We start from the raw sequence: 72,089 nt of genomic DNA, 5'->3' as shown, positions 1-72,089 counted from the left end.
GGATGGTCTTAGGAAAGCCAGAGCCCACCTGGACTTAAATCTGGCAACAGATGTGGTGCCCAACAGGATGGGATGTTACAGGTGTATTAGCAGCAGAAGGAAGACTACGGAAAATGGTTACCTGCTGCTGCATGGCACAGGGGACCTGGTGACAGGGAATCATAGAATGATAGAATCATTCAGGTTGGAAGAGACCCTTGGGATCATCGAGTCCAATCATCTACCCTACTCTACATAGTCCTCCCCTACACCATATCCCTCAGTACCGCATCTAAACGTCCCTTAAACACATCCAGAGATGGTGACTCAACCACCTCCCTGGGCAGCCTATTAACACAGAAAAGACCCTAGTAATCAGCACTCTCTTCATCTCAGTTTTTACTGCCGTTGGGAACATCAAGCCCCAGAGACTGGCAGAAAAGCCCTGGGCAGCTAAGACTTACCCTCAGCAGAGGAAGATCAAGTGAGGCCACCTTTAAACAAACTGGGCATACGTAAATTCATTTGTCCCAATGGGATGCTCCCATGAGTACCAAGGGAGCTGGTCAACGTCACCTCAAGACTACTGTCAATTATCTTTAAAAGATCATGATGATGATCAAGGGAGGTTTCTGTGGACTGGAAGTGAGAAACCATCACTCCTGTCTTCAAGGAGGAGAATTTGGGAAACTACAGGCTGGTGAGCCTCATCTTGATGCCCAAGAAGGGGATAGAGCAAATAATCCTGGAAACCATTGCTGGATATGTTAAGTACAAGAGGAAAACTGGGAGTCATCAGCGTGGATTTATGAAGGGGAAAAACTTCTACCTGACCAATGAGACAACTTCCTGTGATAAGATAATTGGGTTAGTGGATGAAGGAAAAGCAGCGGATGTTGTTTTTCACTGTTTCTGTAACACCCTTCTAGAGAAACTGATGAAATATGGAATACATAAGTAAGTGGACTGAAAATTGGCTGATCTATGGGCTCAAAAGGTTGTGATCAGTAGTGCTAAATCCAGCTGGAGCCCATCACTAAAGTTGTACCCCCTGGGGTTGATTTCAAACACGCAAAAAAATCCCACAACCCACCCACCAATCCCAAGAACTCAGCAAAACCTTACATCCTTTAGGATCAAGTATTCTCTGCTGATCCTGTGAAACACACAAATCTGAGTTTTAAATCGGTGGTACATATTTAGATTTTTTGATCGATAGTAAATACCAGGTTTGGACACTGACTTGGGTAATTATGTGACTATGAAAAAGAAGAATTACTGTTTGTTGCAGCCTTTGAATTGCTGCTCTCCAAAATCCCAGGCTTTTATTTCATAATTAAAACTGAACGAGAACACATCTTTGACAATCAAACTTAACAGGGTCTCCTTTTCCTTTGAAGTACCCGCTGGCATTCCACCCCCTATCTTCCACATATCAGATTCTCTGAGATTACGATTTCTTCAGGTAGATTCGGGAAATATGAGAAGACATGTACCCTACTGCATACCTTGATATCTAAATAAAAAGAATGAATAATTATCCAGTTGTTTCCAGAGAAACTATGCTCTTGGGGTTGGAAATAAAAAGGAGTGGATACCTACAACCCATCCTCTCACATAAACACAAATGAAAAACATTTTTAAACCTACAATATAAATAAGATTGTATGTGTAAGGAAATGGCAACACTTGCAGCAGTGTGTTTATGTATTAAACACAATCATGGCTGTCTTCTGCACAGTATTTTGAGAAGGTAGTCATCTCTTTCCCATGGATCGCACTAACACTGTGAAAGAATCACAGTTATCCTCTTAATAAAAGAATATTTTTAGCTGAAAACACAGTTTTGTATACCTAATAGCTTAGAAAGTCATCACTTAAGTATTTTTCTTTTTGAAAGACCTCTCATTTCTTCATTAACAAAACTGGTTCTAGCTACATAACTGTCTCCCCATCTGCACAGACCTCTTCAGTCTCACTGGAGCCCTGCAGTTCACCTGGAAATTTTTGGAAGCTTACTGAAACTTAAACTTTGACTGCTATATGCAATATTAGCTTTTTAAAGAGAAGTGCTTTACATCACTTCTTATATGTGGAATCCTCAGATGTTATTTTCTTTTCCTGAACTTTTGTAACTAGCTTGTCTTTCCAGAAGGAGCTCCATCGTTCCACACAGAACACACTGGCCCTTTTACCGGAACAACTGTAAAATGATTAGCAGAAGACTGTGGCTCTTTTTGCACATGTGCTTTGTGGTGCATGCTTTTTTTCTTTCTCTATAATTTTTAATCTGTGAACACATACCATTCTAGGTAAATAAGTTTTTCTCACTATCTCCCACTCACAGAACTATATTACATGTCATTTCTGGGAGCCAAACACCGATTTGTTCTTTGCCCTTACGAAAGCGCATTGTTTGCCAAGGTCTAAGTAAAGGGTGATTTCAGGTTTATATAAGGCATTAAATTCATGAAAAGGAGATAAAACAGTAAAGGGTAAGGGCTTAGGAGTGGTAAGGTCACACAACATATATCACATTATGGGTGATTCAATATTATTCCAAGAGCTTTACTGGCGGCAGAAAATACTGTATGTTGAATATACAACTTAAACATTTAAAGGCTACCTACCATACCAAATTCAAAGTGCAATCTAATTTCCAGCATGACCTTAGTCCACTGTCATTTAGAAAAGAAAAATACATTAAGATAAACCCCACTAATACTGATCCTACTCAGACACATCAAAAGATTTGGGAGAATCCTAATCTTTTCAAATTACACAATTTACTGCCTGTGTTTGTACAAAGGAGCATTCATTGTATTTGGGAACTTCAAAAAGAAAAAACAAGGCCCAAAGTGCGTATCACTAGCATGAGACATGTAAGAGAAAAGCAAGCACCCCATAACTGCTTCCTTAACCAGATGAATACTAGAGACAGAAATAAGCAAGTACTCAGTAAAGATGCCAGGAGACAACACAGAAAAAAGTTTATTTGCATTTTGTCTTTTCTAGCAAGGAACACAGTAAGAGTAAGAACAGGGTAAGAATTAATGACAAAACAGAGAACAAGATCTAGATTAATATCCATCAGACCAAGCTAATTAAAAACCATCATTACAGGGTATCCAATAATTAACTGGCTGCAACGACATCAGAACTCTCAGGGATTCTGAGAAGTGATGGAGAATAGGCAAGTTCCAAAATCCTGGGTAAGTGTCTTTTAAGACACAGGAAAGCGTGAGCTGCAGAAGCAGACAGAAGTCAGTCTAACTTTAACTCTACAAAAAAAAGATTCAGCCTACCTGTAAATATTTAAAATACAGTAAAATAATAATCAAAAGGTGGCCTAGGTTAGCCAAGATCAACACCTATCTAGCCAATTTAATGTGCTTCAACATATATTCTACCCATTCTTGTGAATAATGGAAAAAGCATACATCTCAACTTTTGTGCTTGCCTTATAAAAGGCATCTCTCGGTAGGAAATATTTTGATGAAATGACAGGGTGGGCAGGGGGAAGGGGACACACACAAGTCACAGGAAAACCACATTTAAAAAGATATGCAAGTAACAGTTAATAAATTCAAACCCCATACTGTGTATATTTTCAGGGTCTGCCTCAATCTAATGCCTATAAAACATTTATTAACGGTTTGAATTATGGAATAATGCCTATCTGTACATAAAATGTGCAGGCAAGAACTGGCAGAAGTCACACTTGCTCAAAGACTGACTTTGAAGAATTTTTGGAATGGAGAAAAAACTTCAAAATCTTTTACAACTTCAAGCCCACAAAAAGTTGTTGCACACAGAAAGGTTCTCTGTGTCTGCAGGAGATGGAAATGGCAGACTTTAATTGCAATAAGGAAGGTAGTTACACACTAGAAAAGCTTTTTAACTTTTGGGGAATTCTAGGATTGAAACTGACTCCCTTAAATAGTTATGGAATCTTCACTGGTGCAAGCTTTAGCTAAAAAAAACCACAACCACCACCAAAAAACCCTCCAAAAGCATATGTAAAAACATGTTCTATTTCATTGGAGCAAATGCTTTATTTCAATTCCATTCTGATAAATGAAAACTAGAAAGCAACAGCTTAGAATCTCCTTTTGATCTCCTGAAATACCTGACAATTGCTTGTAAACATTTCCAGACAAGCCAGGTTAAAGTGAACAGTGTAAACACGCACAATTAGCACAGAAAGAATCTGCCACTGCTTTAAGCACCTTTTAAAGCATCAGAACTGATGCTCTGCATGCAGAATTATTTATGAATGAGTCAGTTCCTTGAGACAACAGGGAACACAACGAAAAACATTTTAAGGCTTTAATAGCTGCAGTAAAATTAATTCAATGCATCAATTATTGTGGGATTCTGTGGTTCTTTGAAAAAAGGACCACACAAAATTTTTTTCTTGCTTTATTTTTCTCTACATATGCTATCGTTCTGCTTACGTGAACGGGCTCTACAGCCAGCTAATTTGTGTTTAACTTCAAAATATATTTTTGAAGTTAAAGAATAATACTGATATCCATGACAGCATTACTTCGCAGGATCACCATGGCAGGCCTGTATCGAAAAAATTTCACACCACTTTTTACACTGGAAGTGTCATTATCCTACAATGGCTCCATATTTTACTTCTGGAAGATTTAATAAGCCGCCTGGATACTCAAACTGAAATGAAGTCAAACTGAGAACCTGAAACTGTCATATAATAACTTTCCCCCTTGATTCCCCCGTACTTGGAGGAGCCCAAACCCACTAGGTCTTTGTGTGACTTCAAAGCTCTTTACACTGACAGAGACCCAGAACTCCTGCAATTATCTCGACATCAGTCCCGTATCTGAACAGCATGCAGAAAACAGGCATGGGGGAAAGAACACAGACAGACATTTATGCTGTGACCAAGCATCTTTTACCTGAAAGAACATAGGGAACTTCCATCATAGGTCCTAGAAATACTTTTGTATTTTTCATGGATACAATCACTGCATAAGTCACTGCAAGACACTCCAGAAGCTGCAACCAAGTAACTATCCAAAATCAAAAAACCTAACAATGAAGAAAAAGATTTTGTAACACTGCAGTTGTCCGGGCTTAACAAGGGAATAACTACAGGCTATGTAGAATTTTTCAGATGCACCTCGACAACGGAGGGTGTGTGTGTGTGTTACATTTTATTACTTTTTTTAAATGGCTAGTTATCACTTGGCAAGAAAATGATAAGCAGAAATTCAAACACAGATCATCAGTGTAGTAAAGGCAGTCAGGAAATGAAAACAAATCTACTTTTTACCTTATGATTGGGCAACAAAATAGCAGAGATCAATGTCAGCATACTCAAAAGCTTAACATACAGAAGATGGAAATGTAAATTACTTATAAATCTGTCAGATTGAATTCCGGAGGTGGGGGGGAGGGAAATGAAAAACGTTTTGGATAGATGCATGAAGACTTTAGCGCAAGGTGTAGCCTTTCTCAAAATTGAAGATGCAATTTAAAAAAAACCCCAAAAACAGACGGATAAATTATACTGCAATTAAGTAAACCAATGACACAGTCTCTTCAGAATATCACATGGAGCACTTTTCACTCGTACAAAATAAGCAGACTTCAGAAGCAGCAATAGAAACAATTTCTGAAATACTTCAGAAACCAGTTGTCACATAAGGGAACTAACGGCTAGTTTTATTCTCAGAGTACTGCTGTGCTGTTCTGTTTATTCTTGGAAAATGAGCTTCTGTAAAAGAAAATAACCATCACTAGAGGGTGTCTCTTGATTTCCCCATGCAATCAATTTTGAAAACTGTTTGGACTCCATCTGTCAACAGCCTAGCACTTCCTAGCACAAGTTGGCCCAGTGAGGCTCAAAAAACATTCAAAAAAAATACACAGAGCTTGAAAGAGCTGGAAACATCCCTAAATTGTAGACGTCTGAAACAAATACCATATTTTGCTAAAATGACTTTAAGGAAAATACATACATTTTATTTTGATAAACCTTGATACTGACGAAAAACTAAGCATGGTTATACTTCTGGATTTTCATTTTATTGACTTTTTAATACTCTGTTCTTAATTAGCTCATTTATGCATCCTATTTAGGTAAACCCATAAAACCGTGCAGTAAGATCCACAACATTGATGTTGTCCAAAGTATTTAATAAACAGGGATATTGCAGAGATTCTGCCAAAGGAAGTGCAGACTAGTTTTGCAGTATCAACAACCTCATTTTTCTCCAAGCCAGCAATTAGACATTCACTTCTAACAGCTGCACACCACATCACTCTCTTGCCCTCTCCTACTTTGTGGGCCAGGCTGGATGGGGCTTTGAGCAACCTGCTCTAGTGGGAGGTGTCCCTGCCCAGGGCAGGGGGGTTGGAACTTGATGATCTTTAAGGTCCCTTCCAACTCTAACTATTCTATGATTCTATGAAATAAAGAGTATTCATAGAATAGAATCATAGAATCATTTAGGTTGGAAAAGACCCTTGGGATCATCAAGTCCAACCATCAACCCTACTCTACAAAGTTCTCCTCTACACCATATCCCCCAACACCACATCTAAACGTCTCTTAAAACACATTCAAGGATGGCGACTCAACCACTTCCCTGGGCAGCTTATTCCAATACCTGACCACTCTTTCTGTGAATGTTCAGTTTAAACCTACCCCGCTTCATCAAGTCCAACCATCAACCCTACTCTACAAAGTTCTCCTCTACACCATATCCCCCAACACCACATCTAAACGTCTCTTAAAACACATTCAAGGATGGCGACTCAACCACTTCCCTGGGCAGCTTATTCCAATACCTGACCACTCTTTCTGTGAATGTTCAGTTTAAACCTACCCCGCTTCAGCTTGAAGCCATTCCCTCTCGTTCTGTCACTAATTAGCTGGAAGAAGAGACCAGCACCAACTCACAACAGTTAGAGTAGCCCATCAATAAACCCATTCGTGCCACTGTAAGCACTTCAAAGACAAAATACAAGGTTTACATTCAAACTTATAAATACTGCAGGTCTACAATAACACCTTGGGGAAATGCTCTGTATTTTACATAAGAGCATTTTTAATAATCCATTCCTATATGAACTCCACAGGGGTATCACACCTTTTGAGTGCAGCGCTCTGACCGTACGCACAACGCTCCCGGCCCACTTGGCACACGGCAGGCCCACGCAGAGACCCGCCCCCTCCATCCCGGCCCCACTGCCGCGAAGGAAAAGCGAGCTTAATGAAGCCCTTCAAGGTCAAAAGCAATTAACGAGCCCACTGCCGGCTCGGGGCCACGTGGAGAGCGCTCCGCCCCAGCTCCGCCCCCGACGGCCCCGGGCCCGCCCCCGACGGCCCCCGGGCCCGCCCCGCCGCGGCGGGTGGGCAGTCAGTCAGTCACTTACCGCGCGGTGCCTGCGGGGCGGTCGCCATGCTGTCGGGGCTCCTTCCCGCCGCTCGCGGCTCGGGGGGAACGCCGGCCTCCGGCAGCTGCAGCGGGGCGGAAAGGGAGAGGGAGGGCGCATGAGTGAAGGGGAACGGGCCGGGAGGAGAAGCGGGCCCGGTGCCTGCCGCCGCCGCCGCCGGTGGGACCCCGGCCCTGAGGGGGAGAGCGCGAGCGAGCGCGCGGCGGTGTCGGGGGGCACGCGGCCGTGCGCACGCGCGGTGGCGGCCGGGCCTCATCCCGCGGAAGGGCGGGCCCCAGGCGGGCGCGGGGCCGGGGAGTGGGCCCGGGCCGGTAAATGGGTGTCGGAGCGGAAAGTGCTCACCGCTTGCTTTCTCCTCTGCCGGCGGGTGGTTAAGGTTCTCCTCAGCCTTTCCACCTGGGCTGGGTCCTCCTCCGGCAACTCCGCCTGGCACAGGGAGAGAGAGAGAGAGAGAGAGAGAAGTGCGCTGTGGGGTCGTTGGCCTTCTCCTCTGAGCCAGGGCGATAATCTCTACTCGATCAAAACACCCCATTTAAGCCATTTTTCCCTGTATACATGTTCCACGTATGCCATTGGCAGGCTACAGCCGTCATACTGACTCCAGGTAGCACACACTGCTATTTATTAACAATATTAAAGCCTACTGACACCTGTAAAGCATCTTGCCTTATCTATATAGGTTATTTTATACCACAAAGAGGGCATTTGGGATTTCTCTTCCCTTCTAACGTTTTATTGAGATCGCACCAGGCACAGTTCAAACATGATCACTTGAAAAGCATTGCTATTGGTGAGAAAACAGGCTAACTTTCAGGTTTTTCAACCTCCTCAAGGCTTGCTGTATTTGACCAATAATTTGAAGATAATTTAATCAACCAATTGTTGGATCAATACGAAATAGAAAAAAAGATACACATTAAAGCTGCCTATTTCACAGGCATATGGTATCTACGGCTGCAATGTATTTGCACAGAAATGAATAATTACACAAGCCTGCATGAGCTAGGATGGTGCTGAGCGATTGAGGGTTAAAAAGAGCTCACAGGACACTCTTCACTGACTTGTTTCACTTTTCCCAGTTACATATATAAAAGATTCCTGTTGCTCTTGGTGGAAAAAGACTGTATACTTGTCACTGCTGACTGGACACTAACCTCCATGATTATCCTCTGGGATTCTTCACGGCGGCTCATCTGCTCGGTGGCTGACACCCGGCTGTCACAAGCAACGCAGGAATTGCTGATGAGAGATACACTCAGAATACGTGCATAATGATCGCGAGATACATCCCAGTTTAACCTTTGCGCCCTGAGCACTGAGACTTGCTGTATTTGATTACAAGCAATTAGGAAATTTTAAAATTTCCCTCCATGCAACTGAATTTGTTGCTGCTATGACTGCGGGTTCCTGACCTGCTTTATCCTTTAATCGACAGGAAAGTCACTGTCCTTGCACAAACCTTGCACAAACGTAGTGATACCGCAGACCGGCAGATAAAACTTTCTAAGACTCAATTTGAAGTTTCAGAAAGCAGGCATTCTTTATTCTGGCTCGGGTGGCATGGGGGATTGCTCCTCCTGTTGTACACACCGAATGCTGTTGTCAAATTAAATTTATACACACCATGGATACATATTCAATGTCATTCCGAGAAAATATTAGCATATTCATTACTTTTCCGTGAATTAATTTACACATTATAATAAGCCTTGGGGCATGCGTAGTTGTGCCTTCTGGTGGTCCTCAATTTGAGTGAGGGTCATTTCTTCCTCAATCTTCGTCTTCACCTGTCCTTTGGCTCACCTTTCGTGTTGGCAAAACATTCCAACTGCTTAATTGCTCATTAAAACTAATGATCTCCCTGCTACCACCTGTTTGTCAGGCAATGTCCATATTTCTTGCATCCCTGTCTTAGGTCACCATGTTCTCAGGGCCACCTACATCCTTTCTTACCTTACTAAGTCCCTGAAACCATTTGGGATGGTTACTAAAATAGCTACATTTCTTCTCTAAAAGCAGATTCTCTACAGTTTAACCGTTTATAAACTACATAAAATCTGCCTTAGGTATCAGTAGCTGCGCCGGTGCAGAACCCCAGCCCTGATGTACTGACCTAATGGAGGAAGTAGCTCACGAGAGCATGGTTTATTCTGGATTTCAAAATCCCCATGAAACAGCTCACAGGAGTAAAATGTGGGGCCTTTTTTCCATACCTGGCTAAACCTCCTCTAGCAAGAGGGCTAACCGAGGCCTACACTGGTCATCTCTTGTTTCCCCATCACTTTTTTGTGTTGGGTTTGTACAGGTTTGTGCATACTCGCCTCAAAAAAGGCTTCCAGCCCAGGAAGATACCTAATAAAAAAGCAGGAGCAGCAGAGGAGGAGCAACGTGGTTGCCTCCTACCTGAGGCTTAGCCCTTACCAGCTGCTAGCCCCAAGGATTTTTCGGGTTTTTAAGTAAGTCTCAACTAGCACAGGGAGGTGAAATTGCCCTAAACGAGTGGTTTTCTCAGCCAAATGTGACTTGTCTCCCAAACAACCCGTGAATTCAGCTCAGCACCGATTCCCTCAGTGAGTATCTCAGAACCAGGGCTGAGGGTGATCTACCCCAAAATGGCCACATTTCCTTGCTGCAGGCAGGGTTCAGCAAACACCCTCTTCGTGGCACGAAAAATAGGGTGCTGCAAGAAGCGGCAGCATTTTTATTACTTGGCACATAAACCTCTTTTTCATATCAAGCTTTATGTATCAAATTTAAACAGTCTTTCCAAAAGGCATGTGCAAATGGAGAATGCTGGTGACATGGCAGAAGGGCCTTATGGTTGCTTTCTTCAACAATTTTCTAGCAGTTCTTTAAGTTAAGTACTATAGCAGGCACTTTAAAATGTAATAAATAACTGGATGCAAGAACTATAAAGCTCTCCAATTAGCTCAGAGACCGTTTCCAAAGCACTTAAAACTGACAACAGAAACGCAGTGAAGTTTCTCTCACCCATTTAAAAAAAAAAATACAGCTACATCAAAAGTACCTAGAAAATAATTTTGAGGATTTGGGATTCTTGAATCTGGCCCATTCACGAAAACAAGCAGAATGCTCTGATGTTGAAACAGATCTAAAGGAAAATGTTTGTTTCCTACCTGAGTTTCCTTATACAGCAGCTTTGGGAGTACAGAAGGAGCCAAGCACAAACGCTCCTCCTGGCAACGAAGCCTCAGCTTTGCTTTTTAAAGAGAAAGAGTCAGATTCTCCTCCTCAAGCCGATAAAACAGTTCCGGAAGACTTCTTTTTTGTAAACAACTTCTTTTACAGTGAAAGGGAAAGTCATGAATAAAGTATGGGGAGGATGAAGCGATTGCAGCTCCTGCAGGCAGCGCTCCATTTCAGTTACTGCAGTGACTTGGGGAAAAAAAATAGCCCTGCTATATTTTTTTAAGGATCAAGGGTGGTTGTTTCAGACTGGGATACAGTGAAGGTAGTCACTCCTCCTAACTTTTAAGTACCTAACTTTGCTAAATTATCTCTCCTCATTTATGCATACATCTTCTGTGACTAGAGGAGAGGCACAGACCCTTCTCGGGATGTGCACGGTTCAGAGCAGCAATTCCTGAGTGTTAATTATTGGCGGAAGACCCTGTCTCCCTCTGTTGACTTAAGGGGGATGTTAAACACCTCTAATTCAGATTATGTGCCAACTTTCCAGCAAGTAAGTTTGTTTTTAGATTAATTTCACTCTGAAAAAATCCCTGACATCAGTCATGTAGGCTAAATCCTTGGCAGTAGGGGGTTAGTAGCCAGTTGTTTTCCAAGTGCCGTCTCTGTTTTCCAGTGCATTAAAGTACTCAGAGTATTAACCAGTGCTGTATCAAGGGGACAGCGATGCGTTGCTCTTTACAGATGACCTCTATAAATCAGCATAAGCCTCAGCAAACTTCTTAGCTTGTCGTTTTGGGGAAAAATAACTGGAAATGTAGCAAAATTAGAAAACGTATAATCTCTCAGCAGCTGTAATTTGCAACCACGGGCTTTTTACTACACCAGGATTAAAAAAAATGTATCAGTAAATGTTCTGAGTCTGGGAAATGAATCGTGAAACCAAAGTAAGAAGGAAGACAAATCATACTTTATAAAGTTATCAATATACTTTAATACTTCTGTAGCAGAAAAAAAAGAAGGATATGAAGGCTTCATAAGGGTTGTTTTGGACCCTGCTTAAAGGGAAATACAATTCTTAAGCCCTGGTCAGAGAAGCAGTGGAGGGGTGGATTACCTGCTTGTTCAATGCTCCCAGCCACCTTATGTAGGTACTAGGAATGGCAGAAATGTCAGAGCTATCAGTCTGTGGAAATGTAGATCGTCTTACCTACAATTCCTAATGTTTATAGGTAAAAGCAATTTACAGTTTTCCTATCAAATCTGGAAAGGGATCTTTTCTGCTGCACTGAATTGTTAACAAATTGCTTATGTTAATGTGTATTAGTGTCTTTAGTACAACCAGAATAAACGATATTGCTGATACTAAATGGAGTTGTTATTAGGCCTATTTTTAATTGTCTTTATGTAAATGGTCCCTGTAAGATCTGAAGGTCTGTTACTGCAAAGTTCTGGTAGCTGGAATCACATGAAAAGAGGTGGCTAAATTCGTTCCCATTTCTGAATACCGTTGTAAGAAGGAGACCACGGGAAGAAGTAAACAATCACAGCAGATAAAAAGATTGGGAGTATGCATTTTTAATTACTAAAAGAGGAACTGTCACAGCTAGAAGACACCTGACATGACAACAGCTTTCAAGAATGGGAAAGAAGTGGCAGAAGAGAGGTTCCTTAGGGGGACATATGCAGTGCACTGTCTCTGTGATCTGCTAAGTCTCACCGTATGTGGGACTGTGGAAATGATCCGGTGGGTGAACCTTCACCCAAAGTTTTGGCAAGGACTCAGGTCCAACGTCTTGTTTTGCTAATAAGCCTGTGTCCCAACAATTTATTCCAGTCTCAGAAACAGTTGTACAAACAGTTTAAATGATGGACAAATCTGAGCAGCGTTACGTAAGGGACATCACTGAAATACCCTCCAGGAGCAGTGGGGGACCTGCTCAACGGGGTAGAGGGCTGCTTAAAAACACATGTCACTGCAATGACTCTACTCACAGGAGACATCCAGAATTCAAACCACACGTGTTTCCTGGGGCGGAGAACCAACTCATTTATCTCAGTCAGCATTATAAAAGCAAAGGCAAGCCCCATGTCATTGATTACACCGGATGGCAGGTTTAGTGCTCCAAATCAGATGATGTGAGCAGCCCTGCTTTGTTAGATGTGACACTGTCCCACCTAAAGAGTTATTTTATCAGCAGTGGGCAGGGATGGCTTTTACCACAGGCAGGGTAGACGGCAGCTTGTATTTCTGCCCCAGGAGCAGGCAGGCTAAGGGATCACAGACCACAAGTTCAGGGGTAAAATGGTTTTGAAATGAATCATGTAAGGTTTGGATTGTGATACACACTTCTTTTTCCCTGCCTTGCCTTTTTACAAGCCAAAACTTGTAAACCCAAGTGAAAACAGAAGCAAAACTCCCAATCTTACAAGCCATACACAACGTTTGTAAAATAAGAGGAATGTCAAATACTACGTGTGATCTACAGTGATCTCGGTTACATGGAGGTTACAAACAAGGGAAAACAAACTCTGCTGATCTTGATGATTTTAAACTGATCGCACCGTACTCCAACATGACAGAAATCACACATAGTATTTCTTGAAGTTTGTCACAGGTGGAGTAAAAAATCCAGGTTTGTGTTCCAGAACACCTGACAGAGTGTGGGTGAACGCAGGTGGTACATGGGAGGGGACATCAGCATCAGTGGTAGGCAAGTTTTCAGATCATTAAAGAGATTGTTCTTCAACTCAAAATTTTTAAATCATTTCCACTGGCTTCTGAGCCTGGGAATAACACTTTGTTGAAAGCAGAGGAACAAAAGGGAGTGCTGGTACATTTCCTTCATAAAATTTACTCATTTCTAGAAATCTCTTCTGCTTCTTGCTAAAAGTTCACTTTAGAGCCTACTGAGAATCACAGTTCATTTATGTTCTTCCAGAATTCAGTATTTTTGTCCCTTTCTTAACATCCCTGGAAGTGTTCAAGGCCGGGCTGGATGGGGCTTTGAGCAACCTGGTCTGGTGGGAGGTGTCCTGCCCATGGCAGGGGGGTTGGAACTCGATGATCTTTAAGGTCTCTTCCAACCTGAACCATTCTATGATTCTATGACATAAAGAGGGAAATTCTTTCACAGAGATGATTTTACAAATACTGCATTGTGTTTTGTTTTGTGTTTAGGATTTTGACAGGTGCTTTAAAGTTGAAAAGCAACAAATTTATATTTTTTCTTTTGTATAAGTAGAAATACTTCAGGATACATTTAAGTTTTCTACACCTAAAATTAAATATTCTTAAAATGTCAATATTTTATATATATTTAACTGTGTTGAATTTGGATGAATGAGAGGATTATCTGGCCCATCTTAATATACTGTAGAATTTTCTGGAGGACAGCCAAGTTACTGCAGTTGAAGTTGTCCCAGGAGGAACTTGAGCCATACTTTACGAAAGGTCTGACAAGAGGTCACTTTCATCATAATAAGGGTACCTCTATGTTCTCATCAATCCACATCTTCTCTCTAATTGTGAGACATATAAATTGCCGTATTAGATTACGCCAATTTTTCCACTTAGCAGACTGTTCTGTCAGAGCAGATGTCTTACTTAACTTTTGCTGTCTCAAAGTTTAAGGCTAACCTAAGTTAGTCCTGTAGATACAGGCAATGTGAAGAGACATGTATCTCTGGATTCTTCCTTTCTTAAGGTAGATATCTAATACAGTGTCATCCAAACACAGATTTACCCAGCCTATTTCACTGCACAGATGACAGGCGAGCTAACCACTGATTTAGCCTAGGCAATGATCATTGAGCTTTTAGAGCTTAGAGTCAGGTAAGATAAATTTCACCCTAATAATTGCTTCTTCAGGAACAATCTGCACAGAGGAAAAATGTCCTTACACCTCATCCAGCAGGTAGCTGCTGGATCATACCAAAATCATAGTATCATAGAATGGCTCAGGTTGGAAGGGACCTTAAAGTTCATGGAGTTCCAACCAGGTTGCTCCAAGCCCCATCCAGCCTGGCCTTGAACCCCTCCAGGGATGGGGCAGCCACAGCTTCTCTGGGCAACCTGTTCCAGTGTCTCACCACCCTCACAGCAAAGAATTTCTTCCTAGTATCTAATCTAAATCTCCCCTCTTTCAGTTTAAAACCATCACCCCTCGTCCTATCACTACATGCCCTGATAAAGAGTCCCTCTTCAATAATTATATAAATAATAATAATTATTATAAGTGTAATTATTATTAAATAATTATACTCAAAACTGAGGCATGCAAGCCAAATGCCAAATAATGCAAGACATTATTTTCTTTGGAGGTTTTTACTATTAAAATATAAATGTATAAGATGGGCAATTCATTTTTCTTTTCTTTTAGGTAGTAGCTTTCATGATTTGGTCTGATGAATACAACTAGGACAGAACCATGTGTCAGAGACTGAGAATTTCATCAGAATTCTCAAAACTTTCTTCATGCTAGCGAGAGAAAGAATCATGCCTCTGAAATTCAGAAATACTGACATAACCTTAGTTTGGAGTGTTGGCTTAAGGAGGTACAGGGAAATGAGTATAACCTCTAAATGCTCTGCGAGCTGAAGTCTAAATAGTTTATACTGAAAGGAATAAATTGCTTCTTGAAAGCAACATATTACTCATTGAGAAAGATTATGCTGTATTGCTTTCTCAAGCTCTATTTTTCTCCTGTTTGTTCTCATGTATTATTTCTTGGATGGGATTCTTCACCTACTGAAATACATATATTAACTAAGCCACTTTCCCACAGAAAACTAAAATTCCCACTGATGAAATTACCTAGTACAACATCAGTGTAGTTATCCGGAGAATTAATTGCCTCCAAATGGATAAATTAAACCTATTAGTTAAAAGTGAATTCATTAGTAAATGTCTTAGTGAATAAATATGAACTGAAACTAGTGGGGGAACCAACTAATGAAACATACTTGGCAGGGAACGAAATAGCTGCTTGTCAGATTTTTATATTTTTGCCTATCACAAAAGCACGTAAGTGGTGTTAGGTATGTTTAAAAAGATTTGAAGAATGTAGATAATGTTTTCAGTACTAATTTTTTCCTCTGTATTGTCTGAAATCTTTAGGACCTATTGCTCCTGAAAAAAAATTGTATAGTAGCATAAAGCATATGGATATGAATACCAGTAGTGAAGAAAGTGAAGGTATTTGTTCAAAATAAAATATCAATTTGAAGACAGAGTTTAATATTTATTTAGTTTTCTAGGTTAAAAATGTTCAGCAATGGAACCTGTAACTGACGACTTCTGTGATGTCGCTCTACCACGTATAGAGAAAGCTGGAAAGAGTAAAAGATTGTGGGGGCTATTTTGTTTCAAGCAACTTTATTTTTACTTATATATATTTAAATACATATATCTCAAGTAAATATATATATATTTTAATATATATATTTTTTTACTTACGAATCTCAGGAACACTTATTTTCTTGATCGTGTTTGCGGGTTTCCTGGTGGTCTCAGGTTTGCATGAGATTTTCCAGCCTCAGGCAGAAAACCCAGGAGTTGGTGCTGCAGCAAAAATGTCCTTTCTCCTAGAAGTTTCTTCTGGTGATCCTAATTTCTCTCTGCTGACTGTAGACAAAGTCTATATGACTGACTTAGTCCGGATGTCTAATTTTATCTGGCACTAGGGCATGTGCAGAATGACATATATATTGTGTAGAAACCTTTGATTGATTTTAAATTTAATCCCAAAGAGATTTTGAGCTACATCTTGAAAGCAAACCAGACCTTGCTACCTACTGGTGTAAATAGAGGGAAGATTTCAGTCCAAGGTATTTTCCATATAAATTTAAATTGAGACAGAAAAATATCCCTAATGAAATATCATGTCATCAAAGATGATCTATTTTCAAGTAAAATAATAGTAGTAACAATGATTTCCTTTAGAAGAATGTCTTGAGATCCTGAATGAGGGTGAGGAACACATGCTACTTGTATAAATATCTTGTCCATACACGTAGTAAAAAGATTCTTCTTGCCAAAACCTATAGGAATAATTCAATGGAATTACTTATTTTTAACAGTTTGTGCCAAAATATTAAATTGTTCAAATAACTGCAGAATCCAAATGGGAAAACTTAGGGAAGCTAAAATGACTTTTCTATGATTGTACAAACATAAATCTGAAGTTATTAAGTAAAGGGAAGCAGTAAGTCTTGCTTTACTTATTCCCATGATGTCATTTTCAACATAGGTGTGGTTAAAATATCTCTTTTCTATTTCATTCATTTTTACAAGATTGTTACATGGAAGCAGTTTGCTTCTGGTTAGGATTGCAACCAGGAACATTACACTACAAAGGCCTATTTTTTCTCTATTTGATGGCAAAAAATCAGTGTTGTCTGAAAATTTCCAGATTTATCATAACAACTAAACACTGTAGAGTGTGAAGAAAATCAGCCATACTCTTAAGTTTGGCTTTGTAGGAGATTTTTCTACCTTGAAGCTGTGAAAAATTTCTAATAAAAATCAACTTTTTACTTCTACCATAAACTTTTTCCACTCATATTGTGCTTAATTTGCAGATGTATAGATGATTGTACAGCACAGTGATAAACTGAATCTGTCAGTGTTCTCTTCCTTTTTTTCTCACAGGAAAGGCAGCCCTTGTACAACGCTAATAAATTAGATGTCTAGTTAGAAAAATAATCCACTTTTTCTTCTACCACCCATCTCTCGCTGTCAAATAGAATAAGGGCTGGTACAGGCATGGCCGGTTTGGTTTGTGGACGGGACTTTTCAGCTCTTCACTAAAAAAATAAATAAATAAAGCAGCAACCATGCACTCAAAGACACGCGTGTCTGTGCCTGAGGAGATGGGGCCACAGATGGAGGGTGCATAGATTCATATTCCATACATAACTGCAGTGCTCATTTTGCAATCTCAGCAGTATTTTTGTGTCATTTGGTTTTGGGTTGTTATTTTCTTAATTAAGTATGCAGAAAAAACCCCAGAAATTTCCCTCCGCCTTGGTCATAAATAAAGCGGGATCAAGAGTTGCACGACACAGACCACTAGCACTGGAAACTCTCTGAATAACTGATAAAAGTAGCAGGTTTCTGTAAATCTGGGATGGATAAAATAAGTTTGTATGTTCTTGGAAAGTAAGAACGCCCAATTAAAGATTGCCAGTCTTGATTTAAAGATGTTGTCTGCAGGAGAACTCATGACGTTCCTAGGTATTTTGACAATGATTGATTACCACCACTGGTAAAATGGGTTCCTCATTTCCAGTGGGAGGAATGAGTTTCTCACCAGTGGATCTTGCCGTGCTCCTGTCTGCTAGAAAGAAGCGGCAGCTACTGCCAGAAATTTTGTCCCCAGACAGGTACTTGCAGACTATGATCAAATCACGTCTTAACCTCATTGACAAGAGAAATAAATTAACATTGTTATATCTCTTGTATAATCCCTATGGGTAGAATTACAATCTTTTTTTTTCTTTTTCAATTTTCAAGTCAGTTTTTGAAACATTGACAAAGGAGCAGCCTCATAAGTAACCCTTCCTTACTCCTACTTGGAATTCCATTTATCATACTCTGATGGATCATATTTAGCTGATTATCCATGATGTCCCGTGTACTTTTTCCAAGTTCACTGATTTCCCGAACATGGTTTTTCATCTACTGTGTGACCTACATTTATTTTATTGCATTTGGCCATATTGGAATACAAGTAAGTCTGCTTTAACGATGTGACTCAGTTTGTTCCATATAATTTATTCTCATTACTGGTTACTGTTCTATCAGGCTTTTGGCATCCGTAATTTTCTTTTCAAAGCAAAAAGTTCATATTTTCTTCCACATTTCTCATAAAGATACTGAATAGCATTGAAAGAATAGCAAACCTACCTGGAATTATACTGAAAATACCCACATTGAATACTGATTGCCTATCTCCAAGTTTTCAGATTTCCTAGTTTTAATTGTTTTATATGTTTAATGTCTTTGTTCTCTTCTTTTATAAATGTCATTGGGCAGTCCTTAGCTAGTACAGATCTTCATGTATTTATTAGGAGGTTAGTTACTTATGAATATCATTTGTTGGTGTAAGTATGAGATGGGATAGTCCTTGTGACTTGTTCAGCTGCATTCTGAAGCAGGCATTCCTGCTTTATTCCTCTCCTTTTTAAAAAAAAAAAAAGTTTTCTCTCTTTTTAATGTGTTTCCTGTCTTAAAATGACCAAAGATAATTATGCCATCAGTTGTTCAATTTTTCTTTAATGTTATATACAAAATACCCATTCTACATTGCAACTTAATATATTTTATATAAAATCCAATGTACAGTATCTTAAATTTGTTTAAATAGCATTATAAACATGGCTTTCAGGAGGAGTGGGTCCTGGAGTGATGCAGTCTTTCGGTAATTACAGTTCCTTTTTATATCCCTGCTGTTCGGTAAAAAATGCAGCTTAGATTCTAAAAAAAATCCTTGTGAGCTCAGATTTGGTTCCTGTCAAAGCAAAAATAAACTCCCAGATGATTTTTTTTTCAACTTTGTGCCCCCCCCCGTGTCTAGATGAAATCTTGTGCTGGGGTGTCCAGTTTGAATGTCCTTTGACATCATCTGCTTCAGAGCTCATCTTCATCCGATAACGCATCAAGATAATCTGTATCAACATATAGGAGAAATCCAGAAAACAAACTGTCTGCCCACGTTGGATCGGAAAAGAGACCATTTTGGTCAGTGTAGAAGATCTCAAGCCATACTTCATCTTCTGGCTGAAGGTAGATCACTGTGGATCCAGAAGCTACATCGTGGTTGCCCGTGTTCGCATCGAATGTCTTTATCCGGTACTTCCCATTGTGAACCAGCCCAATTGCAAGATGCTTGTTTGCTAAGGTGATATCGTAAGAAAAATAATAGATCCCTGGGATGGCACAAATAAACTTCCCTGTGGAAGGGTTGTAATGCTCCCCCTCATTGAAGAGGACTTTATTGAATACAATTGGTAATCTTTCCTCTGGGTAGCTGGTGGTGATGCCAACAGAAAAGGCAGATTTCAGCACTATCTTTCCACACTTACAGACCCCTGGTGCACCTGGCTCTCCTCGGTCTCCTTTATCTCCCTTAGGTCCAGGTGGTCCAGCTGGACCTACTTCACCTTTGGCACCAGTCAATCCTCCAGGTCCTTTTTTACCAGACTGACCTTGGTCTCCTTTCTCTCCAGCTGGTCCTAATGGCCCAGTCTTTCCTCTTAAACCTTCAAAAACATTTTAAGTTAGTTAATCGTTGCACATAGCATCTCGGTAAATGATTGTGTGGGCTACTGTGTGTGCCTGAACAGACAAGAAAAACACCGTCAGAATTTCAAAATACTCCAAAAACACTTTCAAAATCTTCTAGTTAAGTGTGTGAAAGGCAGGTTGGAACAGAGGGCCGGACTCCGCAGCCTGGGGGTCCTTTGTTTCTATATTACTACTTTTCTTCATACATTTTAATTGCACATTGAGTAATTTCATACTTGATCAATCCGTTGCTGACTGAACTGTGGGCCCTGAAGGATAGTGCTGTGTCTATCTATGTAATAATACCCGTGCACTAAATATCTCCTGCTGTTTGAGCATTTTTAGTAGGTACCTAAATACCTGCTAATCTTTTATTCCTGGCTAGTGGCACAAATGAGACTATTTATTTGACACCACACATGCTTCATCTTTCCCAAACTTTTTCTTAGCATCTATGCGCAGGAAGGCTATGCGTTTACATTTATTTACACAAGTGTCAGTAAATGCATAATAGACATATCTAAAATATATCTGAGTGTTTTCTTTCTCTTGCTATATATTCATGCATCACACTTAAACCCATGCAGGCACATACACACATTCACCATACATATATATATATGTGAACAGTGATGATGAAAGGTCTTAATTTGTTGTATTACTGTGTTAGGTTACAGGAATATTCAATACCTGCACTCCCTTTTTCACCTTTTTCTCCCTTCCTGCCATCTCTACCATCTCTTCCTGGAAGACCAATGCGTCCGTGTGGCCCCGGGGATCCGCTGGCTCCGGGGGGACCCGCAGGGCCGGGCAAACCAGGGATGCTACAGACGTATCTGGTGTAGTAGTTTTCTCCTTTGAGCTGGCCTTGCAGAGGTTGTCCGCTCGTGTAGATGGCGAAGCTTGTGATGTAAAGCAGCACAAACATCCTTGGATCTGGAAAAAAAGACATACAAATAAGACTATTTATGCATATTACGGTGCCTGAGTCACATGTAGGTGGCTCTGAATGTGGGACTAAGTGTGGCACCGCAGTGCATTTTGCACAGGTACACGGGCAGAGCTCAACCTGGGATTCCTGCATTACCAGAACCCATGTAGGGGGCAAGGAAGAAAGTCTGTCAAGTTGGACCTTTTTCTGGTGACCAAATATTCCACTCTATATTTTTCAAGTAGCTGTAGACTGACATAAGTGGCAAGTACTAGCTTTTTTGGACCAAATTTTGACACTTTGAAAAAAGATTCTGGATTGTTCAATGCAGAGTCCTTCACTTGTATAGTTTATTTTGTCTTTGGGATCTGTATAAGCTTCAGAGAGAAAAGCCCTCTTGCTGGAGGCAGTTATATCTGGGTTAGGAGGACATGCCTGTAGGAGCACTTCCAGTGAAGGCACCACCTTCATTTTGTTTTGAAATTGGCCCTGATGGTTGGAAAGGAGACTCCAACCTGAGCAACCACAGCAGAAACTTGTGGGGGCAGCAGAAAGGATACCAGTAAGAGAGCTACAGCTTCGGTGCCCGGTTGGAAACCCTGATGACCACAGCAGAAATAACCACTTCACCCTATTTGGTGGGGTCGAACCCGGCAGCTTCCCTGTGGGGGACGGATGGAGTGGGAAGGGGCTGCTGCCAGGTTGGGTGTTCTTAAGCCTGGCTTGGACTGTCACATGAAATGACCCGTGAAATGCAATAACTTGCAAAAAAATTGTTGAGAGCTTTGTATTTAGGATTTGGGTGAAGTGGGATTTTCATAAACAACTGAATGTAAATCAGATTGTCCACTCTACTGGGAAACTAAAGAAAAAACAGTGTACAAAGAGTAACACGCTGAGGAGTTGCAGCACCTGATGTACAAAGGTGTCTTAAATTAGTGTTGCATTAGCAGAGAGGCAGTCATGGGTCAGGTGAGATTTTGCAAGTCAAGCTCTTTTTTTCTAGTTCCCTTGCTGGCTTCTCAGAAGACTTGTGTGAGGTTTTTTGTTGGAGTTGTCCATTCCTTCCGAGCTAATTTACAGCATTTGAGGAAATCAGAGTCCAGTGGTTTCTGTGGGGAGACAAAGAAGAAATGGAGGCAGGGAGGGGATCAGAATGACATCTATATGAAATATCATCTGCCTTTTTTTTACAGTGAAACTCATATTCATTCTCAAACTCAGAGTCAAGTTGCAAAGTGAATTAATGTAGAAATTGCTGTCCCCATTCCCTTCTGAGTGATATTGATTGACATTGACTGATAGATATAAAAACCCAAACCTTTACATTTTTTACATGATATTTAGTTCATGATATTTCAGCTGGTATATGGCATGGTCAAATCTATTCAGCAGGGAAAAAGACCAGCATATGCACATACACATACACAGTATTTATGAAGAATCTTTTCTGTTTTCAGAACAGAAAATTAGAAACTCTCTTGGTGTCAATGGCAATGAAAAAAAAAAAAGCATGAAAATATTGTAGTTGGAGAGAAATAAGCAATGCTCCAAAATTCTTTTCAGTGGTGTATATTCTGCTTTTCATTTTAAGCATCTTGTATCAAATTGGCAGAAACCAAACTATTAATTTTGCTGTCATTTGATAAAGCCTTGCAGGCAGGCAGGCAGGCACAACAGCCTCCAAGAGTGGATTAACATATGAATGCTCAACATTACGGCAGAGCAGCAAATGATAACTCCGAGGCAGTAGTTAGCTACAAGCACAGACTTCACAGCCACCTTTGCTCTGATGTGCTACTGAGTGTACCCAAATAAAGCTCGCGGATTTTCGTAGGGCTTAAATCGGGGACCACAAAGCTCTCTGCAGAGAAGAACAACTTGAAGCACTTATCCAGGAGGGAGCAGCTTGGAGGGAGCTCGTGCCTAAGACCCCATACGCATCTTACACAAAGCTGGTGGATAAGAAGCAGACATGACCTAAGGATCAAGGACTGGAACAAAAACTGCCCCTTGCCAGATGAAAGTCTGAATCAGTAGGCTAGATGTTCCCACACTGTGCTGCACACAAGCCAAGCACAAACAATCTCAGCAACTGCTGGTTTTGCCTATGTCCAGGACTTTTACAAATCACAGGGAGAACCTTCACACAGCTGCTCCTGTCGCTGGCTGGCCAGTAATTTACTGATGCATGAAGCTGTCTCCAGCTCCCAGACCTCCCCTGCTGTTCTTCTCATGTGCCTACAGGAAATTAATTAGTCTGGGACATGTGTTTCTGCTAAGGCCATGGGAAAAAAAAAAATCATTTGGGGAAGGTGAGGGGAACGGGGTTGTTGAGGTAGGGATGTGCCTTAGATGGCCGGGGCATCATGCTTGGAGAAACCATTTGGAAAGGAGAAGCCATAGAGGGGAAGACAGAGACATTTCAGTTCTGGGTTAGGGGTCTTAAGGAGCGATGGGGCTGTGAAGCAGAATGGGGGACTGCAGGAAAAGGAACAGAGTTGGGATTGGGAGGAACTGGTGATAATGTTCAGCTGATGATGTTACAGTCCTGAATTTAGGCTTGGGGGGGGATACAGAAGGCTGCTTCCAACAGTAGTACCCAACAAATGACATTTAGGAAACCATGCACAGAATCAGGACTTCTCTTGCCCTTTGACTTCAGACTCTTGCATTTTTTCCTATGTAATGGTCCAGTTTTAAAAAGAGGGGTGGAAGATGCCTCTGTGTTAATTTTTCTTGAGGGAAAATCGATATTTCAGGAGTTCATTCTTTTTTTCCAAATATTGAAAGACAGACCAAGCACATGGGATGCGTGTTCACAGCAACAACAATCATCTTCATCAAAACCATCACCAAAAATAATAATGAGAATGATATGAACACAGGATTAGAATTAACGTAATTCCAGGTTGAGAAAATGGCATTTCAATAGGTTCCAAATCCACTAGGTAGAGCAAGAGTGCAAGCCAAGGCGTTCACTGGGAGATGATAGACAAGCTGATCTGCTCCAGCGTGCAGTAATTTCTGGAATAGCTTTTCTAAGTGAGGGTGGCAGATTCATTTGTTCTATCACTGTTCAAATTGCACAAGCAGCATAATCACTGCTCTTGTGCATAAACCTAGAAGATCATCTGATTCATTCAATATTGGAAAAATATTAAACAAAGCTATTCTGGGCTTAATACCTTGCTGCAGTCTTTAAGGTGACAGATCTCAAGAATCAAAAGAAGCATCAAAAGCAGCGTGGCCAGCAGGTCAAGGGAGGTGATTGTGCCCTTCTACTCCACTCTGGTGAGATCCCACCTGGAGTACTGCGTCCAGCTCTGGGGCCCACAGGACAGGAGAAACATGGACCTGTTGGAACAGGTCCAGAGGAGGGCCACAAAAATGACCTGAGGGCTGGAGCACCTCTGCTATGAGGACAGGCTGAGAGAGCTGGGGCTGTTCGTTCTGGAGAAGAAAAGGCTCTGAGGAGACCCTATTGCAGCCTTTCAGTACCTAAAGGGGCAGGAGAGATGGGGGCAAAATTTTTAGTAGGGCCTGTTGTGATAATTGTGAGACAGCCAGCATTAGCAGCAATATCCTTTTAAAAAGGGAAAAAGGGGAGGGGAAGACAGAAAATACAAATAAAATGTCAACCAAGGAAATGCAGGATTAGGTATGATTTTTCTTCAAAATTATTGCATGTGATACAATGCCTTGGAAATGCCAAGTAAAATTTAGAGCAACCTTTTTCCTCATTGTTCTCTCTTTGTAGACTGCTCTCGATTAACCCCTTTCTAGCAGGGCCTCTTGCAATAGGACAAGGGGTAATGGTTTTAAACTAAAAGAGGGAAGATTTAGACTAGATATAAGGAAGATTTTTTTATGCTGAGGGTGGTGATACACTGGAACAGGTTGCCCCGAGAGACAGTAGATGCCTCATCCCTGGAAGCATTCAAGGTCATGTTGGCTGGTGTTCTGAGCAACCTGATCTGGTTGAAGATGTCCCTGCTCCTTGCAGGGGGGTTGGGCTAGATGATCTTTAAAGGTCCCTTCCAACCCAAACTATTCTGTGATTCTATGATCTGCCTTGAGCAGATACTCTCTAAGTTACATTCCCATCAAAGCCACGTGCTGGGCAGCGGGTCTTTATCTTCAAGCTTTTAGAAAATCTCACTTCATTACTAATATACTCAAGACTATGTCATTTGCATTTTTTTAAGGTTAGGAATTAAGGGATTGTGGCAAATTCCCAGTATATTCCTGGTATATGATCTAATCTTCCTTCCTTGTCCAGCTACGCAGTTCTTAATTCTAAAATTTAATAATTGGCATTGTTTTGAAACAATCCTAGAAGATTTCCCATGAATCTGTTATAAATAAAAGCTGGGTCAAAAGCCAGTAATTTTTAGTCACAAGTTATCCTGGGCTGTGTTCCTACTTTTGTCTTTCCTTGCTGGCTTTGAATTCACTTCCAATACATATGTACAACTATTTGAGGAGGAGAAGAAGAGATGTTTTAACATCCTTGTGCAAAAAGATGTAGATGGGAAGTAGCAACGCTCCTGGGCCTTTTCTGTCTGCAGCCCCGGCAATGGCTTAGTGGTGCAGAACAAGATGATCTATACATCCCCTGGCTCTCCAACAGCAAAGGCCTGTGCTGCCTTACATTGCTACCTTGCCTCCATCCCCACTGTGGGATGTGCAGACCTTCCCCAACTCTCCCATCCGGGAGAGCTTTAGTAGGAGACACAAGGTGGAGAAGGAGGTGACAAGTCAGGATGAGAAGCAGAGGGAGACGCCTTCAACAATTAGCTTGGAATCTCACTAGCTATGCCTGTCTTTTCCTTCTCAAAACATAATCCACAAAAATCAGTTGTGTCCGCACACCTGAAGGGTCCAAACCTGCCATTCAATTTGCTGCCACCACTGACCTTTCTACAAACCCCCAGGAACAGGGGCTTGTGGTTTAGCACACCACCCTCTGCAGTTTCTTTGAGCTGTAAGATTTTTATGCTATTTAAAATACAAGTCCTAATTACGGATTTTTTTCTCAGGTATTTTATATTGATCATTCACCTTGGGCACAGGTTTATGCATCTTCCAGCTTGTTTTCTGTTATGGAGACTTATGCTGGGCTTCCGCAGCTCCATCCCTATGACCATGACTTGCTCTAAGGAATCAAGACCACAGCTGGCCACCACCACACTGCTTGGGTTAGCCACATAATCCAGCAATCTCCACATGGCTTTACATTATCTTTACTTCCCTTGTGTAAGAAGGGGAGCGTGACCTGACAATTCTTGAGCACTCTGAACTTTTGATTCCCAGTCGCAGGACGTCTGACGGTGCCCACAGGGATCAATCAGTCAGTGGGAAGGAACATTAGCTAAATATTTCTGAGAAAACAATCCTTAAAGGCCTTATTAGCAATCCTGACATTTAACGCTCTCACTTGCTTAAGTTTGTATTCAGTCATGTTTGAACGGTCTACTTCATAACTACATTGAATGTAGTCAGATTCTTCAACCACGTCCCAAGTCTTCATGAGAAACAGAGCACCTGTAATCAAGACCAGAAGTTCAATGTGTTTGATTTTCAAAATATCAAAGGAGTGGGAGTCATTTTATTTCTCAGTGTCTGACTCGAAACAGCCATTCCCAGTATTTGGAAGTATTTTTTTTACTAAAAATGCCCTAGAAGCTGGTTAAGGCGTGTATCAGTGAGATAGTCTGATTCAGCTGGGGGGAATTTTAACCTGAGGGCTGGCAGGCAAGGCAGGTTCACTGCCAGCTGCACCAGAACACACAAATAAATGAAACCTGACAGATTTGTCTTGACAGAGAGCCAAGAAGCTAGGCCAGTTGCTTACAGTTGGCAATTAACATGGAGACGATAACGTGTTTTCTTGCAATGTAGTGAAAAATGGCCAGGATTTAACACTGGAAGACTCAGGATCCCTACACCTCGGGTACAGGCTTCTTTAAAAGGTTTTCTCTATTTTCTTAAAATAATTTAAAGAAAAAACCCAAACAACAGACAGGAGCAGGGTTAGTTAAGAGTCTGAACAGGAGTCAAGCATGTGGAAGTATGTTGGCATCTAAAGATGTGGATGGATGCCTAGAGCAGTGTGTCCGTCTCCCATGGGGTGCCTTTCAGTTCAGACAGGCTTCCTCTTCTTAGTTCCTGCCCAGCCCGTGCCAGGAGAATTTCCGTTCTCCTATCTGAGATCATTCTGGTTTACCAGCCTTGAGATGATATAAGAGAAATGGAGAACAGACTGGGAAAACCATTTCAGGTGGCATGGAAAGAGTTCAAACAGAGGGTGCAAAAAGAGAATGTCAGACTGCAAGGCACACGAGGACAACCAAGAACAGAAGTCATAGGATACAAGTCGTAGAGGACAGACTGCTGCTGCCTTGTGCCTTGTTTTCACTTATGTTCACACCTGGGCTTTGTGAATGAAGGTCCATAAAGAGCTCCCGTTGTGGCAGCAATGACTGCACAGGGGTGAACGAGGGACCAACCAGCAAAGTGAGCTCAGGATACACACAGTAAGAACAACTTTGGAAACTTTGCTGGATTTATGGCTGAATATGTCCTAGTCCATGGGCATGGCTTAATTCTAATCCCTTCAAGGTAAATGTCATGTATTAGATCACGGACACCTCTGAAGATGGATTCTCCTTCAGGCAGTTTCTCCCTTGGTGACAGTGTATTGTACCAAAAGACAGCATTCACTACTTAAAAAGATAATCATGCAGAGAAGAAAACTTCCAGAACCTGAAAGGGACCCTCCCCCTCCAGCACATTGTTTTCTTCTGGAAGCTCATCAGGTGATATCACCCAGGCACTGTGCCTTTCTGGGAACACTGTGGAAAAGTGGGCATCCAGCCAGGGTCTCCGTCTCTACATCAGACTAGGCAAAGACCAACGGAGTGATTTAAATGCTTGGGCAGGACTAAGCTGGTTGGTTCCCCCTGAAGCAAGTTGGGGAAGGCTCCCATAAACTTCCCTGCAGGAGAAGCAGTGGAGGCTGTGACCTGGGGCAGGTGACGCTGCAACTAGTCACAATTATGTTAGCAATATTTTTAAGTCTACAAAGGGCCTCTCTGTGCTGGTATCACAACACAGCAAGCCATTAGCTTGTCCAAGAGAGGAACTGGAAATTTTGCCTACGTGGGCAAATCCCCAGCTAGAAATGGCTTACTAAACACCGTGGTCACTTCAAAATGGACAATACTGGATTACACCATGGTCCCTTCAGTCCAGGTGATATTGTAAACAGTCCTTAGCACACCGGGGAGTGCAAAGGTAGTGTAAAGTGTAAATTTCCTCCCTTCAAAATTTGGGGTCTGACATGACTGTGGAGGAGTAATTAGCTTTTATTTATATGACACTAAGAGGATGGAAGGTATTGTAAATGCCCTGTAGTATGAATTTAATTATCTTAAGCCACTCTTAATATTTATTACTGAGAGTATATATGTTGCAGCATAAAAGCATGAGTTTCTGAAGTGCTCCGTGCTACCCAAGCCATGCTCCCAAGAGTGGCAGAAATGCACAGCAGAGCTCAGATAATACCACTCCTGACAAAAACTCCCTCCAGCTCCCAGGTTCCTGCTTGAGAACCTTCAAAAGATAACTGCACAACTGTGCATGTGAAAACAGACATACAAAATCGGCATTCTGAAATTAAATATTCCTGGGTAAGAGATATCTTTGTGGTGCTAAGGCCTTTGGGCTTAATTTACAAGAGTTCCTAACAGTTCCACCATAGAAAAAGCCCGTATGACATTAACACGTAGACAATGTGTCTGGAGGGGACGTGGGTTCCTAAGGCCAAGTGCATGAACCATAAAAGCTGTGAGGGACCAATTGGAGCAGGAAAGGCTGCCTTAGCGTTAGGTTTCTGAAGAGTGTCCCTTCAGGCACATCTGCAGGAGTGTTGCTGTGCAGCACAGATACTCAGGACAGCAAGGTGAGAGCCAGGCAGTGCACACCTGAGGTCTGAGATGGCTCCATGCCCAAACAGATGCTGCTTGCTTCCTTGTAGGTCTCCATCTACAGGGTGCTGCGCTACCCACTGCCCAGAGCTGGCCGCAAGGTCTCCACTTTCTGACCCTTGGTGCACTGTTGGCACGTTCAGGAGCACCAAAGAAAACCTCAACGTGAAACTGAGGACTCAAACTTAAGGGAGAGGTTGTGGCTGTGAAGCTAAATCTCACAGAGGTGTGAGCATCTCATCTGCACAAATGATAAACGAATTTAAAACCTTAACCTTACTTTAAATCAGTGGAGCTTGAACTTTCGAAAGCCTAAGGTATTTTGAAAATGGCACCAGAGCTTTGAAACCTCATGTGCTTTTGAAAATGCCACCCGTGTTAACATATGCCTCAGCCTCTGGGACTGCCAGGCTCTCATGTCAACTCTGGTGGTCTCTTCCACGCTGGTGCTCTAACTTGTCAGTCCAGGAGATAAAAATCTGGCCTCAAAATCAGCAGTTTCCTGACTCTGGCTGTTCTGAGAAAAATCCTGTTCTTGTGGAGTGAGTCTACCTCAAAGCTATTACTTCAACAGCATTACTTCTATATTTACACTGGAATAGAAAAAGGAGAATTTGGCCTGGTTTAGTCACATGTGTGATTGTTATGGTTAATGTCAGATTCAGGAGACTGGAGCCAGGACAATATAAAAAAAGAATGAAATTTATGTAATGTCTGCTTTTGGGTAATAGCACGTTTTTAAGTGTGCTTCTTCCTGATTAAATCAAACCTTTAAATAACAGCTTGATTTTTAGTGAGGCTGACCTTTTTGTGAGACTGAAGGACATGAACATTAGAAAGACAGCTCTAAACAGTTTGGAGCTGTGAAATAAAATTCCATTTAAATTCTATAAGCTATGGTATTTTCTCATTGAAACAAAGGCTTGTGTTTCCATAGAAAAGCAGATGGGGCATTGCATCTTGCCTCCCATCAGTCTTCACAGGAACACCAGCTCCACCCAAACTCAACCTTTGGCAACCCAGCAAGTGCTTACACAGGACCTGAATTTGTAGATTATGGACCTGATGTTCTACAACTGTCTGCTCCCTGGAGCTGGGAGTGATGGAGCTCCTCACAGGGTGGCAGGGCAGGGTCTTGCTGGCCAAAGGATGTCCCATCACTCCAGGAGCGACCAGGGCAGCCTGGAGGCAGCTGAGGACACCCTCAGCATCCGAGGCCAGACCCAGATGTCAGGCCAGCTGGGCTGCAATGGGGTCCAGGACCATGGGCAGGGTGGTGGGACACCCCAGGAGAGGCTGGCAGGGACAGTCAGAGGTGTCAGTGCCCTCAGTTTGTACTTACTCAAAGAGGAATAAAGCATTGGGATCCCCATCTGGCAGCGTGAGTCCACTCTATGCATATGGAAATAACGGTTTGCAGCACAAGGCATTCAAAGGTCTGTTTAACTCCATATGGATCCTTTCCCCTCTCCCCACTCCAGTATTGGCTGAGCCACAGTGCCAACCTGTGTCCTTCAGGATTTGCTCTCCTGAAGAGAACTGTTCTTATGGGGGACTGTTTGGATTTACAGGGTCTCGGTCTGTTGTTTGGGGATTTTTAATATGTAAACTGCTATGAATTGTGAAGATGCATCAAAGTTGCTTATTTGAAGAAATGTTTGGAGTCTTTTTACAACACATTGAAAAATCTAAAATATATTTTAAGAGATTTTTCTTACAGAATAATAGAATGGTTTAGGTTGGAAGAAACCTTATTCCAACCCCCCGCCATGGGCAAGGACACCTCCCACTAGACCAGGTTGAAGTAACACTGACACTAATTTTTTTCCTCTGCATTTCTGACTTGGATATTTTCAGGCAGACAGCTTTAAAACTCCAAGGAAAAAAGCTTAAAAAAAAATAAATTACTATCCCATTTATTTGTTTTCTACTTTGTACAAACGTTGAAAGTGAAAAACTCATGCTGTTATATCTAGCTCTGGAGAGTCTATCAATCTGTTTTCCATATTATATATCCTAATTGCAATATATCCTAACAAGTCTTTGAAAAGAGTTTAACAAGCATGGGAGAGGAGAGGAGAGGAGAGGAGAGGAGAGGAGAGGAGAGGAAACTTTGCCTTCTTCTATTTGACACAAATTTGTCTGACATAAATGCGCTTAGAAGAATGACAGTTTTTCCTTCGATATGATAACTTCAATTTGATACACATAATCATTTGTCAGCCTGGTTCTTGTACATGCTGAAATCAAATGCAAATCTCTCGCTTATTAGTGGTGTTTGATCACATTCACAGAGAGGAAGAAAGAAAACAGAGCATAGAGTTTTCTTTCAGGAGATCTGATTGCTATTCCTCGATCAGAAATGTCTGTTCCACGGCAATAATTTAATCTTACATGCTTCTGTTTCTTCATCAGTAAACCAACAGCATCAAAGATATTTCAGGGGTAATATTGCTCTGCTGATGTAGAAGCAGGTTATTTCAAAAGCACTTTTCAGATTTTGCTTTTCTTAAGTAATTGTGAACTGCCGTTTCATATTTCAAATCAGTTCTCTGATGGGAGGTTAAAATGAATGAAGTCAGCATAATTTCTGCAGGTTTTTTAGTACAGTGCAGATGAGGTCTAGTGTCTGATAATTGGTCATTTCTGACTTTGTAACAGACCATCGCCCATACTCCTGCTTATTATTAAGAACAAAATTTGGGTCTCGTGTATCTGGGCATATGTCTATTAAAACTACTTGCCTTGTATTTATGTCTGGCCTGGGAAGTGTTAAATCCTTGTAACAATAATTTGACTGTTTTTTCAAATCCGTCCTATCTGGGAAATGTTCGTTTCCTTGGCTTCCTCCAGGGAACAGCACGAAGAAGCTGCAGCTATCAGTCAAGTTCCCACTCTTCTCTAGGAGGGTCTGACCTTTGGTTGGTAAGGAGTGGATTTTACTTTGGCTGTGTTCTGCATCTGTGTGATGCTTCAGGGTGATCTCCTCAGCAGGGTCTCCAGGAGACATAAGTTCCTAGATGTTCTGAAGGTCACAGAATATTTAGCAACCATTTTAATTTCCTTCTCACTTGAATTTGCCCTGATCTCAGCATGCCAACAAGTCCCACCTAACTTTGAATCATGGGGTACAAGAGTCACCCTAGGAGGTCCCCAATCCACATGGTCTTTTCCACGTTGATTAAGATGCCACCGTGTAGCAAATAGCATGGATGGAGACATCTTACCCAAATGCAGCATGCTGAGGTTAGTCCATATAGCAAGTAAACATAGTTTTGGGCGGACCCTAAGCTATGTTGTGCACTGTGCCCTGGGGGGATTACCCAGACACAGCACCAGAGGGGTGACTTTGGGGCAGGAGAAAACAGGACACGCACAGAGTCATGTCCACAGTTGACACAGACTTGGGGTGCACCTGCAGTGCAAACACAGCCCATGGTAGTGGCCTGTGGCAGGTTTCTTAAAAAGAAAAGGGGTTATGGATAACCCTCTTTGCAATTCCATAATCACTGAATGTGATTTGGCTTTGTAGTAGCATCAAGAGTTGCACACAGGCTTCTCATTCAAGTATCTACTGATATAATTTACAATGGTGACAATAAAGTCAGTGCTATTTTACAGTTGCAACTCCGTGGCAGCTGTCTGCCATGAGCCTTTTTGCATTTTAATCAGTAACCTTGATTTATATTTATTTCTTAAGAAATTCTGGCTAGTATAAGACAGACAGTATGCCAGAATCATTTCTAAGATCTGTCCCTCCGAAATTTCCTTACATGACTGTTAATACAAATAAAATATATATATAAAAAGAGAAGCCATGCGAGGCTTAGAGCACATTAACTTCAAGTTTCCGTGAGGGTAAAGGATTTCGCAGTTTCCACTTTAATGGAATCCTACGGAGATTCAGAATGTATTGACTTGCAAATAAAGTTGAAAATACATAAAACATGGAGAAGCTTTCTCTTGCCTTGGTTGAAATGACCTTTCCTTTCAGCGATAAAACTATTTAAGTTTTATGGCAAGGAATCAAGATATAAAACTGAAAAAAAGTTCTTATAATTTAAAGTCTCTCAGATCAGTTCAGGCAGATGCTTTTTCCTCTGCCAAGGCATAATTTTATCATAGACAAGTGTGTGTATGTGTGTGTGCGTGAATACACATACATATCTGTACCTTTACCAACCAAAGGGGTCCTGTTCTCACTTAGCTTTTTTTCAAGGCCCTAGAGCATGGTGGATGTGTTTTATGTCAAAGATATTATTAAAGAGTTTTTTTTCTATTTGACTTTGACCGATGGAGTTAATTTTCTTTAATACAGATCTATTCTCTGATGGCCTGAATTAAAGATGTCCTTAGATTTGTTTCTGGCTGATAAACAGTAAGCTGGCATGTAATGAACTGTTTTGTTGGTTTTATCTTTGTGATAGGTATCTTCACTGGGTGCTGCAGAAAGTTCTATTTTGAAATTCTCAATTTTGTTTCTTGCTTAAAATACACATTATGTCTTGAAGAAGATAATTGCAACGGAAAACTCTATTATGCTCAAACGTCACTTCTTTTCTGCTTAGAATATTCTTTTTTTTTTTTTTCCTGTGAGATTCTGTCGTTTCTTACAATGCTTCTGTTTTCCGTTTGTCAAATTTTAAATATATGTATGTGCATATATATACGCAGACATATTGTGAAGTTAAAACATAAGTTTTATAAATTTATCAACTCACGGGAGAGAGTATTGAAACGCTTCATTTTGAGACAATTTTGTTGGCACAGCTGCTCTGTCACAGTTTTTATCTATTCTGCTTATTTTGTTAATGCATGAAAGGGGGGTCTCCGCAGAAGTTCATAAGCCACTGCTGTTCCTTCTCCACGAAATGAATTGGTGTCCCAATTTGTTCTCTTGGAGCAGTTATGAAGTCCTCCATAGCAGCCATTTCATTATGTCTCTGTGTTTGGGATTCGTGTTACATGTGAATGATTCTGGTAAATGCAATCCAAAGCCCTTCTAGCCCTGAGCCCTGGCTCCCTGGCAGTGTCCTGTAGCAGCCCTTGTTCTCTGCCCGAGGATGTGGGAAGCACGCAGCGATGCTTGCCGGGAGGTTATCTATCTTCTTGCTTCCAGGGCTCTGCAGCTGAGGTCTTCTGAGCTGGAGACATTTTCCAAGTCTTCGCTTTCTGTCAGCCTTGCTGGACTCCTTATCCATAAAGTTGGAAAGAGTTTAAGCTCTATCTTTCCATAGCATTCCTCGTAGGTAGATTTGTTGGATCAATTATGGACAGAACACATTTGTGTCCCTTAAACTTTTTTGTCCCCCTTAAATCTTTGTAGCTGATAATTTCATTCGGTGCCTTCTATTTCTTTCATTGTAAGAGACAGTGATTAATCTACTCCTTTGTACATTATCTTTCTCAGAAAAGCAGTAACTTTGGACTCCTTATGATTGCCACAAGTATTTACATGTTGAAATTTTTTCATTTACAATTACAAATGCTAGTGGTTAGCAGTGGTTGTAAGAGCCATCTGCTCTTTTCCTCCACTGTATTAACATTAGTAAGCAAGATTCTGAAAGACGTACAAGATGGGCAGGCCTAGCAGCTTCACTGCTTTCATGGTACGTCCTCAGATGAGCGTCAACCCGTCTTGTTTAACAAAAACGCAGAAGAACAGCTGCAAAAATGCAGCTGCCTGAGATATTGTGTTATCTGGTCTCTGCCAAAGATGTACAACATGGGACAGAATCTCCCCACCGTAGCGATCGTCACTCTGCTAGACTTACAAGCCAAGAAAAGTAGTAAAAAGTAAATGTGATCTTTTCCAAGAGACATCGGTGGCTCGTATAGAAGAGATAAACCCTCTGAATTCATCAAAGCTGCATAAACTCTCATGTGTCTGCTACAGACAGCTTCAGGTCAGTCTTCCAAATACTCTATACTGCTTTTATTGGCACACTTTTAACAAAATAATCATGGTTTCTTAATACAGATGTGTCTCATTGTTATTCAAAATCAAGTTTGCTTGTTTATCTGTTTCAACCACAGAATGTCAGATTATACAGACTCTTGCTTTGCTCTCCATGAATAGCCAGCTGAACACAGCGGTGTCACCCATGGCCTCATGTCCTCATAGCCACCACGCTGGCTAAGATACAGGATGATGATATTTCCCATTCCTGCTCGGGGTGGCTCTCCTCTTCCTCCTCCTCTTTTTCCTCCTCCTTCTCCTCCTCCTCCTCCTTCTGTGCCTGCCAGCGCAGAGCTCCCCTCTCCTTGCTGGTCTCCTGACACTGCTGAGGTCTCCTCCCAGCATCAAGAGCCCAAAGGTCAAAATTTGTCCCACTCCCAACAGGCATATGGAGAAAATTCGCTTTTCCCCTCTGTTTCCTGTCTGTTGGGATGTGGATTCCTCTGGGGTTTCTCTTTAATAGCCAGACACTGAGGGTGATGAGGATGAGGAGAGATGAGGCAGCATGTGAAGCCCAGGGGCTGCCAGGGCCATCCTGATGCACCTCTGTACATCCCTCCAGGTTGCCACCATGTCCATGTGGGATGGAGAGAAAGGGGACCACTCTGGAGAGCGGCGCAGTGACAGGGGGGTGGCAGCATGAAGGCTTGTCCCCCATGCATGATGCTACAGCTGGCCAAGGTGAAAGATGGCTTGGAAAACATCCTGAAATGGAAATCTCAGATGTGGAACTCGTTTTTCCTGCCAGAAGTCTGGCCCAAGTAGCCTGTTTGCTGCAGTGAATGTTCAAGCTGTGGTGAGCCCCTTCTCCCTATTTGAGCTCTATCTTCAAGCTACCACAGAGATGCAGAATTCCAGCAGTTACAGAAGAGGGACCTCTCAGAAGGTCACAGGGGTGTATGTATAGCCCCAAGCCCCCACACACTGCCCCTGCCCTCCCCTCTTTCCCAGACGGTTAGAGACTACTCCTCTCTTTCAGGCCCTGGAAACTGAGATGCTGTGGTACCACTTGTGCAGAAGTAATCGCAGCCAAAGGAGCCTCCTCTCCAGAGGCCCTCGACTGTGGAGAAAGGGCAATAATGACTCACCGCCTATTAGCAAACGTAGTGAGTTTGGCAAAAACAAGGATCCCATTAAGCGAAGAGGTTGTTCTGTTTTGGAGTTTCATCTGTGAGCTGTGGGGTTGCTTTTTTCCGTTCTTTTTTAAACCTTTTCTGTTTCTGCCCTGTTGGTGGGTGCCACAGCAAGGCCATCTACAACTCTGTCTGTGCCCAAAATCACAAAGAGCTGGAGGTGGATGGGCAGCTGAGACCTCCTGTGTGTAGTGAGTGCATGGAGATGCTGCTGCTGCTGTTTGCAAATGACAAATCTACAGAATTGTCTAGGTTGGAAGGGACCTTTCAGATCATCTAGTCCAACCATCAACCTAACTCTGATTAAAAAAAACCGCCACTAAACCATGTCACTAAGCACTGTGTCAACCTGTCTTTTAAATACCTCCAGGGACGGTGCCTCAACCACTTCCCTGGGCCGCCCATTCCAAGGCTTAATAACACTTTCAGTGGCCATTTTTTTCCTAATATCCAATCTGAACCTCCCCTCACGCAACTTGAGGCCATTTCCTCTTGTCCCATCACCGGTGACTTGGGAGAAGAGACCAAGTATGGCTGGTAGCTCCTGGGTTTTGCACCATTTTGATATCTCTGAGGGAAAAATGAATGCAGCCAGAGAATAAAGCAAGAGGTGATAGGCTCTTTGTGCTCTCTCCTGGAGAGACAGCTGCTTTGCAAGAGCAAGAAGGGGACGGACTTGGCTGAGGAGAAGCAGGACATGGCTGAGGCTCCTCGGCCTCCTGCAACAGCAGCTAAGACCCACAGAAGGAAGAGGCCAGATGGAGCCGTCCCTCTTGCCCATGAACTTGGACCACTTCCCAGAAACAGCAGACAGCTCAGGAACCCAAGATCTCCCCATCTATATGTATCCCTATTTACCCTCCAGGTCTAGTCTGAGTACCAGGAACGCGAAGTCCAATCTGACCAGTTGACGCGTTACCCATACTATCCTCTCCCATAAAGACAACAGAAATTGCCTGAAGGTCATCTCTTCCCTTCTTCTCATTGCTCGCCCCTTGCTGTGGGCTGTCTGTGCCTGATAAAGCATCTCCAGCCTGTCAGGGGGGCATGACACTCACAGTCTTCCCTCCTTCCTCTGATTTACTTTTACTGCAGGCTAAGGCTTGTAAACCTTTGACTCCTGTTTACAAATAGAGAGCCTGGATAACATTAGCAAACATAAACAGTACTCTCCCTGAAAATCCTATTTTAAACACAGATTTGTAAAGACCAATTTTATCTCCACCATCTGCAACTAGTTAAAATTCCGATTGTTTTTCTTAAAAAGGATTTTAACAATGGATAGTAAGCATGAGGTAGATTAAAAGTAATTGAAATTGTAGGGTTTTATTAGGAGTTTAGAAAAAATCTATTAGAGACCTGGGTTATCTGCGGCCTCCAAATGGTGCTGAAAAAATGATGGTGCTCTCAGATGTCATAGATGATTTTTTTCTTTAATTTATATGAGATGTTTTTCTAACGTTCATGCACAAACTTGCATTGGTTTATCTTCAAACAATTTAGTTAAATAAATGCCAGATCCTCATTGGATGCCTTGATTGATCTAGAATCAACCAATTTATTTTTATTTGGCCTAAGCTGGAATAAGGATCTATATAAACAGAGGGTATAGATAGAGTCTTGCTGCAGAAATGCTTGTATACCGATTTAAAACATTAACTATCCCTCTGCAGTTTGTTGCTGCTGTACTGCTGGGGCAGATCAGCCGATTCCCCAGGCTGTTTAACCCCTCTGACACTGCCTTAAATCAGATGGGGGGCATCTGCACACTTTGCCATCCAGTCCTGATGGGTAGGGGCACATAAGAGCCAGGTGGGTAAGAGAGGGAAGGGTTCCCAGGTAGTAAATATCTGACCGAGGCATAGGTGGGGTGTTAACCATTCCCACACTTGTTGGACCCACTGAAATTGGCCATTTCAGCTGAGACACTGGGCTTTGCATGGCCACAGGCACATGTTACTCCTCCCTCTACCCTTTCTGCAGCTGTGGCCACCTTGGGCAGCATACCTCAACAGGCAGTAACTTCATAAAAACCCTCATCAGGATTCACCAGACTTATTTGTCAAAAGCCTAAAATGCTAGCCTGGCTGATGCACCCTCTAACTTCATAAAAACCCTCATCAGGATTCACCAGACTTATTTGTCAAAAGCCTAAGATGCTGGCCTGGCTGATGCACCCTCCTTTCTTTCCTTCTGGCCACTTTGCCATGGGGGCAGGTGAAAACAATTTTTTATCCACCGCCGTTGTTCGCTGGGTGAGTGGGAGCCAAAGAGCTAAAAGTGTCCAGATGGGTGCTTGAGCTGGTCTAATTAAATCGGTTTGGAAACATATCTTTAGGCTGTGGACAGATGTTCATTTTGTAGAGAGCTGTGCCAGATGAAGATTACAAGCCCCACCGCTGGAGGTTATTGCCCTCCCAGCTCTGCTGGCACGGCCGTCCCAGCTCCTCTTCAGTTTAAAGAGGGTGCAGACGTGCACCTCAGGTGGTGACGGCTGGAGAGGTCACTGCCTGCCTGTCCATGCTGGCTTCCCTGGCACCACACCAGCTTGGCTGGGGGCTCCAGATAGTCTGTCCTGGCCTGTTGCCGTCCAAATGAACCAGGTTGGCCTGTACAGTGGGAATAAGAGAACTCTTGTTTGCTGTGGTCTGTGGTGTCTCACAAGGAGTCGGGAGCCCTACCTGGCCAGGGGAGAGTGGGAGCACAGGGGACAAGCTTGAGTTGGAGGAGGCCATCTGCCTGAAGTCCTCCTGTGCTGAGGTGGGAGCAGAAACGTGTCCTTCTGCTGAAGCCATGAGGTGAGGACTGTGGGTGAGGAGTTTTGGAGAGTGACAGAAGACTCAACGGCTTTGGGCTGCTCCCTTCCCAAGGACTTGGCATTGGCTCCAGCTGGGGCCGCGGGGGTTGTCAAAGGACTGTCAAAGGCAGTCCAACCCAAACAAGGAAGCTTTTCTCGTCAAGTCGTTATATTTCTACCAAATGTGTTAATGTGTGTACAGAGAAATTATGACACAATGTTGACCAAGTCTGGTGAGCTGCTAGCTTCACTTGGCCAAAGCTCTCTTGGCAGACGGTATTTAACTTTCTATGTAATACTAAGGTTGACTGTGACAAATTGTCATGCTTTTCATGTCTTAAACCCTGTCTGCATTAGGAACTATCATATTCATTCCCATGACAATTCTTAGTTAAAATGTATTAACTTAAAAGCACCTTATATGCCTTACAAAAACATCTATGTGGCCGTGACCTTAGCTGTTGAGCATTTTCAAACATGCTAAATTTATGATTTCTTCCCATTGTTCAACAGTTGCTCATAATTAAAGAAGGCAGGCAATGCTGTTTCCACTGAAAAGTATCACTATTGCTGATGGCGCTGTCTGGCTTTCCCTATCTCCCCAAGCCAGTTTTTAATTAAGCATACATAATGCAGTCCTTCCTTACTGTCCTTGCTAGGAGAGTATTTCTTTCGATTGCACTTTTAAAGATCATGGTTGGATGCAGAATTCAGTCCCTATCTGTGTTTTTTGAGAACTGAATCAAAAAAGGTGGCTGAAAACAACCTCAGGTCCAAGCCCCATCCCCAAGGTCCTCCCTGCAGGAACCCGGTGGTCAGCCCGGCGGAGCAGCCAGCTCCCTTCTCCGAGGCACCCGGTTGTGTCCATCTCCTCAGGAAACAAATGACTCATCTTCTGCGTATATAAGCTACTATTTTTTATCAGTTGTTTCATCAGTCCCCACAGTTTCCTTCACATTCTCCAAGCAGTGAAGAAACCGTCTTCCCTGTTCCATGGAAACACAGCATCCCTGTAAGCTGAGAGTGCTCCAGAGAATATCCATTTACTCAACTCTCTTTTCAGGCCACTTCTTACTGCAGCTTTCCAGAGTTTTAGCAGCACAGCTTGCAGCCATCCAAGTGAGAGACAGGTCAGCAAAAGAAAGGGTGGCACAAGCAGCCCTAATTGGGGCAGGGATCCTCAGAGCAGGAGCTGGAGTAGCTGCAGTGCCTGGGCTGGGTGGCACAGTGGGTTTGAGCTTGGCATGTGATTTTCTATAACCACTAGATGGCATAAAAAAATGCTGTTGCAGGCATTGGCGTCTTCCTGAAAAATTACCAAGTGTTGGGGTCACGCTGCAGTGAAAGGGGATTCTTACGCTGCTTTAATCAAAGGCATATATTAGTGTTTATCTTAGAGGCAAAAATGTTTCAGTAGGAATCATCCTATTAAGTGGAAATCAACCTTAGCAGCAAAATTCAGCTTCAAATAGCAAGGACTGCTGAAGTCAGTGCCGTTCTCAGGTGGAGGATGACATAGCAGATGATGAGGTTCCTCTGCTAATTGCATTACAGGACCAGGGGCTAAAAAAAAATAATCATCAGTTCTTATCTTGGTAATTATTTTCTTTGTAGCTTTGGGCAAATCACATAACTTGCTTCATTTCTCTGTTTGGTATGAAGGGCAATGATTTCCTGCCTTGCAGTGGTACTGGAGGAGTTAATTAATGGTCACAAAGCACAAATGGAAAGAAGAAAAATACTAATGACTGCCGAAAACTGCTTGTAAGGAAGAGCTCTCCTGGTCTGTCCGTCCTGCATCAACCAGTGATGGTACCACTAAGATGATGGGGTGTGGATAGATTTTAAAAATACTGTTGCTAAACACAGCTGAAAGAAAAGAAAACCACTGAAAGAAATGGACTAAGGTCTTTTTGGTTCCATTTGCAGTATAATTCATTATGGACATTTCATGGTGAGTGAAAACAGCCTGCCTGCTGCTCTCCAAAACCCCTCTGAGTCAAAGGAGCAGCCTGATGGATGGTGGCTTGTGTGTCCTGACCCTCACCCTCCGTCCAGCCTCCCTCCAGCTGGGGGCAACTTTGGGTTCAAATCTGAAGCTTTGGTGCAGTCTCTAGTTCAGTTGCTTATTCGTAATTAAAATGGCTGGTTACTCAGGGTGCTTTGCAGCTGCTGTGAAAGGTAATGTCTCTTGTACATCCTCAAGATCAAGGTCTTGGGTGATTTTAGCACTGAAATATGCAATCTGATTATAATGGCTTCTGATACTGCCAGACCATAAACAAAGACATTTCTGAACGCTGTTAGGAACTAAGTGAAAAGAAATAGGGAATCCATTGTAAATTAATAGTGAGTGGGAAAATGTCCCCACAGCGATTGGTATGACTGCTGTGGTCACAAGATGACGTTATTCTTTTTACTCTTATCTTTATTGAGTGTGGTGGATATAAATACCCTAGGGGCAGCCAGAGGATTTTACAGGGTATACCAGGAACTACTTGTCATAATTTAGAAAGAAACGGTTTAAAGGTTCAGATAAGGACAGTACTGAAAAAAAAGAGAACTTGGCATGATGTCCCTGAGAAAACAATATTGCAACAATGAACAATGATATTCAAGCATGTTTTATACGCTGATTTCACTGCCAATGAAAAGAGAGTGACTGCATGTCTTCCCATAATCACAGAGGGTATTTATGGCATAAATGTAATTTTTGGTTTATCTGAAACTGAGTTTTATCAGCTGTCCTTTAGCAATTTGAGGAATCAGACTGTGAATGAGAGAGACATGAAAACTGTCAGACCAAAACACACCCAACAAAACAAATGGTTACTGATTGGCCTTGAAGAAAACTGAGAAAAACAATTTTCATAACAAAAATAAGACACTGAAGTGCTGTAACTGCAGTGCCAAACTGATTTCCAGCCACTCACAAGAGTATCGGCTTTGTTTTTCCAGTGATAAATTTAGGTTTTCCGCTTGTCCCCACTGCACATTTTAGTGATGATGTTGGAGACTTTTCAATTTCCACTTAAGATTTTTAAACAGCAAATAAAGTTATCTTGGCGGCCTGTGGGAGAGCTAATGCAGTAAACAGAAGATGTGTAGAAAATGGTTTATGCAAAGGTTGAGTTCGGGCTCAACACTGAGCCCCACAGCTCTCTCCGAAGCCGTGCCACAGCCCAGAAAGCCAACCACATCCTGGGCTGCATCAGAAGCATGGCCAGCAAGGCGAGGGAGGTGATTCTGCCCCTCTGCTCTGCTCTGGTGAGATCCCACCTGGAGAACTGTGTCCGGCTTTGGAGTCCTCAAGACAGGAAGGACATTGACCTGTTGGAACAGGTCCAGCAGAGGGCTACGAAGATGATGAGAGGGCTGGAGCACCTCTCCTATGAGGACAGGCTGAGAGAGTTGGGATTGTTCAGCCTGGAGAAAAGAAGGCTCCAGGGAGACCTTATAGCAGCCTTCCAGTACCTAAAAGGGACCTACAGGAGAGCTGGGGAGGGACTCTTTATCAGGAAGTGGAGTGATAGGACAAGGGGCAATGGTTTTATATTGAAAGAGGGGAGATTTAGATTAGATATTGGGAAGAAATTCTTTCCTGTGAGGGTGGTGAGACACTGGAACAGGTTGCCCAGAGAAGCTGTGGCTGCCCCATCCCTGGTGGGTGATGAGAAGGCCCTCGGGTCTTCTGCAGGAGCCTGCTGTGATAGAGGGAGATGGATCAGGAGGAAGAGAAGGAGCAAGAACAGGCTGGTGATGCCCTGAGGACTATTGCACGTCCCTCCAGGAGGAGGCTGTGAGCCTGGCAGGTGCAAGTGTGCTGCCGTTTAGTTATGCCTTTTGCTGAGCCTGCTGCTATGGAAAAAAGTCTCCAGCTTTGGACCCTTTGGGACCCATGACTTGTCCTCCCTCATAGCCAGGCCTTGCCCAAGTTCACCAAGTGAGTACATTGCTCCCTTCCTGGCCAGAGGCTGTGTGAGACAGTTACCGTTGATGGCAACCTGCAGAAAGTGTTTTACGAGCCTAAAAACAAACCCTTTATATAGGAAATATAATAACATGCCCAGTAACAGTACTAAATTTTAGCCCTTAGCATCATTTTGTTCCAAGTAATTAGTCTTCTGACACTGTTTTTCTCTAGATACTGAAATATTGCTATGTTGTTACTCTAAATAGATCAACATGAATCTCAAATTAAGACCATAATAAAGCTATAACAAATTAGAGATGATTTTAGTTTCAAAAAAAAAAAAAATATGATCAAGCTGAGACTGAAAGTTGGAGAATTAAATGAAAGGGAGGCAAAGCACCATAAAGAAGTACAAGCATCTGACAAATAGCTAATAGACTTAAGAGATTCCCTTATTGTTACTGCTCAGGGAATTTACTTATTTTCCCCATGTAGAACACGCACAATACCTTATTTAGTAATATTTCAAGAAGCTTTTTTAGCATCTGGCATTGAACATAATTGTTGCAATGCTCTGGCAGCGTGCTACACTGTAAAGCTGACATTAGCCTGCTGCTGGGATGGAAACAAATGGAGAAGGCTGAGGAAATTTTCAGTGCAAGGTGCAGCTCCCGTTGCCTCCAGCACCTCGGAGGATTCCTGCTCTGATGTCATTCTCCTCTGACTAGAAGTACAGGCATTTTTTCCCTTTATTTTTCCCTCATTCTCTTTTTTATTTTTATTTTTATTTGGTCAAAGGGTTGTCACCTTCCAGTATGTTCCACGTGTTGCAGTGCGTCAGTATGTGGGAGCAGTGATGTGAATCCAGTCAGGCTTGGGCACTGGGTTGATGGGATTATGCAAGGTATAAGCAGAGAAGCTGACCTGGATCAGGCCTGTGGTATTTTCTGAACTATCTTTAATGGAATGAGCAGAATTGGATTGAGCCTAATAATAGATGTAGACCATCTTTCTATTTGAGTTTGCTAGGAAAGTTGCCATGCAACTGGTCTTTAAGTAAAACAGTTTTCATTAACAGTCGTTAAATGTCACCCTGAACGGTATTAACAACGTCAATGCAGAGATCAAGTAATTATTATCAGCATTTCTCATAACAGGCTAAAATTTTGCTGATACCTTTTCCATAAAGGAGATAAAATACATTTTATTTCCTGACATAATGGCTGAATATTACGGATTTTTTTTCAAAACTCTACAGGAAATATTTCTGAACATAGTAGTGTATTCTGAGGTTAAAAAGACAAGACTAAGAAAATCTAAGATGACAACAAAATACTGTGACAAGTAAAAGGAAAAGTGCCAAATGCTTCACAAAGTTCACTAAAGACTTTGCAATTGCTTTTGATTTTCACAGCCAAGGTGCTCAGCGACTGTGGTCACAACAGCAGAAGACCTAAAGAGGTAGGGTAAAGCCAGTGAGGGAAGAAAATGCATTTAAAAATAGTCCTCAATAAATGACATTATCCTTGTACTCTTCATAAGCATTCAGTTAGGTTTTAACACACTGTGGGTATTGCCCATTTCCACCAGGATATGATGTAAAATCAGTGGGCTAACTTATGTTCTCATTGGCACTGGTGTAAATCCAGGGTAAGTCACTGGACTATGTCGTGGTTATTTTCAGTTTTCCAATGAGTAACCAAACAGAAATTGGTCCAATGTTCCTCGACTCTCTTCTACTCCCTTGTAGAGGAACTGGTCAGAAATAAATCACTGAGAATATCCTGCTGACTCCACTTGTTAATAAGAGGGAAAAGAGCACCACAATGTTTTTTTCCCATGTGCCTGCTTAGTAACCACCTCTCAGGGTGGGAATTTGCAAAGTTCTGTCAGTTTTGGGGATCCTGGGGACAATAAACTCTCCTTCCACCCCACCAACTAAACAGGCAGGTATTTGATGTGCAGGCTGCTCTTTTATCTTATTTCCCAGCAAACCCTCAGCCTCCACGGGACATATTCACCATTGCCCTGCCACGTAAGTGGACGTGCACTGATTCCTAGGAAGAGCGTGGTGGGTACAACACACAGGAATGAAAGCATTTTATCCTCAGTCTTTAAAAAAAGAGGCTGCAGCACAGTCCAAAGATTATTTCAGCCCTCTAGAAAGAGAACGACCGTGTGGCTGCAGGCAAACACAGACCTTTTGTAACTTCATTACCACAGATCTGCTCCACCTTCATCAACAGCCCGGCGATGGCGAGGCGAAGGCGCTGTTAAAGCCCAGACCTGGTAGAGAAGGGCCTTGCATTCCTAAATGATTGAATCAAAAAAGCAGAGCATAAACCCCATAGGCAACACGCCTTGCACGAGGTTTATTTTTACTGTGTGAATTCAAGTGCTGGAATGTCCTGTACCGATTCCAGAAGGGTTAACACTTTCATGCCTCGCAGCCTGGCCAGGCAGGACACCCAGAGCCACGGGTACGGGCTCTGTCCTCATTTCTCTGATACCTCAGTGACCAGAACAGCTGCCTTTCTCAGCTCACCATTCCTCTGGGGCCTTCTTGAATTATCGCTCCCACGCGTCTTAACTTCTCCTTCCCCTTCCTTGTCCACTCCCGTTCCAAGAAACTTTCACAAATGCCAGCTGACTGAAGTGTTTAGTCTTATTTCTCCAGCTGCAGCTTAGCTGGCACGTCTCTGGAAGGAGCACGTAAGAGGTGCATGGTATAGTTGGTAATATATGGTATGGTTGCTAATTCCAGCCGTTGTGCTGCCTTTTTGAGCCCAGCTCCCTGGTTTAAAAGTAACATCAGGCTGAAGAGGAAGATCCTTTACTATCAGTTCCAGGACGTGGCTGGAAACACGTAGAGGAAGATGTTCTGCCATTTCATAAGGGGATATGCTGTTCCCTTCTCCCCTCCTAACTGGTGACACCACTGCAACAGGTGAGGGCAGGAGACCAAGATTTCTCATGGCTGAGACCCCCTGTCACCCAGCTCACACCACCGACTGGGCTCCCCAGCCTGTTCCTGGTGGGCCTGTGTGACCCCAGATGGACAATTTCTTCTCCCTTACCTTGGCAAATCAACACTCCTGTGTTCACAGTTTTTTTTTTTCATTTGGGGAAGCGTTGCCTTGTGTTACTTTACTGAGACTGAGGAAATGTTTTAGTTGCTCAGAGCAGGGCTAAGCAGTTGACAGAAGTGCAAGAAGCCACTCATAGTGATGAAAGGCAGCACTGCAGGCAGCTACCAGCTTATGTGCTCCTTGGAAGAATTCAGAGAAAGTGGGAAACATTAGTAGAAACAACATTTATTTGCTACAACCTGCTTTTTTGACTGATCTTCTGAAAAATGTACTCTTTAACCAGGGCTCTAAGGCCCTACTGCTGAGCAACCATGATCGCCTCTTCTAATGCAACTTTTAAAGCTTTTGAAAGATGGTAGGATAGAGCATGCTGTGTTTTGTCATGAGCTTTCTTATGTTTCTTTCTGATGGAAAAACTAAGAGGCCAGTAGTGGAAAACCCCTTAAGCGATACGACTTTTCCAAGGTCTGCTGTCATGTCATTTAGTTGGCTTTCAGTTTTTTCCAGTCAAGGCGACTTTGGCAAATTAAGCAGATTAAGACAGTCCTGGTGCCGTGTAGACCTCCACACCACATCTCCATCCCATGTAGGGTTTTTTTCTCTGAAATTTCCAAAGTTCACTTTCTAAAATAATTTTCATATCACCAGCCTAGGCAGGGACTTCGAACAACTTTTATTTGAAGAGACAGGGCAGCTAAGATGCAGAAGAAAAGCAGCACTTGTTCAGGAAGCAAGGCACAGACCAGAACAGCTTGCTCAAGGGCACGGAGGAACTTTCAAGCAATGAAAGGCTTGAAAGTGGGTACCTGCTCCATACTTTCACTGGAGAACACTTCCCTTGTCCATACATGTCATAAAGCATGACAACTATGAATTCATCATACCCTCAGTTTAATTTTTAAGCGGATGTGTTTTAAAGGGAAAAAACCCCACATGAGTATCTTCTTCAACCCTTCACTATCCATGGGCCCCATTTCCCTCTCACATATGAGTGAGAATTAACATTTCTCCAGTTTTAATGAGAGCCCATTACTCAGCGGCGTAAGCCCATCTCAGCCACCACCACAGATCTATACTGAGCACAGCAAATTTATTCATTAGATTTATCCTATGTTTATTAACAGCCCAGCTCAGAAAAAGAGTCAGTGACAAAAACCATCTGGAATAAACATAATGGAAAACAAACAATGTAATATATTCCATCACTCCAGCCTAATTACACTGTTTGGTGCAAATACTATCAATCCAAGTGACAATTTACAAGCTGAACTCTTATTAAAGGGAAAAATGAGCTGTGTGGGGAAGCACAAATCAAAGTAACTAATCAACACAGACAACACATTCAGGGATTTAAGAGCCAAGGTACGGTAGTCTTTTATTCCGCCTTGTTTTCAATTTGGGAGACCTGCTGTGATGTTGCAGTACATTATACGTTATATCTACTTATGCAACGCTGGGGAGAAGCCTGTCTCCGGCTGTTGTCTTGTTTTTCATCAGCTACAGTCTGTATCTTTTAGACTTAAACACTTTTCTTGTCCTATTGCTTAAGCTGGGAGGAAGGTACACTGTTCCAGGCAACAGTTTTCTTTTACGGTAACTCTCCTATTTTGGGGTATGGTAAAAGCTTGGAGTTAAGGAGGAAGTTAGTAAAGGCTGGAGTTCGCTAAAAGCAATGCAAATTTGATGTAAAACAAGTTCTTCTTGAGTGAATTGGTTCAGCAAGAGAAAAAGGAAAGAGATCTCTCCCTCCCAAGCAAGCATCTGAACAACACATGGCGGCCGTCCATGATCTGTTTCAGCTTGGAAGCTGGAACTGGACTCATTAGATGCATCTGGTGTCCCCAGGGAAGCAAGAGAAAACACTGGCAGCAATGAAGAAAAGATGGTAGAAGCCATCTGAAGCAGAAATTAGCCAACCATCCTGTCTGCATTACAGCATGGGCTTCAGGAACAGCATTAGGCACCTGCATGAAAGCTGAGCTCTCAAAGAAAAGGGATACAGTGCTACAACGTGTAGCACACTGTCAGTTTAGGGAAAATACACCCATAATCCACACAATACCACCTCAGACAACCTGGGAAAACTTAAGACCTCATTACAACAAGGAGCAACAAGCTAGCATTACAGTGAAATCAATATGAACAAATATACACACAGCGCTGACCACAGAAATGTGACTGTAACTTCCATAAATGTTAGCAAAATACAGTTTGTGCAGTTGGACACTGAAATATTCCCTGTTAGTGAGAAGGATGTTTTTTAACTATTTCTGTGGGGAGAAAAAACCCAAAAAACCCCAACCAAACAGTGAGAAACACTCCTACATTGACGAGGAGATAAGGAGGGAGATTACCAGTCATCACCAGCCCATGTGCACAAGTGCCTCTCTGGACCTTCACATTCCTTCCTTGCCTGCAAGATAAAAAGGAGCCAGGGTCCTTTCACACTTTAGAAATGGCCATGTAGCTCAAAGACCTTCTCTCATGGGGTTGTCCTGAAAACGACATTCATCTCATGAGCAGGCATTTCATATTTCTCTCTATTTTTTTCTGGGTCTAGTGCTCTGTTTCAGGGTCTAGTAGGCCCTGAAATATAGCTTTTTCTCAGCCATAGCACAGGCTTATTTTCAACCCGGAGGCTGATAATGAGCAAGCTTTTGTCATAGCCCATGTGTATGAAAAAGGTCCAAAACTCTATTTCTGCACCTGCTGTTTTCAGAAAGAAATAAGTGTGACATCCTTTTCTCCTTGAAGAGGTGATGTCATAGATGTGGCCACAATGGGATGTTTCTTCATTTAAGAGGCAAGGTGCAAAGTTAGAGAAATACACCCCTGAGAATTTTGAAATTTCAGTGATTCATAAAAGCCAAAAAATTTGTTGCCAGCTAACGGTGGATCCATCTCTCCAGAGCCTCATTGCATCATCTGTATTAGCATGTAAACCAAGATGACATAGTTGTTGCTGACTAATTTCAAGTGTGATGTTCACAGCATAGATACACTATTGGGATGGTCTTTGGCAACACCTTCAATCCAAACATCCCTGCACAGTGTCTGCCTGAAGCTATCACTCTCTTCAACCAGGAAGATGAACATGAGGATGACTCTTTCCCTCACGTGTGAGCCCATGCCTATTCTTAAAAAACAATGTGTTTGAATCAGCTATCAAACCCCACAGGCACCGCGTTCATTTATGTCTCTCTTCTTGGCCTTAACTACTTTGCTTCAGGCAGGAACCTCACAGAGTTGTTTTTTCTCTGGTTGCCTCCTGGCCTCTAGGAATTTAAATAATGTTCAAAAGTAGGTATAGGTAAAAGAAGGATGACTCCCCATTTGTAGATTACAAAAATCTAGGACTATGCGGTGTCTGTCATTAATTATAATAATAAAATACCTTAATTTTAAGTTTATATGGATTCTTACCTTCTTGTTCTATGACTGTTGGTACTCAATCTGACTAGTGAATCTAAACATTTTCCTTCCTGAACAAGGAATGGCCATTAATACAGACCATTTTCTTTAAGGAGCAGAACATAGCAGCCATGGTATGGTCAACGCAATATGGTCACATAGCGTCCAAAACTTCACCTTTGTAACTGGGAATTATTCTGCCTGTTTGGGATGTTCAGACACTTGTGTTGTTGCTCTCCTGAACCTTGAGGATTTTTTGTAAATCTCCAGGATTCTCTAGTCTGGATCTTTTTCCTCTGAGGCAGGAGACTCAGGTTGTTCAGGCACTGAGGCGGTGATCAGGGTGTGCTGGCTGTGCCCTTGCTGTTACAGCCATGTGATGCTGAATCTGGTTCCCCATTGTCACAGAAACCCCCAAATTGTCCCAATGCTTTTTTTTTCTGACTCCCTGCACCATCACCTTTTCCCACCTGCTCCACCAAAGGCTTTCAGTGCTGTCAAGGATCTGATCTACTGATAACCGCCAAAGTCAGTTTGGGGTGAACACTGAATTTTTTCTCAGTGTTATCAAGGACCTCACAGGGACAAGTTAGTGAGATACTGAGCTATCTCACTGAACTATCTATCATCAACCCCTCAAGGCAGAAACTACTTGCTAGAGCACCAGCTGATAAACCAAAAAGGGAGATAGAGCTCAGAGAAAGAATTGTTTTAATTACCACGTAGTCTGCTTTACCATTATTTTAGAAAAAGCTGGATGCAGATGTTACATTAATGTAATTGCAGATTTCAGGAAACATCCTAAAAGCCACAGAGGAAACCTTAAAAATATAACAGAAATAATTCCCTCTGGAATATGAACACAAGCAGATTTCTCCCCCACCCCCAACTACATTTAAGATATCAAGTATGCTAGTTCACTGAACTTCAGAAATGGGCAGTCACTCAAAGACAGGTTGCATTAATAGCTTCCAGCTATTGATAACTAAGGAAGGCTGATTTTCCTACAAGAAGAAAGGCCATGTTCCCATTGCAACTCTCCACTGCAGTGGCCAGCTTAGAGCATCTTCCAGGCTAGATTCCATCTGCAAACTGGGATGCTGCTGCACTGCTTCCTCACCTGCCAAGAGCTTTTCCATTACTGGAACCACAGTAATGGTAACTGGTCTGGGCTCTCCGTATTGGTTTAGAGGTTGAGACTGGGTATTAGGAATTTTTTTTACACTGAGAGGGTTGTCAAGCCTTGGAACAGGCTGCCCAGGGAAGTGGTTGAGTCACCATCCCTGGAGGTATTTAAAAGATGGGTAGATGTAGTGCTTAGCGAAACGGTTTAGTGATGGGTTTTGTCAGTGTTAGGTTGATGGTTGGACTTGATGATCTGAAAGGTCCTTTCCAACCCAGGCAGTTCTATGATTCTATGATCCTATTTGTCACCTCTGGATGCTTTGCTACTTATGGTCCTTTGCTGTCTGTTTTGCTGATTGTCATGTACGACATTTATGTTGGGAGTGTTCTGGCAGGCTTGAAGGGTTTGTTTCTGCTTCTAAACCTATGGGCAGATTATAGGCACACAGCAGTATGGCAAGGATTAAAAACTATTTTCTTTCCCTCTTTACAAAGAACCTATTTATTTATTGATGACTAGAAATGGATTCAGATTTCCAGAACTGGGGAAAACTACATGCAGTTTTCTGTATCTTTACAGACTTCTAGTATGATCTCAATTCAACTTTCATTGAGTCCTCACATCTGTAAGCTCAAGAGGTGGTATTCAGAGAAATAAATACACATGTGCTGAGGTGTTGCACCAGACCAGTAATGGGCTCCACAGAGAGAGATATCTTGAGGCAGATACAGAAGTCTGGCACGCATCGGAGTGTAATCTCTTCATGTCATTGCAAGGATTTACTTAGGAGAGCCTCTCTCTGAGTTATGTTGCTGTCAGGTAGCAGAGTACCGCCTGCAGTTTTTGAAGTATTTGAACATTTGCAGCCTTTAAACAATTAGAATTGTCAGAAGGAAAGACAGCCCATCAATCAGAAGTTTTCACAACTCCTTCTCATTTGTATGTAGATTTCTAAAGCTCACATTGTCAAATAACACTAAAAGAGCCCTTCAATAATTTCCTCTTTTTTCCTTTTTTTTTTTTTCCTCTTTTAAACCCTACAGTGTTGGATACAGAAGAAATCTTAAAACTTTCAAAGTGGAACTAAAGGAACTGCTCTCTTTAGACAAACTAATGGTTCTGTTAGTCCATTGTTTTCTTGGGTAATGACCCCTCCCCAAACACATCTGGGTGAGGAAACCACCAGGAAATGCACAGCTAGTCAAGGCAGTAATTAAAGTAGGCATTAGCCTTGGGCAACAGACTGCAATGGCCAGCAGCCTGCATGCTTTGCTTACATGTGGGCTACTTTGCTTGTACCTGCAGAGATTGGAATTGGCCACTGAAGTCCAAACAGTGGACTCCAGGCCCTTTCTCCATCCCAAGCCTTCTCCTCTCCAGCAAGGCTGAACACCAGCCCTGGCATCATAGAGTAAAGAGAGGCTGAGTTGAGGTGCGAAAAGAGGAAAACCTGTGTTCTGTGACAGCCTGGCATTAGAGATTACTGTGTCCTGGAGAACTGAGATAGGAAAAGGTTCCCAGAGGGAATGGAGAAAGAAAAAAAAGGGAAGAAAAGAGCACATCCTGCATCACCACCGAGTCCTTCTAGCACCCCTCCAGCACCACGAACCCTTCAACAATCCTGTTCCTTCTCAAAGCTGCAAGCAAAAGCTCCAAACCCTGGTTGAAATGAGGCATTTCTCTTCTTTCAAGTCAGGCTGGTGCCTTCTGTAAGCACTAAGTTAATTCATATAATGACATATTTTATGTCATTATAATTAACAAAGCCTCGACAATCTGTGCAATAATCCATTCTTAAGATCAACTAAATCGCATTTAAACAGTTCTTACATGTCATAGGCTGTCTGAAAAGATTTCTTTAAAAAACAATCTCTTCAAGTCTGAAAGTCAAATGGAGAGGGAGAAAAGAACTAACGGTTTTAGAGTAGCAAATTAATATCCAATAGCAAAACGTTTGGATCAAATCTGTTTATCTGGTTTATTTTCCTGAAAAATGAAATTTTAGAATAAGAGAGATCAAAAGATTTTTTTCTTAGTTATTTCTATAGGCACTGCGTTATTTCCTCTGGGAAATTTTACAAGAGGAAGATTTCAGCTTGCTCTCAGTGTACATTAGAGTGAGAATGTAATTCACAATCAGGGCAGCTCCTTTGACTCTTTTTGTTGCTTGTTTGCTTTGACTGAGCTCAGACTAGCACATTTCGCAGTTTGCAACTTGAAAACACAAGTTGAATAATGGGGTGAAAATATCCCACAACAAATAATCCTGAAAAACATGTGGTTTATTGGTTTGCAAGCTAGGAAGTGACATCAAACATCCAGACATGGATACTTTTCATTTAATGCATCAGTTCTGCATTCTAAGACAGAGTACATTCCTCCCCATAAAATATACACAACAAAGTATTTAAAGATGTTCAAATTCAAAGCCATAACCATCTGCTTATCACAGCCATCTGTTGCTTCAAAGCAAAGGACTATATGAAAGGTTCAGAAAGCTTTAGAGCTCAAAAGATGCATTTGCCAAGAGACTAATGGAACACATGAATATACATAAATTCCAAAAATACAGCAAACTGCTGTTTTCTCCCTGGAGTGCAGTTACACCGGCTAGGTGTCTGAGGGCTGAGTTGCAAAGAAAAAAAATAAAATAAAAGAGTTACCTCAGCTCTTGCCCATCTCTATATTGAAAACTAAACTTTTTGTCACTCTCCAAACACTCTTGAAAAGCAACATCTTCCTCCATCAGCAGAGGAGTCAAACTTTTACACTGCCCCCCCTGAAGTGTCTGCAACCTACATCCCCTGCAACCTTCTTTCTACAGAGCCTTCCCCTGTTCTCGCTCAGGGAGGTGACACCCCAGCTTCACCAGGAACAACATTCTGCAGCTCCACAGCCCTGCATGTCTATTGATTTCCTTCCTCTTTTCACACCCAGGGCTGACTTCCTGGCTGAAGTCAAGCAGAGCCTTCTTCCCATTGAAATCAAGCAGATCCTCCCCACTGAAGTCAAACAGAGCCTTCCCATTGACCTCAATGAACTGTGGGCATCTCCCTTTACCCAATAGGGCCCCTTTCCCCACCTGGCTCTTGCCTTGCCATGGAAATGAAGGTCAACAGCAGGGCTGGGAGGTGTAACAAGGCATTTGGGGCAGCATCTGAGGTCATTGTGGTGGCATATCTGCAATAAATAGAGTTGTCCTATGGGGTATGTGGGGGGATACAGATTTCCCTGTGGGGGCTGGAAGGCAGAGTTTGCACCTTCCAGACCTGTGGGTCTGGAGGGAAGGACCTGCTAAAATTTATTGGGAGCGGGGTAATAGTGTGAGCCAAATAGAAGGTGCAAAGTCAGAGGGATTAGGTGCTTTCGGAAAGGCTGCCAGGAATGCAGGGGGACTAGAGGCATTCTGGGCAGGAAGGTACTGAGAACCCTGAGTATGTTAAATTTCTGTTTCGGGTTAATACCACCTGTACCTGGTCGGTGGAGGTAATCAGGCTTCCTGGCACAGCAACCAGTTTCCATTCATTGATCACCCTATCTGCATATGGGCAGCCATCAAAAGGGCAGGGTGGACCTCACAGACGAGAAGAGAAATTTGGGATTTCAACGCCTGTCTGCCAGGCCTGTTGAAGGCAATATGTACATAAACTGCGCAGAGAACAAGAAAATATTTCATGGCCTGAAACTGCAGTGTGAAGCTCAGAGAAAGTTGATCCATCCCTGCAATAAACTCCAATTAGCCATACAGAAAGCGATTAATTTAAATATAAGCATGAACAGCAAGATACATTTTTATAAAGCAATCAAAATATTTCTTCTGTCGTTTACTGTTCCTCTCAGTCACATCATCTGTGATCTCTTACGCCTCCCTGTAAAGCATATAAAATTCCACGAGACCACAAGTTCAACGTGGGGGTTACACACCACTTTTGGGGTTCACTGATGTTGCTTTATGAACTATCCCTCTGCTCCTTGTTTTCCCTTACACAGATTTTGTGTTCTGCTGCCAGTTTCCCGTTGCTCTTGAAATCAGAGCAGCAAGAAATGGAAGAAGTCAGAGAATTCTCCGTGCCGATAGCACAGAGAGGACAGAAATTGTCGGTGATGGGGAAAGCAAGCAGAGCCTGCCCAAGCTGTGCACAGATCCTGCTCCTCACACCACTCACCAGCAAAGCATTTCGAGGAAGGTAAGTTGCTGATTTACTGTGCTGACACAACGTGCATTATTCAAAGCAGCAGCAAGATAACAACATCACTCGTATTAGGAGATTCATCTCAAGTTTAGGTTATATCTCAGCGTTTTTATGAGGCAAGAGAGTATACAAAGTTGGCTTCAGTGAAATAAAGCCCTTTACTTACATGGCTTGCAAGAGCTTCCAGCAGCTGGAGTCTCTGAATTGCAGTGCATGCTGATATGGTGCTTTGCTGAAAGCCCCCTAACTGTGGCACTGGAGACGGCACATAACTCACCGGTGCTTCAGATGGATTGATAATTTCCTTTAAAAATACCTTCACATGGCTTTTTTATCAGTGGTGCACACTGACGGGAGACTGCAAAGCAGAAAGCCTGTCTGGTGCTGTGAGGAAAGAGTTCCCTCTCAGCTGAATCCAAGAGAAGAAAAAAAAAAGAGGAGTCCTTGACCTCGACAACGAGAATAAATCTACTATATCTGCTGGCTCTTTTCTGAATGCATACTTGAGCAGTAACATAAGAGGGAGCGATGGGAGCGCAGAAACTGTGGCATGTCATGCTCTGTACTGGTAGGGTATGCGAGCAATGCTTCTACCAGAGGCACGGGGAGACGAAAACACAATGCGTGTTTTCAGCTTTTATTTTGTTGACATATTTTAAAAATAAAACAAGGATGACGGGCTCCTCTCTTTCAGTCGGCGACTCCCAAGCGGCAGCGCTCTCAGCTCCGTCCCCTCCGCTGAGGTTCCTTACGTTCCAGATGAGGTTAATGCTGACTTTCTATTTCAAACCGCGATTTCTGAGAATCTCAGTATCTCAGCCAGGAAATGTAACCCGGGCTGAAGTTTAGTATTTTGGCCATCATAAATGCAATGAGTCGCCTGCAAGCAAAATGAGTATTTATCACATATTTTATTTCTCCTTCGAAAGATATGTTTACTTCTTTTTTTTTTTTTTCCTCTCTCTCCTTTGGTCTGCTGAAACTTATTAAACTTTTTATAAAAGCAAGCATAGCTTTTGGAACAAGTCCTCAGTAGAACAAATAGTGAGACGAATATGAAAAGCAAGATAACGATGCAGCTTAAAATAGGTAAATGTAAGGTTTCAGCAAAAAAGAAGCTCCCTGCTCCATTGTAAAATTATATTTACAATGATAAAGACATTATTTTAAACACAGTCATTCAATACTCAGACAATGAAGACAGAGGTTCTATGGAGAGGATGAAAAAACCCCCATATTTTAGGCATAATAAAAGGAATAGGAAAAAGATAAGAAAGGAAGGAAATCAAAGTCCTCATTCATTCCATTGTATTCAGTTGCAAAAGAGGGAAAAAGGGAAACAAACTTACAGTTTACAATCAAACTTCAAAATATTGTAAATGCAATATTCCTAGCTCTATGAAACATAAAGATTTAAGAAAAAAAGCCCTCAAAACCTTTGATAAGCATTTCTAGCTTGGTGAAATAATAGTTTTTAATGAATAATGATCAAATTATCTCTTTTGTCTAGTGTGTTATTCCCCTTGTGTGACAATGGACTTGAAAAATCCCCTACACGTTTTATATGTGTGTTATCAGGGTTCTTCTTGAACCTCAGGCTTGAGTTCAGCTTTTGTTGTTGCTTCTTTTTTTTGTAACTTTATTAAGACACTAAAACACATGTACAACTTCAAAGTTGTTTATTGGTAATTAAATTGTCACTCCCAGTTGTAGCTGACTAGTAGCAGTGATAGATTGTGTTGAACGAGAGAAGCCTCAGTTTCAATTTAGTTTCCATTTATACCCACTTCCTTTGTCAAACACTGACACTCTAAGTCTACAATAAATTAATTTTGGCTCTTTTCAGCTCCTACCATTGTTTTCCCCTTCTCTTTCTCCACTAATGTTTTCAAAACATGAGGTACTATTGAACCATATATGTATATGTTGAATTTCAATGCATTGGCATTCTTTCTTTTTTTTTTTTTTAAATTAAAATTCATGTTTAAAAGTTGTTGCTTTAAAACCGGTGTGAGTGCAAATGTTGTTCTTCAGACAGCAAAACACCTTTTCTCCATAATGGGCCCAAGTCTTCTACTTAGGCCTTATTTACGTAGGTTGGTGGTGGCCCACCCTGCTCTGGCTCCTGCTCAGCCACTGTCAGCTAGGCCTCTTCCCATGCTAGGAAGCCACCATGCTAGGCCTCTTCCCTCCCTGCTAAACCATCAGCAAGCACGTGGAAATAGCTGGGATTTTTTACTTTTATTTGTGTTTTATGATGCGGAGGCCCCATGACCTGGTCTGTAGGAGCAAGTCTTGGAGCACAGGACTACTCGAACGCACCCAGGTTTGGGACGGCAGCCCCAGGAGTGGGGTGTATGGGGATCCCATCCGTCCAGCTCTCTGGCCTTAACTACAAGGGGCTAAACTTCAAAGCCTACTTGGCAGCAATTACCTGCTTCTTTGTGAAGTGTTTTGAGATAAGCAGAATGTATACCTCACTTCTGAGCGCCAAATCTTCTTGTTTTCAACACCTGAAAGGCACCGCTAATTAAGCACCAGCTAATTACCCCCAGGCATGACTCAGTTTCTTCCCCAGTGACCTGGCTTTCCCCCGAGGGAGTAAGAAGCCATCGGGCAGTACATTAGCAGCCCCCCTGTGCATGGAAGGTGTCAATTCTCCCCCAGCCTGTTTCAGCCACCACACAGCGGTGTGGGCCCTGGCTCACAACCGGAGGCCGCGGTCACCACTGAAAATACCATCTGCTCTCCCGAGCATTATGTGTTCATTCACGGAATTTATCTAGGGGTTAAGAAACCAGCTCCCAATCCAAGGGTCACAGTTACAATTGCAGCTGTGGATGAGAAAGTAGAAGCTTGGCCAGGACGCCAGAAGCTGTAACCCAAACAGAAATGTAGGAGACTTGTTGGGTGAAGTCTATGGTCTACCACATCAAAAACTCTAAAATCTTTTTTTTTTTTTTTCCTGGTAGAAGTATGGACCCTTATATTAATTAAAGACTTATGTTTCTCATTTGTCTTTCAAACACACCCCAGAAGATTGTTTGGGATGCACTGCCTGTGGGCTGGGAGTGCTGCTCTGCTGGCACGACGCCGTACGGTTACCTCTGAGACCCTGAGAAAGTAGCAGGTCCTATGTCTGACGTGACACAGTCCATTAAACCACCTTGATCAGACTTTGTTTTGAAATCGTCTGATTTTATGCACAGCTTTAAAAAATTGAGGCCTCACAGGGTTATACATCCCAGTAGCTGTTATTTCCAATGTCAGCTCACAAGGCTTTTAGAAATCCCACCCTTGGCCACTTCGTGAGAGATGGAACATACACAGCATCAATAGGAACCACAAAAGCTCAGTTTCACTACAGGCTGAGCCAGAAGCAGTGAAACACTGACTCAGTGGCCATGTAGGATGACATGGCAGGTAAATGTGAACTATTTCCCAACGCAGTAAAATTTCATTTCCTTTAGATCATAGAATCATAGGATGGTTAGAGTTGGAAGAGACCTTAAAGACCATCAAGTTCTCACCCCTCTGCCATGGGCAGGAACACCTTCCAGTAGACCAGCTTGCTGGTCATCTGGAATAAACCATGCCATTGATTGGCTCTGTGGGGGCACAGTGCTACCTAAAGTCACTTATAGAATCATAGAATTGGTTGGAATAGTTGGAAGGGACCTTTCAGATCATCTAGTCCAACCATCAACCTAACATTGACAAAAACCACCACTAAACTGTATCTCTAAGCTCTATGCCTACCCATCTTTTAAATACTGCCAGGGATGGTGACTTACACTCTTTCTAGTTTCAGGGGCCATGAGTATTTTTGGTGGAGGCAATGAGTGGCCCTGAATCAGTTCAGTCCATCATGACTTAGCTGGTCTGTCCCTGATGGAGGCAGGCTGCCTCCTGCACTGCTACCTCAGGGGCGCACACCATGGTCTCCGGTGCTCCAAGAGGACACATTTGCAGAGCTGCAGCGAGCGTTAGAACAGACTCACAAGAGTAATTTGGGTTGGAATGCACCTTTGGAGCTCATCTACCCCAACACCTGCTCAAAGCAGGTCTAATCAGCTGGCAGCTGGCTCTGCAGTACGTGCCATGATGACTTTACTATTGAGGGTTTTCCACTCCGTACAGCACACCTGACCTCCATTACCCTCAGGAGCAAGGAGCTGACTCAATGATTATCATCCAGAGGGATTGATTTTGCATTCCTTACCTCAGGTAATTACAAACTCTTGGTTATTGCAGCATGTGGTCACCCAGTCATTTGATTATACTTATCTGGCATGGAAGCCAAAAAATAATATCTCATTTTACAGCTGTGTACCTAAGGCACCAGGATGGCATTACTTGCCAGAGATCACACAGTGTGCAGAGTAAGAAATTAGGTGGTTGACTCAGGGCTGGTGTCCTACGTGCTGTCACCTCTCTGTGCATTCCTGCTATTAGTTAGCTATCGGTTATTAATAGCCACCCTGCTATTACAGATTGTTTTTTGAGGTGAGGGGCAAAGTAACGCAGCACTTGTGAGACGCCAGCTCTGTAATGGGTTCCAGTGCTGAAGCTGAAAGTCCTGGAAAATTAAAAAAGTGCTATACATGTGGTGGGCAGCTGGACTAGGGATCATTGAATTAATGATCCTCCTTAAAACACAGACCTTCTGACAATCTGGAATGGGATTCAAATTAGTAAAAGCTGGTTTTGGAAACCAGGAAAAGTCCCTGTGATCTCCACTGCTGTCAGTGAGAATTCGGATTATAATGATCAAAAACTATGTGAAGGTGTGTATTGCTGTAACTTGTTTAAATTGCGGGCCTGGAAAAATACACTTAAGACATCTGGAATCAATTTTTGTTGTGAAATTCATTTCATACATAAGGAGGGCTTGGGAAGAATTGAAAGACGAGATAGTCTTGTCTTGAGAGACAAGAACGAAAATGAGAATGTTTAAACAAGTGGCTAGTATGTATGGCCCTCACACTTTGATCTCACATTTAGCTATTGGTGAATAATATTGCTTTATGCACGGTCCCACCTCTCTCTCTATATAAATATATATATATATATGTAAAAATGGCATGTAGCTAGGCACCAATCTATTGCTTATGGGAAAAACAAAAAGAATATAGCCTGGGCCACAGATCTGTGCTAGACTTGTTCTGCTTCCTGGAGCAATCCAGTCAAGCTTCTTTGCAACCCATATGTGGATGTCCCAAACTGCCAACCCCTGTCCTGGAAACCGTGCTGCCTACCTGCTCAGACTTGCCAAGCCAGCCAAATGAGGGCTGCGGCAATATCTCGCTTAAGGTGAGATGCTAATGGCACTTGTTCCCATGGGCTCAGCTAGCATACGAGCTAGTGAGTAACAGGCAAGAATTCAGGAGCTGAAAACTCCTGTTGATGCTTCAAATTGCAGATTAAAAATGAAGAATTCTGACATTTTAATGTATAATTTATTTTAAGTTTAATGCATCATTACTGCATAAAAAGCAAATCTTTTTAAACCTGTAGTGTGCAATATCTTGTCCATATAATTTCTCAGCCTTGAAATCTGAGTGGCCAGATCCAGAGCTGACATAAATAGGTACTGCTGCATTGATTGCAAAGACAGCATAATTGTTGTACATCGGCTGAAGGTCTGGCTCAAAAATATGCAGAAGCATATATATTCCCTTTCTGGTCATGTGGGTGCTACTGAAGATGACTCAGGACCTGACAGCTACCATGGCTTTATATCCACATCAAAGCTTATTCTTAGGCCTTTTACCATACCCCATGGGGGATGAACATTTGTTTTTGAATGCTTCACTGAGCTATATAATTTAGGAACATCAACAACACATACCATGAAAACCCATCAAAAGCAAATCTCAAGCTCAGATACGGATGTCCTGAGCCTGCACTTGAGCTGTGTGATCTTCCATTTAAGGGTCAGAAAGGATTTTTTAATAAACTTCCTTGTCTCTTAGAGGTCAGACAGCAGGGATGAAGCCTGGACATGCTTTAAGGCAGAGTCATTCTCTTTTTTCCATTGTGGGGTGTGTCTTCAGCCAAAAGCAAAACTCATTTCAACTCCTGCTACTTCATCAGAGGTAGGAAGGGCAAATAAGCTCCCTGGGAATTAGAAAGCGTGCTTTCTATCAGTTGTTTGTGCTACTTTCCCATAAAAAATCTGCTGCTGATGTACCTTCAACACGATGGTAAATCATTATGTTTAATCTTTTGACAGTTTAAGCAAACGGTCCTTTTTGCAACAGATCAAATCCCCCATAAGTTAAATCTGTAGCCCTTTTTTCTGGACAACTTTGGAAAAAAAGTCAGAAAGTACCCCAAAATATCATGTTCAAGATATCTCTGAAAATTTGACAAGGGTTTCCACCTTCAATTTCTGGAGGTCTGGAGTGAAGTTGAGGCTATTTCAGACCAAGCTACTGAAAACGTAAAAGAAACATTTTCTTTTCTTGCTATGAGCTGCAACCAGTCTCCTTCCTGCAAGTAGAAAGAAGGATTTCTGACAGACAGGTGTCCCTGACCATCCCTCCTGGGTACAGTGTGAGAGAAAGCACCTCTTTAACTAAGCAGAGAAGCCACTTGCAGTGTATATTACTGTTTGAAGCACAGCCCGGTTTGCAAGAAGTAAAGGGCTACATCACTGGTTCAAACTAACTTAATGGTGTATGGTTTCTTCATTTGGAAAAAGGCTTCAAAACTGAAAAGCAGATTGCAGCTTTGCAGAATAAACTGGTGCTGGTGCTCTCATTGCATGTAGCTTAAAACTGCTTAAGCACTACAGGCTTGCCTGGATTGAGTTAAAAAAATATTGGGCTTTTTTTGTTTGTTTGTTTAGTCCAAAAATAGAATTGCTTCAGCTCTGTTCAAGCTCAGTGTTGTTCCAGTTGTCTTCAGTTTCTTCTTAAACCCACTGTTTTCCCAGATCGCTTTATGGATATCGCCTATGGGAGGGAGTGCAGTAGCTGGAGCAGAGCACTGATTCCTGCTCTTAGCACTGCTGTTGACTCTAATCCTGCTTTCCTTCTGGTTTTCTTCTCTTCTTTTCTCTTTCTTAGTCTTTCCTTTAGCCTAGCGGACATTCTGGCTCGATGAGAAGTCCTGTGCAAGCCTGGAACGTTGCCTGATTCTGTCACTTAATAGAAATAATGTAAGAGGAGGTTTTCTCGACTGCTCCAGCCCCGGGAAATGCTGCTCAGGGCTGAAGAGACTGCTGAGGAGAGGAGCACTGGTCGTCCCAACAGCATCCCACAGCCTTGTCACCATTCCAGCATAAGGTTTGATGCCCCTTGATGATGATCCCATGCCCCCCAAAGAAAGCTGCATAGAAGGCTATTTTGCATTTTCTTACAACTGCAGCACCTACCAGGAGAGGACACCCAACTGAACCCTATTTTTAGAGGTGTGGTTGAAGAAATCAGTACAGCCATCCACTTCCTATGTAAAATGGCCAGGTTTAACACAGTGATTTGCAGATTGAGCTCAGGACTTTTCTTGTTTTACCTTTTAGGTAATAAACTGGTAAACCCCTGGTGTTCAGGGAACACCATGCTAAGGAGCCCTGGTGAAGGGTGGCAGAGCATTGGAACAGGCTGCCCAGAGAGGTGGTGGAGTCTCCTTCTCAGGAGATAGTCAAAACCTGCCTGTCTGGATGCGATCCTGTGCAGCCTGCTCTAGGTGACCCTGCTGTGGCAGGGGGGTTGGACCAGATGATCTGGCTGCATCTCAAATACTGCGTTCAGTTTTGGGCCCCTCACAACAAGAAAGACATTGAGGTGCTGGAGCGGGTCCAGAGAAGGGCAACAAAAGCTGGTGAGGGGTCTGGAAAACAACTCTTATGAGAAGGGGCTGAGGGAGCTGGGGTTGTTTAGTCTGGAGAAAAGGAGGCTGAGGGGAGACCTTATCGCTCCCTACAATTCCCTTAGAGGAAGTTGTAGTGAGGTGGGGGTTGATTTCTTCTCCCAAGTCACAGGTGATAGGACAAGAGGAAACGGCCTTGAGTTGCACCAGGAGAGGTTCAGATTGGATATTAGGAAGAATTTTGTTACTGAAAGGGTTGTCAAGCATTGAAACAAGCTGCCCAGGGAAGTGGTGGAATCACCATCCCTGGAGGTATTTAAGAGATGGGTAGATGTGCTGCTAAGGGACATGGTTTAGTAGTGGTTTTGGGAGTGTTAGGTTGGACTCAATGATCTGAAAGGTCCCTTCCAACCTAGATGATTCTATAATTCTATCTCTGAAGGTCCCTTCCAACCCCTACTGCTCTGTAATTCTGCATGAGCAATATCATAAGCTGTAAGCAGTAGGAGCTGGTGCTCTGAAGTCGGGTACGTGTATTGTTTGTAGGATGGGCAGCTGGGGTGAAATGACCTCTTCAACAGCAAGAAGGGGTGTGCTGGAGCTGCCACCGAGGCTTGCCTTTGGTGACAGAGGGCTGCGACGTCGGTTACACATAGATAAATGTTCTGAAGGCCCAACCAGATAAATAAGATAAACAGAGATAAACAGATAAACAGAGAGCTGTTGATGGAAGGGAGCAGTGCCAGCCACTTTTGGCCAGCAGGACAGGAACATGTCCCGTTGCCTCAGGTCGAAAAGGCTTTGGATGCTCAGGGCTTGCACAAATCAGAGGGAGAAAGTACTGGTAATGGTATCTGACACATTATTTACTTCATTCACAGACAAATTAACCTTAATTATCCAATTTATAAATCAACCTTGAGTGGAAGGGCCCCTCCTCACCCCCCACTGCTGCATATTTGGGGGATTAAGTTGTTTGTTTTCGGTGATAAATTAGAAACATCTGCTTCCGCTGACAGGCTGGAGAGGAGGCACGTACAGCAACGCGGCCGGTTGGTCTGCTGCCATGCTGGGGGGGAATTTGGGCACCAGGGCACCGGTCCTGCTGGCCTCCAGCCATGGGGTCCGAAAGGATCAGTCCCTCTCTCCTCCGTGCAGGGGCTCGACGGGGCATGGCTGCGTCTGGGCTTGGTGGGGATGGTTTCTGGGGAGGTGGGAGCAGCAGTGAGTGTCTCCCGCAGCGTTGAGCTCGGCAGAGCCTTCCTTTTAAGGGTGTTTTGGCAGTTCTTCCCGTGCGAGCGAAGCTGCTTCTGCCATGGGATCATCGAGTCTTACTGTCAAGGAATCCAAACCTCGTGCCAGAGTCACCGCGGAGGTTGTTCAAGCGTGAGCAATGATGGCAGTGAGCAGCCCGGCCACCCCTTCTGATGGAGAAAATGGTGCTAATTGAGGGCACAGAGATGTTTTACAGCCCCGGTGTATCTCTGTGGAGGTGACACAATTTCCCGATCGCCGAGACAGGTTGGAAGGAGCTGAGACACACCACGTCAAAGCATTTCACACGGGCTTTCGCCTCGTGCAGGAGGTATGAAAACAACCCTCCTGGCTACAGGCTGGTATTTGCAGAGGTGAAAAGCTGGGGCTAAATCCTGCCAGTTGCAGCAATCCAAATATAGCCTGGGCATCCATGGAGATGCACCCATGATGCACACAGACCAAGCATTCCCTGATGCCCCCCCCGCTGAAGGGAACCACAAGGCTTGTTTTAGCTTTGTTGTGGCCTGGATCCCTCTGCAGGGTTTTAATATGTGCCCTCTTGGGCTGCAGAAGCAGATGTTTTACATGCACACCAGTCAGATGTGGTTTTTAGCCTCTGGCAATCAAACTTCTCAGACGGCAGCACTGGTCTGCAAGGACAGAGCACACCTGGAGAAAGGGAGAAACCAAGATGCTGAGAGGCTTCTGACAACTCCTGTTGCCAAGATGCCTCCTTTTTTTGACTGGATATTTTCTCCAGGTGGTTTTGAGGGTTATGTGCATTTATCCAAGATTTTTGGATAATCTGTTGGCTCTGTCAGAGCAAGAAACCTCAGGCAAGTTCAGTGCAGCTGTACAGTACAGGTCCTGTGAGTTGGACACCTCCTGGCAGTGCAGGAGGCACCGTTCTGGTGTGATGCAGTGCAACATACATGTATTTCTGTCTGACAAATTCCAGGAACAGAAATTTTGAATGGCAGTTCTGCCCAGAGCAGGCTACAAAATCAGGACTGAGATGTGTGGCCCGTCACTGTGCAGGGAGCCATCCAGGGCAGTCCTGCAGAGGAAACTCTCAGTTCTCCTTCAAAAGCTGAAGGCAACCTCCAATGCAGCCTCCAAAACCCCGTTCTGGTGTAAAGCAGCATAATGCAACTCTAGAGCATAAAATGTGGTGGGATGCAGCTGGTCCTTCTTCCTCTAGGGAAACTAAAAGAAACTGGAGACAAGTAAAGATGAGCGGGACTGGGAGAGCTGCTAAAGCAGGGCTGTGATCAAAGGCTGTTCTTGGAGTTTAGGGTGAAAAAAGGAGAAACTCTGGAAGATAACCTTTAGAGCACATCTGTGCAGAGCTGGAGTTCATGAAGACTCAAAGCAGCCAATTGCTTTGTTAAAAAAAAAAACAAATTACATGGTATCTGGAATAAGCAATGGATACAAAAAAGTAACTTAGGTGCTTCTCTGCTAAGTCCCAAAGAGCCACTTCCACAGTTTAGTGATGGTGAAAAAGGACTCAAAACAGCAGCCTGAGATGTGTCGGGGAGGTGGGGTCAGTCCCCAGGTGCACTGAAGCAGGAACTGTGCAGGAACATGAGTGTGGGGCTAGCAAGGCTGGCGTAACATCAAGTTTTTATAGACTGCTGAAAAGGGAAAAGACTTTTGGTCCTGAGTCGTAACTGCTAGTGAGAATAGCAGACGCGTGTTCCAGCACGGGGATAGTCTCCCTCCAAGAAAAGGGTGAGTTTTCCTGGACAAATCCAGAAAAAGCTCAGAATTCTTTTTTTTTTCCAAAGATTGAAAAAAAAAAAAAAGGAGGTCCCTCTCTCAGCAGCTCACAGATCATGTCTCCCCGTGCTGGGGTGATGGATGCTCACGCTGGCCTGGATCCAGCCACAAGGCCCCATAGGACCAACAAAAAGAGGAGGGGTGAGCAGGCTGGACACACACCTCTGCCCTTTGAGCCCTTCTTGTTTTCACAGCATTATCTCTCTCTGTTTTTATTACGCATTTTTTAAACTACATTTCAGGTCCCACCTCCGTTATTAATACCCTCTCTACTCTTGTTTTCTCCTGAAAGAAAAATATCTTTTTTGGAAGAATGCAGAAAAACTGAGAGAAATAAAACAGACCACATGAATTATAATACATCCGAAAAAATATCCCCTTACTGAACAGTTCCCTTCCTTCCCCAGCTTTAACCTTAGTCTCTTGCCAGATGTTCCTGTTTGTTGCAGGGTGTCTGATTTTGGGTTTGGGGTCTCTCCAAAGGGGGAGGGGAGAGCCTAAGCTGAAAATAGGATGGGTGGCCTGATGGCGTCCAAACACAGCCAACTATCTCCATTAAATCTGGCTGGAGATTTGGCCTCTCCTTCTATAGGCTGCATCCCATTCAGGTCTGGGAGATGTGATACTCACACGGCTGAGGAAGACAAATCCAGTAGATAGGCTGAAGACGAGCCAATATGTTTAAGCCAGCACAACATATGGGCTCTCACATCTCTCAGCCCAGGAAAGATTGCTCCCCACAGATTTCTTCTAGGTTTGCCCAGACTAAGTAAAACATCCCAGTCAGTGAGACTTTTCTCCTCTTTCCCTCTGGATTATTTTATAACTGTACACCTCTTGCTGCCAGGATCTTTTTCCCATTATGCAAAGCCTATTCTTCCCCTTTAAAAATGGTCCCTGTTATCCTCTGTGATAAGACTTGGTTTTATACTAAACAGTTCTGATCTTCCCAATGCAGTCACCTCACAGAAATGTGTAGACTGTTTGATCGTGTGGTCCTATCCCCTCTGCCCCCAAGGTTTAGTGAAACTGTAAAGTATCTGAAGACTTGGGTCATGTCCTTGGCAGTTCTACCTGCTTTGCTTTGAGCTTTCTCAGCTTTATCCAAGACCAGGTGAGGCTCGAGGCTAGACAGCCAGGAACAGATTCACACTGCGTTTCCAAAATGAAAACTGAATCCTGATCTATGAAGAACCCAAACAATTTACTTCAGCATTGTGAAATCGGAGCAATCTGGATTTCTTCTTCAACCCAAGAGAGAAATGGCCCCACTGATTGGCACCTCTTACTTTAGAGAGACTGTGAGCAGAATTGCATACCTTTTGCTGAGAGCTGCAGCCTTTATTTTTCTAGGTATGATCACGAAGATGACCCTGCAAAGCCTCTAGATTTTTCTGCCAAGGCATTCGCATAATCGCTTTGTTGTTCTTTCGACTAACAAAAAATCGACTTCAGCAGATAACATGGAGTTTGACCTTGCATCTGTGACAAGCAGCCTCTAGGAATCAGAAGCACTTTATTTTTTTAATGCCTCTCATTTGTATAAACAGTTGCAGCCTTAGGATTTTCAGTCCCCATAAGGTTAAGTTTTTCCGGCCAATCTAAACTGTAGTTTTATCATCTGCAGCGTGTCTCTCTGGGAACATGGATGTTATTTGATCGTGCAGTGATGGTATGTGAAATGTTGCCGTAGCATCTGTTTAAGGACCCTGGAAATTAGTTTTCCCAGCGCATGGGACAGACCTGTGAATGGACACGTCACAGAGAATTAAGGACATGTCAGCTCTGTGCCAGTGAGTGGGACAGAGGATCTTCTCCTGCAGGCACTCAAACCCAGCCTTCAGGACACTGCTTATATGTACATTTCCATCTACCTTCACACCTTGCCACTGTGACTGAACCATAAATAAGTGCATCAGTGAAGTGTGGAGGTGACAGAGGAGATGGAATAATATGAACACCCTGTTCTTCATTTGCTTTATCGCTTGTCACTGCTGCTGAGGCAGAAGCAGTCCCTGTGGCTGAGAGACTCAATGTCAGAAACCATGCAGTCTCCTGTATCACAGCAGTATGGAGCAGGACCAGCCACCACCTTCACTCTCACCTACCCATCAGATCGGTGGGGTATTGTGGAGGAAGGACGTGGAATAGGCAATTCCCTATCTCTGCACCACACAGTCCTCACCCAGGTGACACCTGATGGGGCTTCCCCTGGCCCTGCCCTTTCACAGCTCATGGTGATGGTGAGCTTTTGTGCTACTCGGCACAAAACTCAACCCAGGGACAGCTTCAAAAGGAACCAGGCTTTCAGGATTCCCTCCGTGCTGGTGGGCCAGGCATATCAGTTCCTCCTCTTCCAGTTTTGCTTTTCCCCACCCTTTCCCCTGCCCTCTCTGCTCCCAGCTTCTCTACTCTTAAATGCATTTCTTAGGAAGAACATGGCCCAAGGGCACACAGCACCAGGAGGACCTACAACCCTGCATTCCCACCAGGGAAAATCTGCCCCCATAGCACAGCTGAAGTTGTCCCAGGGAAGTTGTCCCAGGGAAAACGGGGAGCAGGCGCTATAGGAAGATGGGATTTTCTGCCACTTTGATGCTCCGTGCTATATAATGCTGTAATCGAGTGATTTCTGAAGCAGGTTGCTGTCTCTCCAGCCGTCAAGAGTTAGCAAATTTCCCTAGCTTGCACAGCTCCAAGGGCTGTGGGCAGTGCTGCGCTCACACCCATGTTTTCCTAAAGCTTCAGCCTGAAAAGCTTCATCATTTTCTTGAAAGTGAGTGGGTTAGAGAAACTGGCCACCCTTGTGAGTATCAGGTTTTGGGCAGCTGGCACGTGGGCAAGCCCTGCCCGGGGTAATGGTAATCAGAGACCCAAGGGGAAAAAGGCAGCAAGAAACTGCTAATCCATTTACACTCTCACCTACCCAGACCAAGGCTGTGTTTAATCACTTACGCTCAGCATTTCATTTCTATTTAATAACGCAGTCCCCACACAGGCATGAAGCGCGCGGCCGGCGGGAGTGGAAGCACAAAAAGTCAAAAGACCTTGAAAAAAAACCCCAACTGAACAGAAGAAACACCCCCAACAAAACAAATGGATGTATTTGCGAGAGTTTAATAAGTTAAATGCAGGAGGCTAACTTTGCAAGAGCACGATCCCGAAGCAAAATGATTTATTTGGTATTTACAGATATTTTTTGCAAAACAAGTTTGTATGAAACCATAGCAACAAAGGTTAAAGTGAAGAATTGGAACAATTTTGGAATCATTCGCGAGGGAAAAAACAATAACCTCTGTTTTGGGTTGGTGGAATGTAAGATTAAAACAAAATAGAGAGAAATATTTCAAAATATTTTAGGCAATTAAATCACCCTAAACCACGTGAAAGGTAGACATTTAAAATTATTTTTTTTCCCCAGAAAATTGTGTCCTTGATTTTTAAAAAAATCTGTCTGGTAAGATTCTGATAGTAATGTTACGTGCATAAATGTCCAAATTCATTACTCTTCTCTTACAAGAAAGATACACAAACAGATTTCACTAAAGCTCTGTTACAGTTGCTTTCTAAAGTAATCACATGTACACCAGCAAAAAAACCTGCATTTCCCTGAAAGGTCTCTCCATTGCCTCCCCTTCTTCAAATGCATTTCAGAGTAGGAAAGTGGAATCAGTTACGACTTACCTTTAGGCTCGTGTAGATGACATCGGATTTTTCAGGGTAGGCAAAGCACTTCTTCTGGGTAGCGTCGCTAAGAGTTGTAAATTCAAGCCAATAGGTAATTGCTGGGGATTCAAAAATCCTTTAAAACGAATTTAAATGCCGTGATGACAAATAGAGTACTTCGTGAAAACTTATTTGAAGCTTGATGCTCTTGTATTGAGTTTTGTAACTGTCTGTCTCGGCTAAATAAGCTCCCACTCCTTTCCTCGGACACTTGCCAACTTTTCTAATTTAAAGCAACTGTGAGCTTGCTGCAACGCTCCTGCTGGAAGGAGCTCAGTGTATACCATGGAGTGAGGAACAAGCGTGTGCTCCAGACTCCATCCAGAGGGGTATGACAGGGTCCCAACAGGACCTGGGGCATAGGGTCCCCCAGGCAGCCTTATGTCATCCTTGGAAAGCATGACAGGCTGACTTGTCCCCCTCTCCGTAAAGACACAGAGAAGAGGAAAAAATCATGCTCTTTTTGGCATGTGGTCCCCTCAGCATGGGATTTGGGAGGAGCAGCATCTGACTTGAAGTGGAGGAAGAAGCAACAGCCTCAAACACACAGCGTCCTCAGGGCTCCCCGAAGGAGCCTGGTCCCCCAAATTGGCCAAAAGACTCCCAGTGTTTTTAGAGGTGCTGGTCCTTGGTCTGAGGCTTTGGGGACAGGTCCAAGGGCTTTCTCCTGGGCTTCCTCCTGGGCTTCCTCTGCTAATGCAATGTGGGGTGTCCCTCTCACAGCAGGTGGGACACCCAACCTGAGGTTCATGGCTGAGCACCACCCCACACCTCTCCCTCACATGATTTTGAAGAGTTTCAAAAAGAAAATCATGGCAACAATCCTATCTTCTGAGGCACTGTCGAGCTTTAAATAACAGAGATTTGATTTTCCAAGGCATCTACTTACTGGGCACATCTCTGTTCTGCCTTGCTCAAATTAAGATAGTGAAGCATGTTGTTCATGCAGGAGAGCTGCTGGTGCCCATGTCAAATTCCTCCTCTTTTCAAGGACTTTATTTCAACCAGTTATGGGTGATACACAGAGTGTGCATTTATGAATTGACAGAAAAGGTCCCCTTTTGCAAATATGTTTTCTATGTTTACTCTGCAGTTTTCTCTGCAGAGTAGCTTAAAGCAAGCAAACAAAAAGCCAAATTATAAAACATTAGCGTGATTTGGGAAATTTCAGTTCCTGAGCTTGCACATGAGTACTGTAACAAACTTTTGTCTGAAACTGAGTCCTGAAAAACCTGTCTCAGGCTATGTCCCAAGTCACTAAGAGCTTTTGGAAATGCATCCAACCAACCTGCTGATGCTAAGGTGACATCAGGTTTATTGCAGTTGTTATGAAGTGAGTTTGGCTTTGCCAGCCATATTTTCTTGCAAAACTAATAATGTAAGTATATGCAATCATTAGACTGAAATTTTCACAGGTGTTGGGTGCTACTGAAAGATGAAATGAATCTCCTGTGACAAAACAAGGCAATGTCAAAATGCCACCTTTGATGTGGCTATAAAAGATCTTGTTCATTTGAATGTTCTCATTTACATGACAGTAAAATATTAAGTAGTTCATATTTTAAATAGAGAACTAAAAAACAGAGTCCTGTGCATTCAAGCTATACAGCTAACATACCACTGCCAATGGTGGGGGAAAGGGTTTAAGGCAAGCCTATTCTTTTTTGCAGTGAAGTTTCATTCCAGTACTAAATGATAATAACCAGGATATAGAACACTCTGCTACAAAATCACATGTTAATGTGAAAACTTCAGTATATGAGTTGACACGTCTTCATTTTCTCCCAAAGTATGGCTATCAGAGTATTTTTATTTTGCTCTGTGGATCTGCTGGTAGACTTTGATGCAGGTGGGCAGCAGTGAAAGTACAAATACCATCCTATCGTGTCACTTAAATGTATTGTAGAAACAACATAAATTATTTCTGTATCTTAATTTTCATTTTGTGATCAGGTGTTAGGCATGTCCTTTTAGGTACTGGCATCTCTGGAAACTTGTGTTTGCATTCCTGTGGGAATTACCTAGAACTTTTAAAGATCATCTGGAGGGCATTGCCAGCAGCTGCCCTTTTTCTGCTGCTTAGGGAAGCATGAGATGCTGCTTTCTCTACCTGATGAGTCTTTCCTGGAGAAGCAGGGCATGTCGCCCCTGTCCCATAGGAAAAAAGCATGTTTTCTACCAGCCTGTGAAGAAGACTGGTAGGAATTATGGACCTGGGCTCTGCCACTGATTCATACCTCCCTCTGGACTGAGTCTTCCTCACTTCCATTCACTAACCTGCCTCACAGGAATATGACTACGGGCTAATTAGCCATTAGTGAAGTAGCAAGTAATATTAATCCCAGTAATTTTATAGAAGCAATAATAAAAATCAAATATTTCTTCTGAGCTGTTAATGTTTTATGCCCTCTGAGACTATCTGGGCAGTTTTCTGTGACCCACAACACAAAGTTAAAGCACCAGCTGAGAGTTCATCTCTTGTTATGGAGAAGGAGGCTTAAGGAGGAAGATGCAATTAAAGCTTTGTCAGCGGGAAAGGGGCATGAGCTCCAACATAACAAGAGTCTTAAAAGCAAGGAGTTAAACCCATTTCTTGTGCTTACCAGGCTTTCCAGACTGGAGACGGGAGGTAAGAGTGAAAGTGGAGGAGAAACTACAAAGTGCTCTGCAAGCCTTGGAGGCTTAAGTGTTCAACAGAAAACACAGGTTCAATTTCTTTTGGAAGAAAGATTGTATTTTTGTAGGGTTGCTCACTGGTGCCTGTGATAGGCTCATTTCTAATTGCTCTAAAGTTACAATTCTGGACAACTATTTCATATTTCAGCACTTCACCAGAGTATTGATTTTCTTGCTTTTGGCTTTGTCTAGAGGCAGCTGTGGTGGGATGGAGCCTCTAACTGCGGCAGCCAAACCGGGAACTGCTATTTGGCATTCGTGTCCTCCCAGGTACAACACAGCAACTAGCACAGGAGTTAGCAAAAAATGAATCCTTCACCTCAGAGAAATTTCAACGGGGAAGAAAATGCCTCTTGCCTCACCTGTGAGTGCAAGCCTTGGATGTGTGGACATTTGTGACACAACAGATTGTTGTATCTTGACAAAAAACACGAGTCCATG

General features: G+C 42.9%; 2 protein-coding genes across 6 annotated transcripts in view; both read right to left on the bottom strand.

Annotated features, from left to right (window-relative positions):
• Positions 1–7,524, bottom strand: part of CC2D2A (coiled-coil and C2 domain containing 2A) — a 57,741-nt gene extending 50,217 nt beyond the window's left edge. For all 3 annotated transcript variants that reach the window (XM_014937096.1, XM_014937093.1, XM_014937095.1), the window contains exon 1: positions 7,390–7,524. In XM_014937096.1, coding sequence (XP_014792582.1) covers positions 7,390–7,417 — 28 coding nt within the window. In that variant the 5' untranslated portion in view covers positions 7,418–7,524. The remainder of the gene's footprint in view (positions 1–7,389) is intronic.
• Positions 7,525–18,813: 11,289 nt separating this feature from the next.
• C1QTNF7 (C1q and tumor necrosis factor related protein 7) lies at positions 18,814–69,160 on the bottom strand. 3 transcript variants are annotated; one of them, XM_014937051.1, is made up of 4 exons: positions 68,931–69,160; positions 21,693–21,892; positions 20,540–20,785; positions 18,814–19,824 (listed from the first exon to the last, which is right to left on the bottom strand). In XM_014937051.1, exons 3-4 carry the CDS (start codon positions 20,775–20,777, stop codon positions 19,193–19,195), a joined length of 870 nt encoding a protein of 289 aa, XP_014792537.1. In that variant the 5' UTR covers positions 20,778–20,785; positions 21,693–21,892; positions 68,931–69,160; the 3' UTR covers positions 18,814–19,192. The 3 variants fall into 3 exon arrangements, with proteins under 3 accessions (XP_014792537.1, XP_014792536.1, XP_014792535.1); XM_014937050.1 differs by lacking the exon at positions 68,931–69,160 and adding an exon at positions 54,559–54,818; XM_014937049.1 differs by lacking the exons at positions 21,693–21,892; positions 68,931–69,160 and having other exon boundaries at positions 20,540–20,801.
• Between the last annotated feature and the right edge of the window lie 2,929 nt (positions 69,161–72,089).

The sequence above is a fragment of the Calidris pugnax genome, unplaced genomic scaffold (assembly GCF_001431845.1).
Source record: "Calidris pugnax isolate Ruff unplaced genomic scaffold, ASM143184v1 scaffold49, whole genome shotgun sequence".
NCBI lineage: Eukaryota > Metazoa > Chordata > Aves > Charadriiformes > Scolopacidae > Calidris > Calidris pugnax.
The sequence above is the reverse complement of the archived record's forward strand: the minus strand, read 5'-3'. Positions and strand labels throughout refer to the sequence as shown.

Excerpts from the sequence above, each read along its gene's own strand:
- C1QTNF7 (XM_014937049.1), bottom strand. The coding sequence starts at position 20,801 with ATGTCTTTTTTTCCAGATCCAAGGATGTTTGTGCTGCTTTACATCACA. Across the intron at positions 19,825-20,539 it reads AGGTGAAAAAGGGAGTGCAG|GTTTAAGAGGAAAGACTGGG; the intron begins GTATTGAATATT and ends ATGTTTTTGAAG.